Source organism: Ovis canadensis, chromosome 11 (genome assembly GCF_042477335.2).
Source record: "Ovis canadensis isolate MfBH-ARS-UI-01 breed Bighorn chromosome 11, ARS-UI_OviCan_v2, whole genome shotgun sequence".
In the NCBI taxonomy this organism is placed as follows: Eukaryota; Metazoa; Chordata; class Mammalia; order Artiodactyla; family Bovidae; genus Ovis; species Ovis canadensis.
In genome coordinates this window covers 40067279-40128226 of record NC_091255.1, presented here as the reverse complement: position 1 = coordinate 40128226, position 60948 = coordinate 40067279, and the positions used below count along the sequence as shown (strand labels likewise).

The 60948-nt window shown below is 41.7% G+C and overlaps 1 long non-coding RNA gene across 1 annotated transcript; it reads right to left on the bottom strand.

Annotated features, from left to right (window-relative positions):
• Positions 1-7759: 7759 nt before the first annotated feature.
• Positions 7760-34822, bottom strand: LOC138414683 (uncharacterized). The gene is made up of 2 exons (XR_011246947.1): positions 34378-34822; positions 7760-8953 (listed from the first exon to the last, which is right to left on the bottom strand). It is a non-coding gene; the product is annotated as an uncharacterized lncRNA (long non-coding RNA).
• Positions 34823-60948: the final 26126 nt, after the last annotated feature.

The window sequence follows — 60948 nt, the reverse complement described above, 5'->3', positions numbered from 1 at the left end:
TCTGTATAATGTTTTAGATTCCATGGGAAAGTGGTGTCATTTAATACTCCTCTTTCTCTGTCTGACTCACTCCACTCGGCATGACAGTCTCTAGGTTCATCCGCATGGTATTATTTGGGTTGTTTCTTGTTTTGTGGCTGAGTAACAGTCCATTATATATGTGTGTGCCACATCTCCATCCACTGCTGACTTTAGGTTGCTTCCATGTCTTGGCTATTATGAACAGAGTGAATATTGAGGTACTTACATTTTTTCAGATTATGGTTTTCTTGAGATACATGCCCAGGAGTGGGATTGCTGGATCATATGGTAGCTCTGTTCTTAGTGTTTTAAGGAACCTCTATACTGTTCTCCATAGTGACTGTACTGATTTTCATTCCCACCAACAGTGTAGGAAGGTTCCCCTCTCTCCACACCCTCTCCAGCATTTATTATTTGTAGACTTTTTTTATTTTGTTTTTGGCTGCACCACATGGCTTGTGGGATCTCAGTTCCTTGATCAGGGATTGAACTCAGGTCATGACAGTGAAAGCCCAGAATCCTAACCACTGGGCCACCAGGGTGCTCCCTACTATTTGTAGATTTATTTATTTTTTTTGCTGATGGGCATTCAGACTGGAGTGAGATGATATCTTACTGTAGTTTTGCTTTTCATTTCTCTAACAATTAGTAATGCTGAGCATCTTTTCATGTGCCTCTTGACCATCTGTATGTCTTCTTTGGAAAAATGTCTGTTTAGATCTTCCACTCATCTTTTGACTGGGTTGTTTCCTAAGTTCTATTTAAAATCATCCCTAATATGCCACGCCAAGCACAGCCTTATCAAGGTCAAGTCCCAGAATGCACTGGTGGTACCCACTACCCCATTGCCTTCTGAGATTAGATCTCTGGATGTAGAAAGATGTCCATGGGATCCTGAGATTTTAAAAGAGCAGTGTTCTTCCTTTTCCACAGCTTTACACAGTTGAGATGGAGAAGAACAGCTGCCTAGTTTCTTGGTCCCTGGTTAAAGCAGACAATCAATGTGGCAGACAGAGAGAGAAACATAGGTAGCTTTTCTCGAAACATGTCTAGCAGACACAAAAAGTTGAGCAAATTTTTAAAAATTAGCTCTTTTTCCTCATTCCCCAGATACAAATTCGTTTGTTTCTTGGTCTTGGGCTGCTGGTGGTGCTGAATGTTTTATTCTTTGTCTTCATGGGTGTTTAAATCAGAAGTTATGGGTATGGTATCCATTTGCCATTTTGTACTGAAAATTCAGAATGCTCTTTTAACAATAGCACACTGATTTTATTTGGAAGTCTGGGTTTGTAATAGATCCTTTAGAGCTGGAAGTATCTAGGCAAAAACATAGTGTAATGTATCTTTTGAAGGTGTCGAGTGACTCATGAAACTAAAGTAAGGAAAAGGCAAAAACTGACAGTTCTTAGCAAGACAATATATATTTTCTTACTTTAATTGAAGGTATGAAAAAAATGTTCTTGTGCGTACTGAATGAGCTTGGGGTGTTTGTGTGTGTATTTGTAGCATGAGGATGGTAGAGATTATGAAAAATATGAAACACTTCTATAGGCTCAGAATATTCTAGCTTCAAGAGAACAACAGGAGACAGCCTTCGCCATCTGCTTCATCATGCAGCATAAGTCTGTCACAATAATCCCCACACTGAACTCTTTCATGCATTGCTGACCAGGCCTCCTGACTTCCCGTCCACTCCTCATACAGGGTGAGCTGAAGGATGCCGTCTAAGGAAGCCCTGACAAGCCTATAGTCATGGCTTTCTTCACAGGACTCCACATGGAAGATGGTTTTGAGCCAGATTCTGCTCTTAATTTGAATTCACAAAGTTTGGCACAATTAGGGAATTTTTTTTTCTACTTTAAATCTTTGTCAGTCAGATAGATTTGCCAGGTAAACTGTAGGATGCCCAGTTAAATTTGAATTTCAGAAAAACAACAAATAATTTTAGTGTAAAAGATGTCTCATAAGAGACTACTATTAGCAATTATATGCCAATAAAATGGACAATGTGGAAGAAATGGACAAATTCTTAGAAAAGTACAACTTTCCAAAACTGAACCAGGAAGAAATAGAAAATCTTAACAGACCCATCACAAGCACAGAAATTGAAACTGTAATCAGAAATCTTCCAGCAAACAAAAGCCCAGGTCCAGACGGCTTCACGGCTGAATTCTATCAAAAATTTAGATAAGAGCTAACACCTATCCTACTCAAACTCTTCCAGAAAATTGCAGAGGAAGGTAAACTTCCAAACTCATTCTATGAGGCCACCATCACCCTAATACCAAAACCTGACAAAGATGCCACCAAAAAAGAAAACTACAGGCCAATATCACTGATGAACATATATGCAAAAATCCTTAACAAAATTCTAGCAATCAGAATCCAACAACACATTAAAAAGATCATAAACCATGACCAAGTGGGCTTTATCCCAGGGATGCAAGGATTCTTCAATATCCGCAAATCAATCAATGTAATTCATCACATTAACAAATTAAAAAATAAAAGCCATATGATTATCTCAATAAATGCAGAGAAAGCCTTTGACAAAATTCAACATCCATTTATGATAAAAAAACTCTCCAGAAAGCAGGAATAGAAGGAACATACCTCAACATAGTAAAAGCTATATATGACAAACCCACAGCAAACATTATCCTCAATGGTGAAAAATTGAAAGCATTTCCCCTAAAGTCAGGAACAAGACAAGGGTGCCCACTCTCACCGCTACTATTCAACATAGTTCTGGAAGTTTTGGCCACAGCAATCAGAGCAGAAAAAGAAATAAAAGGAATCCAAATTGGAAAAGAAGAAGTAAAACTCACTGTTTGCAGATGACATGATCCTCTACATAGAAAACCCTAAAGACTCCACCAGAAAATTACTAGAGCTAATCAATGAATATAGTAAAGTTGCAGGATATAAAATCAACACACAGAAATCCCTTGCATTCATATACACTAATAATGAGAAAGTGGAAAAAGAAATTAAGGAAACAATTCCATTCACCATTGCAATGAATAGAATAAAATACTTAGGAATATATCTACCTAAAGAAACTAAAGACCTATATATAGAAAACTATAAAACACTGGTGAAAGAAATCAAAGAGGATACTAATAGATGGAGAAATACACCATGTTCATGGTACAGAAGAATCAATATAGTGAAAATGAGTATACGACCCAAAGCAATCTACAGATTCAATGCAATCCCTATCAAGCTACCAGCAGTATTTTTCACAGAGCTAGAACAAACAATTCAACAATTTGTATGGAAATACAAAAAACCTCGAATAGCCAAAGCAATCTTGAGAAAGAAGAATGGAACTGGAGGAATCAACCTGCCTGACTTCAGGCTCTACTACAAAGCCACAGTCATCAAGACAGTATGGTACTGGCACAAAGACAGAAATATAGATCAATGGAACAAAATAGAAAGCCCAGAGATAAATCCACACACCTATGGACACCTTATCTTCGACAAAGGAGGCAAGAATATACAATGGAGAAAAGACAGTCTCTTTAACAAGTGGTGCTGGGAAAACTGGTCAACCACTTGTAAAAGAATGAAACTAGAACACTTTCTAACACCATACACAAAAATAAACTCAAAGTGGATTAAAGATCTAAACGTAAAACCAGAAACTATAAAACTCCTAGAGGAGAACATAGGCAAAACACTCTCTGACATAAATCACAGCAGGATCCTCTATGACCCACCTTCCAGAATATTGGAAATAAAAGCAAAAATAAACAAATGGGATCTAATTAAAATTAAAAGCTTCTGCACAACAAAGGAATCTATAAGCAAGGTGAAAAGACAGCCCTCAGAATGGGAGAAAATAATAGCAAATGAAGCAACTGACAAACAACTAATCTCAAAAATATACAAGCAACACATGCAGGTCAATTCCAGAAAAATAAACCACCCAATCAAAAAATGGGCCAAAGAGCTAAATAGACATTTCTCCAAAGAAGACATGCGGATGGCTAACAAACACATGAAAAGATGCTCAACATCACTCATTATCAGAGAAATGCAAATCAAGACCACAATGAGGTACCATTTCACACCAGTTAGAATGGCTGTGATCCAAAAGTCTACAAGCAATAAATGCTGGAGAGCGTGCAGAGAAAAGGGAACCCTCTTACACTGTTGGTGGGGATACAAACTAGTACAGCCACTATGGAGAACAGTGTGGAGATTCCTTAAAAAACTGGAAATAGAACTGTCTTATGACCCAGCAATCCCACTGATGGGCATACACACTGAGGAAATGAGAATTGAAAGAGATACGTGAACCCCAATGTTCATTGCAGCACTATTTATAATAGCCAGGATATGGAAGCAACCTAGATGTCCATCAGCAGATGAATGGATAAGAAAGCTGTGGTGCATATACACAATGGAGTATTACTCAGCCATTAAAAAGAATACATTGGAATCAGTTCTAATGAGGTGGATGAAACTGGAGCCAATTATACAGAGTGAAGTAAGCCAGAAAGAAAAACACCAATACAGTATACTAACACATATATATGGAATTTAGAAAGATGGTAACGATAGCCCTGTATGTGAGACAGCAAAAGAGACACAGATGTATAGAACAGACCTTTGGACTCTGTGGGAGAGGGCGAGGGTGGGATGATTTGGGAGAATGGCATTGAAACATGTGAAATATCACGTAAGAAACAAATTGCCAGTCTAGGTTTGATGCAGGGTACAGGATGCTTGGGGCTGGTGCACTGGGATGACCCAGATTTATGGTATGGGGAGGGAGGTGGGAGCAGGGTTCAGGATTGGGAACTCATGTACACCCATGGCAGATTCATGTTGATGTATGGCAAAACTAATACAGTATTGTAAAATAAATAAATAAATAAATTGTGTGCAGCTAAGACAATGAAAGGAGAAGGCAATGGCAACCCACTCCAGTATTCTTGCCTGGAAAATCCCATGGGCGGAGGAGCCTGGTGGGCTGCAGTCCATGGTGTCGCTAAGAGTTTGGCACTAATGAGCAACTTCACTTTCACTTTTCACTTTCGTGCATTGAAGAAGGAAATGGCAACCCACTCTAGTGTTCTTGCCTGGAGAATCCCAGGGACGGGGGAGCCTGGTGGGCTGTCGTCTATGGGGTCGCACAGAATCGGACACAACTGACGTGACTTAGCAGCAGCAGCAGCAGCAGCAAGACAATGAAAAATAAATAAATAAAAGATGTCTCAGATACTGCATGGGACAGGCTCATAGCAAAACTGGTTATCCATTGTTCTCTGAAATTTAAATTTAACTAGATATCCTGTTTGTTTGTTTTTTTTTGTTTGTTTTTGCTGTTATTGCTAAATCTGACATCTCTACTTATAGGGCTCTGCATTTCTTAGTTGTTTTTCTTTTTAATTTGGAAGATAATTGCTTTACAGTATTGTGTTGGTTTCTGCTATACATCAATATGAGTCAGTCATAAGTATACATTGGTTCCCTCCCTCGTGAACCTCCCTGCCGCCTCCCACTCCATCCCTCCCCTCTAGGTTATCACAGAGCACCGGATTAGAGCTCCCTTTGTCATACAACGCATTCCCACTAGCTATCTATTTCACACATGGTAGTGTATATATGTCCGGAGAAGGCAGTGGCTCCCCACTCCAGTACTCTTGCCTGGCAAATCCCATGGACAGAGGAGCCTGGGCGGCTGCAGTCCATGGGGTTGCTAACAGTCGGACATGACTGAGCGACTTCACTTTCACTTCTCATTTTCATGCATTGGAGAAGGAAATGGCAACCCACTCCAGTGTTCTTGCCTGGAGGCTCCCAGGGACGGCGAGCCTGGTGGGCTGCCGTCTATGGGGTCTCACAGAGTTGGACACGACTGAAGCGACTTAGCAGCAGCCGTGGATATATGTCAGTGCTACTCTATCAATTCATCCCAGCCTCTCCTTCCCTTGCTCTGTCCACAAGTCTGAAATATCAGTAAGGAAGAAACAGGGAAACTGTGTTTACCTTCTCCATACCTGGCAAGAGATCCTGCATATTTTCCAGGGGAAAAAATTATCTGCTGGGGGCCAGCGTGAGGAACTCCACCCATGGCAAAGGTCATGAGGAAGAAGGCTTGGCATACGCAAAGGCGTGATCAAGCCTCAGGAAACCCCCTGTTCCCGAGCATCTACCCACTAAACCAGAGTCTGTTTTATGCTCTCATCTACAGCTCTGACTTTACGGGGGGCTCTCTCCCATCACCATTTCTCTCGGAGAAGGAGTTAATGTGCAGCTCCAAGTAACTAAAAATTCCTGGGCATGACAAGAGTGTTTCAGCTTACGGACTCCTCTGAAGGTTATCTAGCCCGCCTGTATAGGTTCGTCTGGCCACATGTGATTGTTTACAGCCTCCCAACCTGAGAGGCACAAGATGTTTTAGACTTACTAAAGGCAAATTCCTTTGGGAAGTTGGAAATTGTCAGTATAGTGGGTTTGTTAGGAATTATATTGGTGAAGGTTTTCATTTGTTGTGCCAATAATTGCTGCTAATTCCCTGCCCTGGGTGTGACAAGGATGTCTCAGGTCAAACCTCTCTGCTGACAGACTAGCTTGTGTGACACGATTATCCATACTCCTGCCACTAGGAACATGACTGTTTACTACCTCTCAACCGTAAACAGCACAGAGAGTTTGGAGTATTTTGAAAGTCTTAATTAGCGTAGGGCTTTTCTCATTGTTGAGTTAATGATTGCCGCCAGGCCTCCATATCCTTAGGCACTTGGGAATATATTAATCAATGTATTTGGAATATAGAAAAGGAAATATAGTAGTTTTTAAGGTTAGCAATACTAGACTTTTTGAGTTAATGAATTTTCTCTTTTGTAATAGATCACTGTACTTTGTTATAAATCACTGTGTCCTTGCTATGTAAAAATGTAACTTTATCACTATCTTAAGACTAAATAGATCTTAAGGGGAACATTGGTGAAAGGATTTTCATTTGTTGGGCTGATGTTTGCTGCTAAATCTCCATGTTCCCTGCCCTTATAATGAATATAACTAGCATATAGGAGAAATAAGTATTAACCTTTAAGCATATAGGAGAAATAAGTATTAACCTTTAAGATTAATCATGTTAACCTTGGGTTAAATAAATTCCTTTCTTGATTGTAACTCACTACACTCTCACCCTATAGGAATGCAACTTTATTTGGAGGGTGGTGCCTGGCTCAAGAAAAAACACCCTTGGAAAAAATAAGTTTTTTGGTTATCAGAAAGAAAGGGTCGTAAAATGTCAGCAGGTCTCATGGCCAGAAGATGATGTAAAACCCCTAAGACCTTTTTTTAAAATATACATTTATGTGAAGCACCTGATTTTGATAAAGGTCAGGACTGCTGACCCCCACGTGACTCTGTATTCATCCCTATGTGTAACAAAAGGTATATAAGCAAACCCAAAAATAAAGAAATCGGATCAGTTTCCAGAAAGACTGATTCCCTCATGTCATTCTTTCTTGCTCCCTCTTTCTGCTAATTTTCTAATCCCTCTCTATCTGTAACTAAATAAGTTATTTCCAAGGACGCTGACTCCGTCTACACCTTCGAATCACCCTGGATCCACCGGGGTTGGACCCCGGCAATTATCAGTTTCTGGGAGAAAAAAATGGCAAACATGAATTTTATGGACATTTAGCCATAATATAGATTCTGCATAGGCCATGTATATTGGTGCCAATTAAATGTTAATAATGGAATTCTATTGACAATTTCTATTTTTATTAGAAAATAAGATTACAGAGATTTAGGCTACATTAAAAGTCAAAAGTTATTACCTTAAAAGTATTTCTAGTCACATCTCAATTTAGTAAAGTGGAAGCATATTTAAAATTAGTCTCATATTAATCTCTTAAGTTGAGGAAAGTCAAACTAACTTCAATGGGAAAATCAACAGGTCATTGCACTGAGACAAAACCATTAAAGTAATGCACTGTAGGTCACCATCATATCCCTGAAAAGACAGGGAAAGCATGCTCTGGCCTCTTGCACTGACAAGATTGACCAGATCTTAATGGTTATGTGGTCTTGTTTCTATGTAAAAATTAGCTGGGATCACAAGGATTTGTGAAGCTCTCTGTAAGAGCAGCTGTCTAGTCTGAGTTCAACAACTAATATTGGGAAATAGGTCATTGTAGCATTTACACACGTATGCTTCTATTTAATCCCAAAGTCATCAGGGTTCAAGAAGTTTCCTTATGGATTTAATTTCCTTCACAAGGAAAAGATAAATGGGTCCAAGTCTTCCCAATTTAAAAATGAAAAACTGAGTGGCCATTTTACAAAGAGCTGACCAGAGAAGAGTTCTGAAGCTGCAATCTGCCTGTTTGCCTGGGCAGCCACCGCACAGCTGTGTGCCAGCCAGGACCACAGTGACAGGTCAGGCTGAGCGCCCACAGGACAAGCGGACAGAGCCACACTCCACTCAGGCATGAGACCTCTCCCTGGGGGTGTGTGGTGTCCAGCTGCTGCCTGGGAGGCAGTGGTTACAAGAGGAATGCAGGACATGGACCAAGTTGTCCTTAAACTGGGGGAGATCTCTGAAATCTGTGGCCAGAGATATCAAATCCCTTCTTGAGGAAAATGTGTTTGAGAGCTTAGGCTCCTGCCGCAGTTACTCAGTTTTTAAGTTGTGTCCGACTCTCTGCAATCCCGCAGTCTGCAGCATGCCAGGCTTCTCTGTCCTTCACTGTCTTCTGGAGTTTGCTCAGATTCATGTCCATTGAGTCAGCAATGCTATCTGATTATCTCATCTTCTGCTGCCCCCTTTCCCATTTGCCCTCAATCTTTCCCAGCATCAGGGTCTTTTCCAATGAGTTGGCTCTTTGCATCAGGTGGCCAAAGTATTGGAGCTTCAGCTGCAACATCAGTCCTTCCAATGAATATTCAGGGTTGAATCCTTAAAGTAAAAAAAAAGAATTAAGCTCCCAGTTATTTTTTTTTATTTTTTCCTTTGTTCATGCCTTCTTTGTGTATGCATGTGTGTGTATGGTTAAAAAAAATGCATAATGTGAGGTCTATCCTCTTAATAAATGCTTAAATGTACAACACAATATGTTAGCTATTGTAGAATGTTGAATAAAGAATTCTAGAAGTTTTTCATGTTGCATAATTGAAATTTTGTACCACTGAAGAGTAACTCCCCATTTCACCCCTCCCCTAGCCTCTGGCAACCAGCATTCTACTTTCTGCAATGAGTTTGACTGATATAGATGCCTCTTATGAGAGAAATCAGGCAGAATTTGTCCTTACGTGACTGGTTTATTTCACTTGGCTGCATGTCCTCTCAGTTGTAAAGACAGAATTTCTTTCTTTTTATGGCTGCATAATATTCCATTATATATATATGTAAATATACCACATTTTCTTTATTCTTTCATTTGATGACATACATTTTATGCTGTTTCCAGCTCTTGGCCATTGTGAATAATATTGCAACTCACATGGGAATGTAGATATTTCTCAAATATCCTGACAGAAGTCCCAGTAGCTCAAGAGGTAAAGAATCCAGCTTCAATGCAAGAGATACAGGTTTGATCTCTGGATTGGGAAGATCCCCTGGAGAAGGAAATTGCAACCCACTTCAGTATTCTTACTGGGAAATCCCATGGATAGAAGAGTACGGTGGACTACAGTCCATGGGGTCACTAAAGAGTCAGGCGTAACTGAGCAAGAACACACACAAAGGTCTTGATTTTAATTCTTTAGGATAAATACACAGAAGTGGAACTTCTGGGTCATACGGTAGCTTGGTTTTTTTTATTTTTTATATCAGATGCACCAGCTAAAGTACATAAGGGCTTCAGTTTCTCCACATCCTTGCCAAGACTTGCTATTTTCTGATTTTCTTGATAATGACCTTTCTTATATATGTGAGTTAATATCTCACATCAATGTGGTTTTGATTTGCATTTTCCTGATGATTACTGATGTTGAATGTCTTTGCATATACCTGTTGACCATCTGTACATCTTCTTTGGAGATATGTCTGTACAAGTCCTTTGCCTATTTGTTTTTTAATCAGAGCAATTTTGGTTTGTTATTGCTGTTACTGAGTTATAGGAATTTATTTTGAATTTTCATTTCTTGTCATATACATGATTTCATATATTTTCTTCCATTTTGTAGGTTGGTTTTTTTTTTTCACTCTGCTAAGGGTTTCATTCCTGCACAGTATTCTCTTGGTTTAATGTACTCCCTCCTCCCCTCACCTTTTTTTTTTTTCTTTTTCTCTTTCATTGCTTGTGCTTTTGGTGTCATATTCAGGAAATCACTGCTAAGACCAATGCCATAAAGATTTTTGTCTATGTTTACTTCTAGGAGTTTCACAGTTTTAGGTCTTAAATTTAAGCATTTAATCCCTTTTGAGTTGATTTTTGTGTATGGTGTAAGGTAAGGGTCCAACTTCATTTTTTTCCATGTGGATATCCAGTTTTCCCAACACCACTTATTAAGCAACTATCCTTTTCCCTATTGTGTATTCTTGGCATATTTGTAGACCAGTTGATTGTATAAGCATGGGTTTACTTCTGGGTTCTCTATCCTGTGTTAAGGATCTATATGCTTGTCTTTATGCTAACACCATACTGTTCTGATTCCTGTAGCTTTGTAATATGTTTTGAAGTCAGGACCTCTGGGGCCTCTAGTTTTATTGTTCTTCTTCAAGATGCTGTTGGATATTCTGTCTTTTGTGATTTTTGAGGAATTTTAGGATTTTTTTTCTATTTCTGTAAAAAAAATCTCATTGGAATTTTGATAGGTTGATGAAAGTGAAAGAGGAGAGTGAAAAAGTTGGCTTAAAGCTCAACATTCAGAAAACGAAGATCATGGCATCTGGTTCCATCACTTCATGGCAAATAGATGGGGAAACAGTGGAAACAGTGTCAGACTTCATTTTTGGGGGGCTCCAAAATCACTGCAGATGGTGACTGCAGCCATGAAATTAAAAGACGCTTACTCCTTGAAAGGAAAGTTATGACCAACCTAGATAGCATATTTAAAGGCAGAGACATTACTTTGCCAAGAAAGGTCCATCTAGTCAAGGCTATGGTTTTTCCAGCAGTCATGTATGGATGTGAGAGTTGGACTGTGAACAAAGCTGAGCACGGAAGAATTGCTGCTTTTGAACTGTGGTGTTGGAGAAGACTCTTGAGAGTCCCTTGGACTGCAAGGAGATCCAACCAGTCCATTCTGAAGGAGGTCAACCCTGGGATTTCTTTGGAGGGAATGATGCTGAAGCTGAAACTCCAGTACTTTGGCCACCTCATGCAAAGAGTTGACTCATTGGAAAAGACCCTGATGCTGGGAGGGTTTGGGGGCAGGAGGAGAAGGGGATGACAGAGGATAAGATGGCTGGATGGCATCACCGACTCAATGGACATGAGTCTGGGTGAACTCCAGAAGTTGGTGATGGACAGGGAGGCCTGGTGTGCTGCAATTCATGGGGTCAGAAAGAGTCGGACACGACTGAGCGACTGAACATTAGATCTGTATGTTGCTTTGTGTACTATGGATATTTAAACCATATTAACTCTTCCAATCTATAAACACAGGTTACTTTTCCATTTACTTGTGTCTTTTAAAATTTCTTTCAGCAATATTTTGTAGTTTTACAGAATAAAGTCCTTAGTTGCTTTGGTAATGTTTATTCCCAAGCATTTGATTCTTTTCTATGAGCTTGTCTTTTAACTTTTTTTTTTTTTTTTTGGACTACTTGTTGCTAATACACAGAAATACAGCTGATCTTTTTATATTGATTTTATATCCTGAAGTTTCACTGAATTTATTAGTTCTAAAAGTGTTTGCATGAAGTGTTTCAGGGTTCTCTACTTATAAGATTCTGTCATCTGCAAATGAAGATAATTCCACATTTCTTCTTCAATTTGGAGGCCATTTCTTTCTTTTTCTTGTCTAAGTACTCAAGCAAGAACTACAAGTTCTATGTTGAACAGAAACGGTGAGAGTGAGCATTTTTGTCTTGTTCCTGATCTTAGAGGAAAAACCTTCAGTTTTTCACCATTGAGTGTGATGATATCTGTGGACAATTCAAATATGACTTTTATTATAGTGAATTAACTTCCTTTCTGTCCTAGTTTGTTGAATGTTTTACCATGAAATGATCTTGAATTATGTCAAGTGTTTTTTCTGCAACTATAGAGATGATCATGTGACTTTTATCCTTTGTCCTGTTAATATGGGCTATCACATTGATTGATTACATGTTAATTGATTACAGTCCCTGTAAAACTAAGGCCAAGTACACAAGAGACAGACTATTACTGGAATGAAGGGAAGCTGTTCAGTAGTTCTTTCCTGGGATCTGTCTCCTCTGCTTTATTTATTTCCTAGTGTCCTAACTAACTCATGACTCCTGATTCTAAAGTTTAAAGATGTATGAACCTTGGCCAAAGGTTTATGGTGAAGTTAGGAGTCAAAGCTGTCTGTCTCCAAAAAAGTCAGTCACATTTTATGTGAATTTGAATTAGACAAATTTAAAACAGTTCAGTACAGAATATTATTTAACATTCATGTTTTATACCCCTAAAATATACAGATCTCAATTTTTAAGCAACTATTAAGGACTGAAAAATTTTAAAACTGACTGACAGACCCAATTATAACTTTCTCTGTCATTGCCACAGGAAAAAGAAAATTTGTCTGGCTAAGAAAAAACCATCATTTTTGTCAATATTTTGTGAAGCATGTTCCAACAAATATGTATCAGTATTCTTCAACAATTTTCATAACCATTCTATTTCACTTAATATATAGTATTAATAATTTAATTTATCATTTACTATGTATTGTTATTATTAATAGAATCTAAAAAAAAAAACTTTAACTATCCTATCCAAACATTTACTATGTTGTGGTGTTAGAGCTGCAGCTAAACATTGCACTTGGACATCACTAACTTCTAGAAACATGTTAGCTGTGATAAAACACTACGAAGCTGGTCAGACTACCAACATATGCTCTGCTGTTAGTTTTGAGAGACTATGAAGAGAGGCATTAGAGATTGCTGGGGAAATTTTTTAAAAAAATCTGTAATAACGGTTAAAAGACTATATAGTCCCCAAATTTAATTTGCTCCTCCAGTCCACTTCTACATGTGTTCCCAAGGGAAAATGAGTCTTGAATTCTGCAAGGTTTTCAGGAATGCACCTCTTACACAGAGTGCAACCACCCCACATTTTTCATTAAAAGCATCTGACAGTATTTTGCCATCTTGTCCAGTTTCATGAAAGAGTCCTGTGGTTTATCAGCAAGAATGGAATTTCCATGAGGACAAAGATTAATGTAGCCCCAGAACCTAATACCACATTTGCCTGGAAAATACTAGTGTCTCATAAAAATTTGGTGGATGAATAAATGAATACGTACACAGCCTCAGATAATTTACCACCACTACCCATCCCAAAGAGTTCGCGCTACATGTTTCCCTCTAGATCATGTAGAATGGTTTTCATTCCTGGGAAGCATAGTTTTTCATCTGAAAACTTGACAATTTATCCCTAGTCTTGCCTGCCAAGCAACAATTAAATTATTTAGCAATCCTTTAATGACTCAAATAAATAAATCTTTGGCACAAAACTATTTCAAAGTGTCAGAGTCTCCCCTCTATGGGATTGTTTTTTATTAATACAATGCTTTGTTCTGATGCTTTCCACCAACATTAAATGTAAGAAATAGCTTTTTGAAACTTGGCCCTGTGTTCATCATAATAGATGATGAGAAATGGGTTAGTTACATTACATAGGGTCCCCTTTACAAGAACTCCCGGAATAAATTACTTCCTACTAGTATCAACAACAAATAGATTCTCCTGAGCAATTGATTTGCTTTCATCTCTTTGCAACTATAAATTATGTAACTGACAATGTTTCTTTTTGTGTGTGTGCTGGACCAAAGTAAGGAAGGTTTAGATCAATTCCTGGTGATAGTTTTAATTCCTCTCTTTGCCTCTTTCTTGCTTTCTCTTTTAATTTAACTTGTGTTTTATTCATCTCTCCTAAGCGCCTTTGGAACAAGGTAGGGTCTCAGATAACATCAAGATAAATAAATGATGTCAAAATCTACCAGTTTTCATTAACCCTTTAGAGAGATGAATTAAAACACAAAGCACACCCTGGCTGATGAGACAGGCAAGTGTTGCTTTTTTACTAACCATGCTTGGCTTTTTCTAGGCTGGATGACATTTTAAGAAGCCAGTAAGTAACTTTGGTTATATGTGGCACTAACTTATCTAGTGGGCTTTCCCACTGGCTCACTGGTAAAGAATCCCCACCAATGCAGGAGACCTGGGTTCAGTCCTTAGGTGGGGAAGATCGCTTGGAGAAGGGAATGGCAACTCATTCCAGTATTCTTGCCTGGAGAATTCCATGGACAGAGGAGCCTGGCAGGCCATAGTGCATGGGGTCGCAGAAGAGTCAGACAGGAATTAGTGACAAAACAACAGCAGCTTATCTAGTATGAAATCTGAACTCACTGCTCTGTAGTTTCCTCTGGGTTTAGGTAGTTTGGAGGTAAGGGATGAGTTGGGGCTGAGGCATAGATCATATTACCATCGCTTTTCCTCTGAGGCTGCGTGTCGAAACCACCGCAATTTTTCAATAACCCCTATACAGTTGTCAACTGTGTCTTTACCTGCTGTATTTATATCTGCCTTGACAGTTTACCCTGTGTATTTTCTAGGAATTGATCCAATAACTCTGATCTCTTTGGTAATTTCCTAGCAAAGTCTAAGGCACAGAATATGCAGACTCTAGACTCCAGCCTGCATTCATATCTCAAATCTGTTGCTTACCAGCTGTGTGATTTTGGGCAAATACTCAACCTCTCTGTGCCTCAATTTCTTCATTTGTAAAATGAAATGAATAGGAGGAAATCGTGAGGATTAAATGAAGCCATGTATACAAAATGCTTGTCATGGTGCCTGGCGTATGACGAGCAGTCACTGAAATTGTCTTGCTGTACTATTGTTTATATTCTTCCTATGAATTCCAGCTTTGCACAAGACCCATTTCCCAGCTCCCTGAGCCTCTAGCTGACCTTGCCCTTTCTGTGGATATAAAGAGTCCATTATTTTTAGCCTTGGAGTCCCTTACCAATAGTCTCTTAAATTCTTTTTTTTTTAAGCATGTCTAATTTCTAGTGTATGCCTTCCTGTTTTCCTCACTTAGCCTGCCTTTCCATTTTTGAAAAATGGCAGGAGAAAAACCTATTTTATTTTGCCAGTTGACCATGAAGAGTTGTGTGTGTGTGCTTTTGTTGTTTTCTTTAAAGTGCCAGGTCTTTTGCTTCCTTGGCATGCCTTTATCCTGGACTTCTAGCAAGCTATTTGAAAATAGTCACCAGGCTGTCTTAGCTTTTAAACTCTTCCTTTCAGTTTTTCCCCTAACAAATGTTCCCACTTGGCCATTAAGCGCTTTTCATGAATAACAACATGAGGCATTTCTTTGGTTCTCCCATCTCCCTCTGGAAAGTAAAAATCGCCCTGACAACTGCGTACTGACGTTCCACCCTCAGTTCCTTCCTGCAAGGCTCCCAGTCATGTCTTGGGGCCAAGTTCCACCTATTGCTCCCCATCTGGCTTATTCTGCAAAGCTGCCTTCTCAAAACCTTTCTCTATTCCTATCGTTTGGTGTTCTGTTTTGTTTTTCCTACCAGTCTACTTGGATCCTCTTCTTGTCCGTTTCTTCATCCCCTCAAGTATTTGTACATAACGCTGCAATAAACGCGGGCATGCGTACATCTTTTTGGTGACCTGTTTTCATTTCCTTCGCATATTGACCCAGGAGTGGGATTGCTCCAGACTGTATGCTAGTTCTATTTTTAATTTTTTGAGGAAGCTCCATGCTGTTCTTTACTACAGCACTACAGCATTAATTCACAATAGCAGCAACAGGGACTTCCCTGACTGTCAGGTGGTTAGGACTTTCCTTCCAATGTGCAGGGTGCACGTTTGATCCTTGGTTGGCCCTGGTGGCTCAGATGATAAAGCATCTGCCCGCAATGCAGGAGGCCTGGGTTCAATCCCTGGGTCAGGAAGATCTCCTGGAGAAGGAAATGGCATCCCACTCCAGTATTCTTGCCTGGAAAATCCCACTGATGGAGGAACCCTGGTAGGCTACAGTTCATGGGGTCACAAAGAGTTGGACACGACTGAGTGACTTCACTTTCACTTGGGGAGCTAAGATCCCACATGCCTCAAGGCCAAAAAACCAAAGCATAAAGCAGAAGCAATATTGTAAAAAAAATTCAATAAAGACTCTAAAAATGGTCCACATCAAAAAAAACAAAAACAAAAAAACTTAGAGCTTCCCAGTAGTCCATGAGGCTGCAGAGTCAGACATGACTTAGTGATTGAACAACAATATTTGATATATATATATATATATATATAATCAATCTGTTGTACAACTTAAAGTCACACAATGTTTTCTGTCAAATGTAACTAAAAGAAAAACTAATGAAGGATTTGAGGAGGTGGCTCAGATGGTAAAGCATCTGCCCACAATGCGGGAGACCTGGGTTCGATCCCTGGGTTGGGAAGATCTCCTGGAGAAGGAAATAGCAATCCACTCCAGCACTCTTGCCTGGAGAATCCCACGGACGGAGGAACCTGGTAGGCTACAGTCCATGGAGTCTCAAAGAGTCGGACACGACTGAGCGACTTCACTTTCACTTTCACTTTATTGTTTGTAAAATTTTCTAAGTCAAAGGGACTTCTTTGTATACAAAATATCATTTCTGCTCTCAAGGAATTTACATTCTGGTAAGGATTAACGTTTGTGGCAGGTGAGTACAGTAAGTCCCTTACATACAAATGAGTTCCATTTTGGGAGCATGTTCGAAAGTCCAATTTGTACATAAGCCCCACAAAGTTAGCCTAGGTACCCAACTAACATAATAGGCTATATAGCACTGTACTGTAATAGGTTTATAATATTTGTCACACAAATACTATGTACATAAAAACAAGCAATCACAAAAAAATAAAGAAAGCATTTTTAATCTTACAGCACAGTACTTTGAAAAGTACAGTAGTCCAGTACAGCAGCTGGCACACAGGGGCTGGCATCGAGGGAACAGGCAGGAAGAGTTACTGGAGAAGGGAGAGGAGGTGGGAGATGGCAGAGCTGAAAGACTGTCTGCAACGGGAGACAGAAGGCAAGCTGCAATTCCAATCGTCAATGTCTGACATCGATGGAACACACGTTAGCATCTTTAAAAGTTCACAACTTGAAGGTTTGTTTGTAAGGGACTTACTCTACAGGTATTACAGATGCCTTTATTAGAGGTGCCCCACTTGTTTATATTGATTTAGGCAAGGCTTCCCCAAAGCAGGTGATCTATTAGCCGAGAGAAAAGAAAAAAAAATGCAATTGCTGCACACGTTATCCCACAGTAGTGCCTACTGGGAGTAAAGAGACAAAGGAAGCTGAGTCATGTTTTTATAGACTGAGTGATAATGAAAGGAGAAATGAAATAATGAAATGAGAAACCACATTAGCCAACTCTCACCAGAAGCTTGGCCATGCAGGATGGGAAAGAAATAAGGTGGGAGAAAGAAAGCACAGGAGGGAACAGATGAAGGCAAAATCATTTGATGCATCAAGGCACTGGTGGTCTGGATACTATGACCCGAGGAATCTCTGTGACAGCTGAGGTGGGGCAGCAGTAAGGAGAAGAGGTGGTTGCCATTGGTAGTGACAGTCGCTCAGTCGTGTCTGACTCTTTGCGACCCCATCGACTACACAGTCCTTGGAATTCTTCAGGCCTGAATATTGGAGTGGGTAGGCTTTCCCTTCTCCAGGGGATCTTCCCAACCCAGGCATCAAACCCAGGTCTCCCACATTGCAGATGGATTCTTTACCAGCTGAGCTATCAGGGAAGCCACGGGTAGACGTGACCACAAAGAGCTGAAGCTGCGTCGTGAGAACTGAGGAGACACAAGCCAGTGGGTAGATTGTCCACAGAAGCTGAAGCCACTCAAGTAGCCTTGGAAGCGGGGAGAAGTCAGGAAGCCCTGTCTGTACCAAAGGTTTCAGAAATTGGGAGAAGCCTGGGAGAGTCAGCACATGTGACAAGCAGTAGAGGGCAGCATCGTGGTAGTCTGGGCTCCCTACTGTGTGACCTGGGACAGTTTACCTCTCTGCTCTCTAGGAGGGCGACCTCCTAGGGCTGCAGGACTAAAATCTGAGAGTAATGTCACATGCTACATGCTAAGAGGTCAAGACACTTAGACAACAGATTGTGTGTGTGCTTTTTGGACTGTAGCCCACCAGGCTCCTCTGTCCGTGGTACTTGTCAGGCAACAATACTGGAGCGGGTTGTTATTTCCTCCTCCAGGGGGTTTGCCCAACCCAGGGATCCAACCCAAGCCTCTTGAATCTTCTGCATTGGTAGGCAGATTCTTTACCGCTGAGCTACCAGGGAAACCTCCCCCCACCACACACCAAATATATAGACTTTAGCAGAGATAGACTGGAGTTGGGATCCAGCTTCTCAGCTTGCTAGCTCTGTGACTTCAGATCCCTGAGGAAAACTTTGTGCCTCCTATTCCTTGTCTGAAAAGAGCCTTAGTGAAATAATCTCCCCCATAGGGTTGTCTTAGGAACCAAGTGAGAAACTCTGTATAAAATTTTTACCTTGATGACTGATAATCAGTAAAATGTTGCTGCTGCTGCTAAGTTGCTTCAGTCATGTCCAACTCTGTGCGACCCCATAGACAGAAACCAGCCAGGCTCCTCTGTCCCTGTTCAGTTCAGTTCAGTTGAGTTCAGTCGCTCAGTCATGTCCGACTCTTTGCGACCCCGTGAATCGCAGCACACCAGGCCTCCCTGTCCATCACCAACTCCCGGAGTTCACTCAGACTCATGTCCATCGAGTCCATGATGCCATCCAGCCATCTCATCCTTGGTCGTCCCCTTCTCCTCCTGCCCCCAATCCCTCCCAGCATCAGGGTCTTTTCCAATGAGTCAACTCTACACATGAGGTGGCCAAAGTACTGGAGCTTCAGCTTTAGCATCGTTCCTTCCAAAGAAATCCCAGGGTTGATCTCCTTCAGAATGGACTGGTTGGATCCAAGGGACTCTCAAGAGTCTTCTCCAACACCACAATTCAAAAGCATCAATTCTTCGGCGCTCAGCCTTCTTCACAGTCTGACTCTCACATCCATACATGACCACAGGAAAAACCATAGCCTTGACTAGACGGACCTTAGTCGGCAAAGTAATGTCTCTGCTTTTGAATATACTATCTAGGTTGGTCATAACTTTCCTTTCAAGGAGTAAGCGTCTTTTAATTTCATGGCTGCAATCACCATCTGCAGTGATTTTGGAGCCCCAAAAAACTAAAGTCTGACATTGTTTCCACTGTTTCCCCATCTATTTCCCATGAAGTGATGGGACCAGATGCCATGACCTTCGTTTTCTGAATGTTGAGCTTTAAGCCAACTTTTTTACTCTCCTCTTTCACTTTCATCTAGAGGCTTTTTAGTTCCTCTTCACTTTCTGCCATAAGGGTGGTGTCATCTGCATATCTGAGGTTATTGATATTTCTCCCGGCAATCTTGATTCCAGCTTGTGTTTCTTCCAGCCCAGAGTTTCTCATGATGTACTCTGCATAGTAGTTAAATAAGCAGGGTGACAATATACAGCCTTGATGTACTCCTTTTCCTATTTGGAACCAGTCTGTTGTTCCATGTCCAGTTCTAACTGTTGCTTCCTGGCCTGCATACAGATTCCTAAAGAGGCAGGTTAGGTGGTCTGGTATTCCCATCTCTCTCAGAATTTTCCACAGTTTATTGTGATCCACACAGTCAAAGGATTTGGCATAGTCAATAAAGCAGAAATAGATGTTTTTCTGGAACTCTCTTGCTTTTTTCATGATCCAGTGGATGTTCTCAATTTGATCTCTGGTTCCTCTGTCTTAAACCAGCTTAAACATCAGGGTGTTCACGGTTCATGTATTGCCTGGCTTGGAGAATTTGAGCATTACTTTACTAGCATGTGAGATGAGTGCAATTGTGCGGTAGTTTGAGCATTCTTTGGCATTGCCTTTCTTTGGGATTGGAATGAAAACTGACCTTTTCCAGTCCTGTGGCCACTGCTGAGTTTTCCAAATTTGTAGGCATATTGAGTGCAGCACTTTCACAGCATCATCTTTCAGGATTTGAAATAGCTCAATTGGAATTCCATCACCTCCACTAGCTTTGTTCATAGTGATGCTTTCTAAGGCCCACTTGACTTCACATTCCAGGATGTCTGGCTCTAGGTGAGTGATCACATCATCATGATTATCTGGGCCGTGAAGATCTTTTTTGTACAGTTCTGTGTATTCTCGCCACCTCTTCTTAATATCTTCTGCTTCTGTTAGGTCCGTACCATTTCTGTCCTTTATTGAGCCCACCTTTGCATGAAATGTTCCCTTGGTATCTCTAATTTTCTTAAAGAGATCTCTAGTCTTTCCCATTCTGTTGTTTTTCTCTATTTCTTTGCATTGATAGCTGAGGAAGGCTTTCTTATCTCTTCTCGCTATTCTTTGGAACTCTGCATTCAGATGATCATGTCTTTCTTTTTCTCCTTTGCTTTTTGCCTCTTTTCTTTTCACAGCTATTTGTAAGGCCTCCCCAGACAGCCATTTTGCTTTTTTGCATTTCTTTTCCATGGGGATGGTCTTGATCCCTGTCTCCTGTACAATGTCATGAACTGTCCCTGTTAGTAATTCATAATCATGGTGCTATTACTAAAAACTCCATGAGAGCTCCACGCTCATCATGAGTTTACAGATAAAGGAAAGTAGGCTCAGGAAGTTGAGGGGCTGGTTCCAGGTCACACAATGAAGAACTGATCTCCAAAAGCCAAACTCAGAGCTCTTTTCACTGTGTTTTGATTGACTCACCTCTCAGTATTCAGTGCCAGGTAATGCTGGCCATGATTGATCTGTATCTCTATCTACTCATCCATCAATCCATGTATATATCATCTATCTATCAATTATCCATCCATTCATTCACACATGTATCTATCCATCTATCCATCTATATCTTTATTTCTTTCTATGCACCTATCATTTATTTATATCATGTACCCATTATCTATGTATCTGTCACCTAGTCATCCATCGGTCCATGTATCTATCATCCATCAATTATGCTTCAATTTATTCATCTATCTATTCAAGCTATCTATCTATCTATCTATCTATCAGACTTCCCTGGTGGCTGAAATGGTAAAGTGTCTGCCTATAATGTGGGAGACATCGGTTCAGTTCCTGGGTTGGGAAGGTCTCCTGGAGGAGGAAATGGCAACCCACTCCAGTATTCTTGCCTGGAAAATCCCATGGATGGAGGAGTCTGGTAGGCTACAGTACATGGAGTTGCAAAGAGTCGAACACGACTGAGTGACTTCGTTCATCTATCCAAGCATCCATCCTGGTATGTATTTATTATCTATCATCTATCCACCTATTATCCATCCATCCCTCCATCTATCTGTTGTATTTGTTAATCATACAGTGATTAATTTTTTAATGCCACTAATCACCTGTTTGTGTGTCAGGCAAGCCTGAGCCAAGTCTAACTGGTCTTTACGTCACTGTTTCTTTAAAACAAGGTTTCTGTTTGGGTTTGGTTTTCTTAAAAACTCAATGTTATGAAACAACAGTGGAGCCTTCTCCCTTCAGACATTAATTTAGAAGAACTTGGCATTCAATCCACTTCTTAGTGTTGTAGGCATTTTAGTTGTCAAATGCAAAAGCACTACTTGCCTCCTCCAAAAGGAATGGGGAGGAGCAGTGTTGCGCATATATTCATTTCTGGTTCCTGCACGACGTGATGTCTCATTGGCTTCCTGAATAGAGGGCTGCTCAGAAATGGAAAGAGACCTCATTGCAAGAACACAAGTCCAGGGTTGAATGTAAACACTCTTTAGTCAAATGTCATGTGACAGCTTGGGTTTCTGTGTTTTCTGAGTGTGATCTGAGTAAGGGAGCCTGGCTCGCCACCCATGTTTTTGGCAAGTGATGAGGTTTATAACCAACTGTCCTACTTCATGGGCTCCTGTATATTTTGAAGGCTTGCAAGAAGCCAAAAGTGACCTCAGCTCTGCTGGTATCAGATGGAAAGAGAGAGAGAGATCCTTATTTAAGGAGGGTTTAGGCTGCCTGACTTTGAATGGAGGAGGTCAAGGAATCTCAAGTGTACCCTTTGTACCAGATAGGTGCTCAGGTATTATTTGTGGATATGACCCACTGACCTTAGAAATCAGCTGAATGTTGGAACTTTCTATTCATTCTGTAGATAGCTCTTTTATTCTCTTGGTGACTAAAGCTTCTGGCTCCCTCTTTTCAACACCTCCTACAATGTCCACTATTCACAAAAGTCTGAGTGTTCCTCTGCCAGGTACACTTCATTTAGAAAAACTTATTTGATGAACTCATAATGTCAATTCAGGAAATGAAAGACATTTATCTAACATATCTACTCTATAGACAGAATACCAAGGGTGCTTATCCTACCTTGAGGTACATGTATGTAGCTTTCTTTATTTGACAATCTTATTGTCAGTCCCAGTTTCTACTAAATTCTGCACATTTTCCTGAGTGAGATCATTATTCTATTTGTACCTACCATCTTCATGATGAAAAGTCTCACCTCTTTATCTCCAGACCTGGTTTGACTTTTGATCTCATTTCCTGTAACAGATATTTCAAGCCTTTACTCTCCTCCTGCCCTGTCACCTCTGCTCTTATTCTTAACCATCTAAAATGTCCTCCTGTTTCCCAGAGACACTGGAGCTAGCAGAAAGAATAACCTTTTTCTCCTGGCATAGGCTGCATTTAAGCCCAGCCTCCATCACTGCTGGTACGTCAGTGGTACCCAATGAGTGACTCCCTCTCTACCCAAAGACCCTGCATTGATTCTATCCTCCCTTCTCTCTGTCCAATCCTTCTGTTTTCTTTATGGTCAATATTTTATTTGCTCATCCCCAAAGGTCTGAGGGCTTCCCTAGTAGCTCAGTAGGTAAAGAATCTGCCTGCAATGCAGGAGACCCAGGTTCGATCCCTGGGTCGGGAAGATCCCCTGGAGAAAGAAATGGGAATCCACTCCAGCATTCTTGTCTGGGAAATTCCATGGACAGAGGAGCCTAGTGGACTACAGTCCATGGGGTTGCAAAGAATCGGACACGACTGACTGACTAAGCACATAAAGCTCTGAGACCTTCTTCTCTTTTCCTTCGAAGTATTCCCTCTAGTTTTTCTTAATGACTCATATGACTTTAATTAGCCCCTGAAATATGCAGAGATTCTAGATACTTTTTCCCTGTTCATCTCTTCAGAGCTTCAAATTCATGTGTCCAATGGCCTAATGAGAATCTCCATTTGGAAGACTTTTCCAAATCAGCATGTCTGAGTTGAACCCAACTGACTCCTGCCCTCATGTCTCCAGTCTCAATGAATCCTACTACCAACTTACAGGTACCCAAGTCTGAATCTTAAACCACATCTTTGACTCTTGATCCTTTCTCCTTTTTTTAGACTTCAGGAGCTTTTGGCCCAGCTTCTAAATACATCTCAGTTCTGTCTATCTCTGTATCCTCAGTGTAAAATACCATGATTCAAGACAGCATCATCTTTCACCAGTAGTACTCTCAAAGAAAAATGATTCAGCAGACATTTATTAAAAACTATAAGGCAGATTTTATTCAGTAGAGGAGACAGACGGAGCTCAACTCCAGTCAGTAATGGGCATAGGGAGGGAAGACAAGGGAGGGAAAGGAAGAGAGAACAGTTACCTAGGAGAGCCAGGAAAGTGGAAAATTTCAAAAACAACAACAACAACAACAACAACAACAACACACAGGCAGAGGGTTGGTCTGTGTGCTTAAGCCACCTCTGGTTGGCTAACCAGTACTTATCAAAGTTAGGCTCCTACCTGCTCACTTTGAGATGATTACATTTCAATGAATGGCTCCCAAGTCCTTGAGAAAGACATTCTTAGGTGGTAGAAGATACACCCTGAAGAATCAGGGAAACAATCTGCAATTGCAAGTTTTCTAAAGTAAATGCTCTAAGAAAGATGTCAGGGACCTATGGTCAGGTTTTGGGTAAAGCAAACAGTAAATTATTTTGGCAGCATGAAGTTTTCTCAGGTAGGCATTTAAGGAAGTTGAAGCCAGTATCCTAGGGACAGAGCCTTGAACTGATAAGAACGATGTTAATATTTGTGCAAGTTTCTTAGTGCAGGAGGTGGAGGGAGTCATTTGTGCTGAAAGTTGCAATGCTTATTGGTCAAAGCTGAGGACCAACTGAAATGAGGGCTCACTTCTTGCAGCTTGACTAGCGTTTGTTCAAGGAGTGAGTCTTTTGCCTGCACTCTGGAAATATTTGTGTTCAAATATGGCTCCCAACAATGCCTCCCATTCCCCACCCCTGGACCCACAAGTCACTCCTCCCTACAGGAGGTAGGGTCCACTTTCCTCTTCTGGAATCTTGTCTTGTAATTCATTTTGATCAATAGAATCTACCAGAAATTTCTGCCCCGCACCGCGGCCCCCCTGCCCCCCATGAACCCTTTCATTCTCCTGGAAGCCAGAGGCAGGATGTAAGTGGTCTGACCAGAGAGACGATTCCAGCCACCCCAGCTCGGACACAAGACGTGGAAGCAAAGCCACTTTGGATGCCCAGTCTCAGCCACGTTCCCAGGTTAATGAACCTTGTCAAGACCCAGCAAATGCTCCATGAAGTAGAGATGGGACCCTTCTGCATCTCTGCAGAATCATGAGGAAATAACTGGTGCTTGTGTTAAGTCCTTAAATTTGGTTTATTTCACCTCTGAGTACAGACACACTCGTGTACCTCCTCGTCTCCCCTCTCCTGAACTTTCCGCACTTTGCTTGAGAATTCGGGTGCTCACTGGACTATTTTCACTTTTCCATTATGATGCCATATCGGCTAACATTTTTGAACAAAAACGGTGAATATCAATTGTGTAACTCCAGGTATAGTGAGTTCAAACTTTGGATGGTTTTGCTTGTTCTCGGATCAATATTCTCTACATTTTCATTTTTAGGTTTACAAATAGCACATTTGTCCTCATTATGGGCTATTTCAGTGATGTCAACATGATTAGATCGATGGATAATATAAGACGATTCTTATGGTTTCTGAGTCATCTTCCCCAACAGCACAGTCGTAATGAAGTCTGTAATGTTAGCAGAAACACTTTTCTTCTAATTTCCCTGGTGAACCATGAGATATTTAAGGTTATTCAAAAAGACAATTTGTAATTCTGTCCTGTATATTAGGACAATGCAAGAGGAAGGATTGGAGGTTATATGGCAGCTTGGAGATGCCCAGCTAGTCTTCCGTAGAAAAACAAACTCAAAGATTGTGAGAGCACAACCCACACCACAGAAGGGACAAGACCTCAACAAGAAAATCAGAGCTGATAGTGGCCATGTTTTCCTCCATATTGTCTTTATCAGGCCACTTTAATACCTGTGAAGAGAGGCGCAAACAGATGATGCTCTGAAAGAGGGCTCAGTGAGGAACTTTCCCACAAGGTTCAGAGAGAAGTCGGGATGGTGTCTAGAGATAATGACAGTGACTGGGCAGCAGTGGGACACAGGAGGAGAGCTATCCCAGAGGACAGTGACCAGAAAGCCACCTAACACCAGCCAGCAGCTATTCACAGCCTGGGTGAGGACCAGGGCAGAGGAACTCCTGAGGACACGAGTTTGTATTAATGTGGCCTCAGACTTCCTCTTCTTGTGAGCCTTCCTAAGGCAGAGGTGGTGTCCAGCCCCTGCTGTTACACCTGACCAGATAAACACCCTTCCCAGAGGTGGGAAGGACCACCTCTTCCCACTGGCCTGGTTCTGTTCAAATTCCAGTAGGGCTATGAGGCAAGGCTTGAACCAGTTGGTGTAAATCATAGTGAACTTGGCCTATATGCAAAAATGACAGTTCACTAACACTATTCTTTTACTGCTCTGGAGATCGAGATGAGAAAGACTCAGGGGCTCCCGAGGTGGCTCAGTGGTAAAGAACCCACCTGCCAGTGCAGGAGATGCAGGAACCTCAGGTTCAGTCCCCAGCTGGGGAAGAGCCCCTGGAGAAGGAAATGGCAACCCACTCCAGTGTTCTTGCCTGGGATAATCCCATGGACAGAGGAGCCTGGTGGGCTACAGTCCTTGGGGTGACAAAGTCAGACATGACTGAGCACATATGCATCTCAGAAAGACTCAACTGGACACAAAAGAAGCTTCTAGAAGCCTGCATGCCTCTGGTTGGAGTCTTTCCATCCTGGAGCACGGCAGTTGAGGCAAGGGAAGGACAGGGGCTTGGGAGAGCCTGGGCCATTACCGAAGGATTCAGACCACAGCCTTCCCGTGCTTTCCAGGGAAGCAGGAGAGAAACCAGCCGTTGTTGTGGCTGAACCTCATTTCCACAGCCCTGGGATTTGGTTTGTGAGAACCACAATACTCTCCTCTCAGCCTGAACTGGCTGGGAACGCAGGGACAGAATGAAGTCTGGACACTGGAGGTATAGGTTTGTCTATCTGTGCTGCTCTTTGTCCTCATTGAGCATCCAGTGAGGAGGTGGTCAGGTCCAAGTATTGCTAAATAGGAATTCAAACAGGGCTTCCCACGTGGCTCCAGGGTAAGGAATCTGCCTGCCAATGTAGTAGACATGGTTCGATCCCTGGGCCAGGAAGATTCCCTGGAGAGGAAAATGGCAACCCACTCCAGTCTTCTTGCCAGGAGGATATCGTGGACAGAGGAACCTGGTGGGCTACAGTCCATAGAGTCACAAACAGACATGACTGAAGTGACTTACCGTGCACCATCCCATGCATAATTCATTTATAATATATAATTACATTTGTGATATATAATTTTTAATATACAATTAATTATATATATATATTTTTTCATGTAAAACATGTTCATTCATTTGTCACCCACAGGGTAGAATTTAATATTCTGAGCTTAGGACACAAAATTCGCCAGGAGTTGACAAAACGTGTCTGTAAAAGGGCCAGAGAATTAATATTTTAGGCTTTGTGGACCAAGAAGCAAAATCGAGTGGCAGTTCTCGCAGAAAGTCTAATAGCCATGCTTGCAATTTACACTTTAAGCTGTGGAAATCATTCCCAGCTGGCAGGCTGGACCAGACTGGGCGGAGGTCGGATGGGGCCCCTGAGCGGTCGGGTACGACCCTGACTCTTAGCATCCCCGCTTCTCCATCACCTGATCTCTGGTCATTCTCTCCAGCTGTCCTCACTCCAGGCTGTTTCAAGCCCTCCCCCCGACATCAGCTCAGAGCTGCGTTCGGTCTGTGACACTGGCCTCCCCAGCGTGCTGTTTGTTGGGGATGCCTGCTTTCCATCCCCTTTTGGTGACTCTTCTGTACTGTATGCATCTTTCAAACCTTTCTCTATCGCAACGGTTGCGACTTGGCTTGCTTGTCTCCTGTATGAGATTTGGAAATTCTTGAGGGCATAGATGTTTTTGAATTATCTTTGAATTTGTTGGGCACAGCAGTGGACCTGTGACATTGTAAGTGGTCAGCCAGTGTTGCATTGGCCTGGCTTTCTTTGTCTCTACGAAAAACGGAAACACAAGTTTGATAGGGAAAGAAACAAGATTAAGTAAAAACTAGGACAACTGGATTTTGGAGGAGGCTTTATTTTTTTTTTAATTTCCTTTTTTTTCCTAAATTTTTCCCCTAAAATAAACACATTCCTGTGGAAGCTTCATGGCATAAACAGATCCATTCACAAGAATGCTGCCTTGAGGACTGTATCCAATTTAAGGTTAAGGTCAGTTCTGGGTGCCAGTTTCAGCAAGTTCTGGTACTCAAAGAGGTCCTGATTTGATTTGAATTTAGTTTTGTACCTCTTACTATTTTTTTAATGCAAAACATGCCTGAGAAAACACCTCAACTTTAAAAAAAGATGAATTAAACAGCACAAGGAATTTTTAAAATTTATCGACTTCTAAAATGTATGTTTTCAGAAAAATTAGGATATTATAGCTATAAAACTTAAATTAGGATATTATAGCTATAAAATTTGGACAAGATTTATTTTAAAAAATAAAGAATTAGATTGTTTTTAAGCTAAGAAAATTTTATTTTTTAAAAAAATTTGATAATTTTCTGTGTTGGTAAGAATTAGATAAAGTGTGAGTAAATAAGAACTTGCAGCATATAATTTAGCAAAGCAGAGCAAACATCTAAAAAATTTTATCTGGAAACCAGAAATTCTATCTCTGAGAATTTTTCCTTAGTAAAACATTAAATATATTCACTAAGTTTTGTCTTCAAGATTGCCCAGGGCAATACTGTGATAACTAAAATCTACTAAGAAAAACATATCTGGTCCAGACTATCCTTTAGATCTTGAGTTGGGAGAGACTGTGAGGGCTCAGTTGATCAGTCTTGTTCGACTCTTTGTGACCCCATGGACTATAGCCTGCCAGGCTCCTCTGTCCATGGCATTCCCCAGGCAAGAATACTGGAGTGAGTTGCCATTTCCTTCTCCAGGGGATCTTCCTAATGCAGGGACTGAACCCCTGTCTCCTGCATTGCAGGCAGATTCTTTATCCACTGAGCCATCAATGGGGAGAAGACTATACTACTGTGTTTAAGGACCTGAGGTCTGGCATCGAACAGCTGAGTCTGACTTGTGCTTCTGCCACTTACTGCCTGTGTGTGTGGGCAGATTACTTAGCTGCGAACCATAGTTTTCTCATCTCTAAAATGGGGATAATAACACCCTTTGGAGCTGTTTTGAGGATTACATAAGATGATGCATGGCAAGCACTTAGCACAGCGCCTGCTACATGGTGAGAGCTCAGCAAGTTCAGTGTCATTATCATTTTCAATAGCCTTAAGTGCTTTGACTCACTTTCAGTCGTCAGCATCTCTTTCATGCCCTCCCTTGGCATCCCTGCCCTGGCCTCCCTTTCTGCTTATCCCTCTGTCCTGACACTTCTCACAACAGCCATTGCCTGTGACTGAGGCTCCGTCTTGCTCCTTAAGTAGCGTTTCCAGCCCCAGCCTGGACGCTCCTGGACTTCACGGCCACGACTGTCTCCCCCATGGCTGATGCCTGTGGTCTCTTACGAAGGGCTTGTGTGATTTTCAGTGTTAGTTTGAATGCCAACTGCCATGAGGAAGGCAGGAGGCACTCTGTATGAACAAGGGGACCCCAGCTAGTGACTCTGGACAAATCACAAGGCTGAGGAGGATGGACTCTTAAAATAATAAGTTGAATGCCGCCGACTGTGACCTTTTGTGGCAGGGATTCAAACAGGCTGGTACTAGTGTGACATCCATGAGAAAATCAGAGATGGTTACCGTAATGGTAAGTGCAATACAGGAGAATGTGGGACCATGCACAGCTGTAGGAATGTGATCAGATGCCAGGGAGAAAGAACTGGGTAAAGAAAAAAGAGCAGGGGCTTCCCTGGTGGCTCAGTGGTGAAGAGTCTGCCTGCCAATGCTAGAGACATAGGTTTGATCCCTGGTCCAGGAAGATCCCACATCCCCTGGAGCAACTGACTCTATGCACCACAAACACTGAGCCAGTACTCTAAGGCCTGGGAGCCACAGGACTAAAGTGTGTGCACCCTAGAGCCCAAGCTTTGTAACAAGAGAAGCCACGGCAGTGAGAAGCCCAAGAACGGCAACTAGAGTAGCCTCCACTCGCCACAACTAGAGAAAAGCCCTTGCACCACTGAAGACCTAGCTAAAAATAAAAGTAAATAAATAAGCATTCAAAAAAAGAACACTTAGATGATAGAGTTCTTACTTTTCTAGAACCCTCCAGTCTAGCGGGGCTTCCCAGGTGACAGAGTGGTAAAGAATCTGCCTGCCAATGCAGGAGACACAAGAGACTTGGGTTCCCAGTCTAAGGAGGTGGGGATGAATAAATGGGTGAACAGATGAAGCCCCATTTTACAGAAAACTGAGACTGAGCATTTAAGTAACCTTGCTCCTTATGGAGTAACAAAGACTCCACAGGTAGTATGTGGTCGGATTTGTAGATCACATCATGTGCTACGGCATATTAAAAGAAAAGTTGTATCTATGTGCTTTTCTTAGTTTTTCTTTTTTTTTTTTAATGAGAAGCATTATGTTAGAAAAATATAAGTGTGTAGACCTTATCAGCAGCCTACAGATACGTGAATTCATGAAATGAAGCCGCTGCCTTTCACCCACAACCTGGAGGGTGGCTTGTTGTTTCTGCCTCACAGTCTGATTTGGGGCCACTGTCCAGCCCAGGGCAGCATTTCAACCCCATCAACCACTGGGCATCTGTAAACGTAGATTATTACTTCTCGGCCTTTTGGCTAAGATCAAGTGTAAGCGTAGATTAACGAGCAACCTCAGAGAGGGGACACTGTAGATGGTCATAAAGTCATCAGCGTTGCCAGAGAGACGTGTGTGACCCATTGAGCTGCCAGTATTTGCTAATATGATGTTCAGAGCAGATGACAGCATAATGATACCTCCTGACACCTCAGTTGGAGGAATACCTTGGGACTGGATAATGTGAAGCTCATTTGACTGTGGAACAAAATACAAAACATAGACTTCAGCTGGAAATTGACCCTTTGTGCATCCTCACTATTTTCCCCACGATCAGACTGAGACAGTCCCATCTTCCTTTCTAGTGTCTTAAGTATATTCACAAGGAGGAAATACGTGTGCAGTATCTTTTGGCGCTTCCAAGTAAATGGAGCTGCAAAGTGAAATGTTGGAAACGAGGATGCTTATGTTCATCATACCTTTGTGTATAGCCCATTTCTTGGAAAGGAATTCATATATAAAGTGTTAGTTGCTCAGTCGTGTCCAGCAACCTCACAGACTGTAGCCCACCAGACTCCTCTGTCTGTGGAATTCTCCAGGCAAGAGTACTGGAGTTGGGAGCCATTCCCTCCTCCAGGGGATCTTCCTGACCCTGGGTTAAACCTGGGTCTCCTGCATTGCAGGCAGATTCTTTATGGTCTGAGCCACGAGGCAATGCTTAATAAATAATAATTTAAAAATCACCTGTATGCAAATTTCTAACCTTGTACACAAATTTCTAAACTAGTACTATTATCCAAAATACCTTGCTTCTTGTTTTCTTGGTAGAATTTGTCACCATCCCACCTCCTACAAAGGTAAATGGATGAACACATGTAGTTCTGAAGGTTGATTGATTCCACTGTAGAGAACAGATATGTATCCAAAGGGATTTTATTTCTAGTCTTCAAAAAGAGGCAGAGAGGCTGGCATGCAATCTGCTTCTTCTGTTCATTTTTTAAGGGGAAAATAAACACTGTGAAAGGTAGGTTTATATTTATATCTTGACAACAAAGTGCAAAATCGCACCTGAAGAGGAATAGCCATCACTGGGGGCAAACCATGTCTTTCTCAGACTGGGTGTAATTTGCAATGTAATTTTATATTTTGGCATTGAAAGGGAAAACTTCCGCGCTCCAACTACAGGAAAACTCCCCCCCTTCCCCACCACCCTTCTTACTATCCACACCACTTCTGGTTACCAAACCTGTGGGTTTTCCCACACTGACTAATTCTGCTGAGGTTCCTAGAATTCAACTCCATCTGATACTATCTGTGTAGAGATGGCATCAGACCCCACAGGGTAATGGAAGCAGAATAGACCCTTCCAAATATGCCTCTTTGGCATGGGGATTCTTTTGAGATGTTTATTTTTGAGAGGCTGGAAAAACAGGCGAACCTCTGAAAACACAGTAGGAGTTATCTCTGAGAAGAGGCATCTTCATTTGTAACCTGATCCTTGCGTACTGCCTTTTTACTGGCCACCTCCCGTAACTGACTCCCTACCTCCCAGTATCTTCTCCTGTCTTTAACTGGTGTTTAAGGTGATGGTTTCAACCATTTGAGGGAGTTACTCAGTTTTCCCTTGTATCTTCCCTATATACAGGAGGTATACATATTATTGGGCTTCCCTGGTGGCTCATATGGTAGAGAATCTGCCTGTAATTTGGGAGACGTAGGTTCGATCCCTGGGTCGGAAGATCCCCTGGAGGAGGGCATGGCAACCCACTCCAGTATTCTTGCTTGGAGAATCCCCATGGACAGAGAAGCCTCGTGGGCTACAGTTCCACGGGGTCTCAAAGAGTCAGACACGACTGAGTGCCTATGTTATATAACATATAACACGTATAATATAGAACACATATGCTATTAAAGTTCTATTTGCTTTTCTCCTATTGTTGTTTAGTCATTGAGTCATATCCGACTCTTTCTCCTGTTAGTCTGTCTTTTATTACAGGAGGTTCTCAGCCAAGAACCTGAAGGGCAGAGGGGAAATTATTTTTCATTTCCTACAGCTTAGTCCCACCAGACCGGCCCCACTCAGATGGGAAAACCACAAATCCCGCCCCTCTTGTATTTCTGTCTTGGCAACTATAAATCTAGACTTTCTCCCACCTGCTCCTCAGGTCTGATAATTTGCCAGGATGGCTCACAGGACTCAGGAAAGCCATTTCACTTACTAGATGACCAGTTTATTATCAGACAATACAGCTCAGGAACAACGTGATGGAAGAGATGCACAGGACAAGGTGTGTGAGAAGGGGTGGAGCACCCAGGTCCTCTCTGGGTGCACTGCTCCCCACCACCTCCACTTGTTCCCCAAATCCTTTACATTAGCTTTTTCATGGAGGTTTCATTATGTTGGCATTTGACTAATGGAATCATTGGCCATCAGTGATTAGTTCAACCTCTAGCCTTCCTAGGAGTTGGAGGTCATGGGGGAGGTTGAAAGCTCCAGCTCTCTAATGATGTGGTTGGTTTCCCTGGCAACCAGCTCCATCCTTAGCGGCCTTCCAAATGTCACCTCATTAATATAAACTCAGGTGCTATTGAAAGGGACTTGTTCTATGAATAACAAAAGTTCCTCCTCTCACCTTTATCACTCTTACTATCACCATGACTGAGTGACTTCTCTTTCACTTTTCACTTTCATGCGCTTGGAGAAGGAAATGGCAACCCACTCCAGTGTTCTTGGCTGGAGAATCCCAGGGACGGGGGAGCCTGGTGGGCTGCCGTCTATGGGATTGCACTGAGTCAAACATGACTGAAGCGACTTAGCAGCAGCAGCAGCAGGGAATTCCAAAAGTCTATGCCAAGAATGAGGACAAAAACCAGTACATATTCCTTCTTACGTATCATGAAAATCACAGGTACCCTAAAACTGCCAGGTTCAAACTTAATTTCATAGGCTCTTCTGTTGAATGTTCAAGTTAGATGGGACCTTACATCCAGTCCAACACTCTTACTTTGCTGAAGAGTAACTGGGGTACAGACAGGGTAAGCAGACAGTGATTTATGTTTTTTAAATATAAAAATGATATATCTCTAATGGGCATCTGTTATTATCCTGAATGGTGGGAAGTAGGTGGTCATGAGAGGTCTCACAAAGGAGTTAGAAAGTGCCTTGTAGACAGTGGGGATTTTATAGGTGAAGGAGGACAACCTGTGTAATGGCCCAGGTGCAGAACCCTACAAAGGGTATTTATGGGACAGCATTTAGCCTCTCCGTCCCAAAGTGTGTCTTTATCAAGGGCAGAAGTAGCATTGACATATATACACTGCTGCTGCTGCTAAGTCGCTTCATTCGTGTCCAACTCTGTGCATCCCCATAGACGGCAGCCCACCAGGCTCCCCCGTCCCTGGGATTCTCCAGGCAAGAATACTGGAGTAGGTTGCCATTTCCTTCTCCAATGCATGAAAGTGAAAGGTGAAAGTGAAGTTGCTCAGTCGTGTCCGACTCTTAGCAACCTCATGGACAGCAGCCTACCAGGATCCTCCATCCATGGGATTTTCTAGGCAAGAGTCCTGGAGTGGGTGCCATTGCCTTCTCCGACATATACACTACAGTGTGTAAAACTGCCAGTAGAAAGCGGCTGTCTAGCCCAGGGAGCTCAGCTCAAGGCTCTGTGATGACCGAGAGGGTAGGATAGGGGGAGTCAAGGTGCAGAGCATAGACATATACACATAGCTGATTCACTCTGTTGAGCAGCAGAAAACACAATGTTGTAAAGCAATTATACTCCAATAATGAACAAAATAAACACACACACACACACAAGAGGGCAGGGAGCAATATGGAATTCAAAATTAAAGATAAACTAGGGATAGTTCATAGACAATCTTGAGTGCTTCCCCTGAACTATCTTCAACCGGGGTTTATCCACCAAGCAACAGGACACCTTTGAAAGTTGTTGAATTTGAGAGACATTCAGAACAGCAGTGTGCCAGAAAGATTACCTGAGCATCCGTGTGGAGAATGGTCCGGGACAAGGACTTCTAGCTTCAATGCGGCCTGAAGAAGCACACCATCCCCACTTCTTCTGGTATCAGAAGTCCTCTTCCCCACAGGGAACACTTTTCACATGGCTAGGATGTGAAAAGTCCACCACAGCATACCATCACAGATCTGGGTAAAGTAAACCCCATCTCTGGCCATAAATTCTCCTCTAGGCGAGTCAGGACAATCAGAGTCTTCCTTGGTGCTTTTCTGTCAGAACTATCAAGAAAATCTTTGATCTGGAACTGCTAAGAAGACATTTGTGATTGAGGGGGCCACTGCAGCCACTTTGCACAACACACTGAGGAGGTGGTGAGCAAGCTTAATCCAAGCCCTTAGAAGAGGTACCTTCTAAGCTTTAGTGGCAAAAGGAGGTTGAACTTTCTGAGAGCTGAATTGCTCTGCATGAGAAAATGGGAAGAATTTGTTTTTGTGTTCCTTAATGCCTCTTTTGAAAGATAGAAGAGAAGAATATGAGCAAGAGAAAATGCAGGAACTGGGACCTCACTTTTGAACTTGGAAACTGAAAACTGAATTTAGAGTGACATGAACCTGAAGAGGTCAGTGCACCATGAAAAAAGGTCAGTGTGATACAAGAAGGAAAGGCCATTCACAGAAGAAGCTGACTCAAGAGGAAATAGGAACCCAAGCTTTCAGGGAATTCTCAGAAAAGTCCTTCCTAGGGACTTTCCACAAGTTGTGAGAAGCAGGGTTCAGGCCAGTCTTTTCTAGATTAAGGAGCATTATAATCCTGTGAGTTTATGGGAACATGTCAAGGTTTAGTAGAAAGAACACTGGCCTTGGGGTGAGAAGGCCTGGCTCCAGTATCAACTTTGTTCTATGTCAAGTTGTCTGAACTTTCTAACTCAATTTCCTTCTCTACAAAAGGATGGATTTGGACTGAGGGAGCTTAAATACCCGTTTCAGTTTTAAAACACTACTGTGATTGCAAACCAGCTGTGTGGTGCACTGAACAGAAAATAAGGCAAGATCCATGAAGGTACACATGTCATGCGGGTGGTCAGAGGGTGGCTTTGTGGCTTTCTTCCGATTAGCCTGGAAAGACCCAGGAGGAACCTTTCTGAAAGTTCATGTTGTGCAATAGATACAGGAACCCTATAGGGCTGGATAATGTGCTCATACCCAGTTGCTTAGTCGCTTCCAACCCTTTGTGACCCCAAGGCAGCCCACCAGGCTCCTCTGTCCATGGGGTTTCCTAGGTGAGAATACTGGAGTGGGTTGCCATTTCAGTCTCCAGGGGATCTTCCTGATCCAGGGATCGAACCCATATCTCCTGCATCTCTTGTATTGGCAGGTCGACTCTTTACCACTGAGCCACTTGAGAAGCCTGAGGGCTAGATGATAGCACCAGTCAATAAGGTCTGTTTAATTACACTTGCTCTATGCCAGACACAAATATGATTTACATACATTAACTTTGCAACACGGCTTTAGGGCAAGGACTGGCAGTGTTCCCTTCCTAGGATACTGAGGCATGGTGATTAAGCAGCTTTCCAAGTACACACTTGCCGGGGTCAATGTGGGGATCCTCATCCTGTGGTCAGAGCCCAGTGGCTGTTTCCTGAACTCGGGCACCATCCTGTCCCATGGTCAGGACAGGTGAGTGCCACACATATGCACACGTTCTGTCTCCCATTTGAGCCTCCGAACAGCCCTTTATGGGGGTAAGACCAAGTTTATGGTCCCTATTCTACACTGAAGAGATGGAAGAATCTTCTCAGACCTCATAGAGGAAGCTCCAGGACCCAAACCTAGACTTCCTGATCTCAAAGCAGTCTCTTGCAGGGGTGCATACCAGGGTACAGACAAATGTAGTAAAAGCTTCCAGATGTGCTTTGAGGAATCTGAGTTCCCCAAACTGGAGAAGCCGAGAAGGACCTGCCTGTTCGGAGGCTGTGGATCCAAAGTCCCATCGCGTACACAATGAAATCTCTTACCCACTCAGTCCTGCTCTAGAACAACCCTGTGACGCACAGCTGAATTGAAACCAGCAGCCTCGGTCGTAATCTCCTGCCAGCACTACTCTCCTTTTCAGACCCACAATTCATAGTGCACGCTGAGTTCCTGGATCAGGATCAGGACCAGGACGCTGAGAGTAGTGAGCAAAGATGAGCAACAGGAGTAGGTAAGGGAGGCTCAGACGTAGGAGGCGTTTGGCATTGCCAGAGGGGGGCACACAGGCTCACAAGTACAAAGCTATCCTGGTCAACCCCTAGAAGCACACTGTCTCCACTGTGTCTGCCTGGGGTAGAAGAGCCCGCCTCACCACCACTGTCCAACCAGCATTTTGTACCGACATTGACTCAGCTGTTGTAATGAGACCAAAATACCACCCAGCTTTCCATCCCATCCTCAGATTAAGAACTGCTTACTGCCTCTGTCTGACATCAGTAATGTCGTTCACAGCTACCCTAATTTTAGCTGTGGTTATCAGCTCCCGTTTGTGTAAACTCAGCTGGATGACGTCAGCAGGGCCAGATTTAGCTCCCTGGCATTCATCGAGGTTTTCAAAGGAACAATTGTACCTCAGGGACCACTTGAAAACTTCTTGGGCAATAGTTGATTCTAGCTTTGATTTCCATCTTCCTGATAATTATAAGGGGCTTCCCTGGTGGCTCAATCAGTAAAGAATCCACCTGCAATGCAGGAGACCTGGGTTCTATTCCTGGATTGGGAAGATCCCCTGGAGGAGGGCATGGCAACCCTCTCCAGTATTCTTGCCTGGAGAATCCCCATGGACAGAGGAGCCTGGCAGGCTGCAGTCTGTGGGGTCTCAAAGAGTTGGACATGACTGAGCAACTAAGCGCATATAGAGGTGGGGGAGGGTGGGGTCTGATTCTCAGGCTGAAACAGGGGAAATACAAGATGAACCTGGAGGGTAACATAGTACCAGAAAGCAATAAAGTACAAATAGATAGATGGATGGATGGATGGAAGGATGGAAGAATGGATGGATGTATAGATAGATAAGGCAGGTCAAAAAGACATGGTAGTTAAACCAGAAGAGAGCCCATTGACCAAGCTGGAACAAGATGAACAACAAAACAAACAATGAGAGCATTTAGTGTTGGGTTATAACCCGAAGAATAACAAAAATATCCTCAAGTCCATACTGATATAAAGAGCCAATTGAATAAATGAATAATAAGAGGTTTGTTTTTGTTCAGCCACTAAGTCGTGCCTGACTCTTTGCAACCCCATGGACTGCAGCACACCAGGCTCCCCTGCCCCTCACTATAATTAGAGAAGAAGGAACAAATATTCCTTACAGAAGAATTCCAGTTAATAAATGCAGAAGGAATGAGGGGATTGAAATATCACAATCAGAATGCCACAGGAATTGCTGCGGGCAAGATCCACTGAAGAATGCTAAAATTAGTGAGTGAAACCTTAAGCAATTTTTAAAATAGAATATTTGCATCACCTCCAAGTTCTTCTCACTTTATTGTTATTTACTGTAGTGACTTTAGTTTATACCTGCAAATGATGACTCCACCTTCAAAGATGAATCTTCACTTCCCTCCCCCTTGAATCTGAGCTGGACTTAGTGACTCTTTCTAGTAATAGCATATACAAAGGGAAATTAATGATTTCTAGTTCAGAACCTGGCAGACATCCTTTTTAGCAGGTATAATATCACCAACTAAATCACATTGATAGGGCTTCCCTTGTGGCTCAGCTGGTAAAGCATCTGCCTGCAATGCAGAAGACCTGGGTTTGATCCTTGGGTTGGGAAGATCCCCTGGAGAAGGGAAAGGCTACCTACTCCAATATTCTGGCCTGGAGAATTCCATGGACTGTATACTATAGTACGTATGGGGTCACAAAGAGTCAGACATGACTGACTGATGTTCACGTCACAAGTCACATTGATACCATGTACTTTCTGAATCACATGTGATGAGTAGACACCATCTCCATAATATTATCCCCACAAAATCTGTAAGCTCAATGTCATCATCAGAAAACATGAGACAAACCTAAACTGAGGAAAATTCCACAAAGTACCTGAGGAGTGTTCTTTGAAAGTGCTGATATGAAAAAACAAAGAAAGATGAGGAAATGGTCACAGATTGGGGAGACCAAGGAAACAGGACAACTAAGTGTCCTGGATGAGATCCAGAAACAAGACAGAACATTCGTGGGAGAACTGGTGGGACCCTGATTAAGTATTACTTTAGTTAATAGTGCTGTGCCAACCATGGTTATTTAAGATGGTAAGATTAGCGGAAGCTGGGTAAAGAATGAATAGGAACTCTCTGTGACCTCTTTGAATCTTCTCTTAATCTAAAATTATTTCAAAACATTTTTAAAACCATAATCATATTTAAGAATTTCAGCTATGTGATGAATGTAAGAAACATATACCCAAAGCAAATTCACAGAAAAAAGTTATATACATGCACACTCACATATATATGTATATATATGTTTAATGCTAATGGTAATATAATATGCATGGTTATATAAATGTACATATTAGGTAAGTTCGAGCAAAAAAGAAAACAAAGTGACAACATTACCATTAGCATTAAATACAGGGCAAAATGTGTTAAAGAGGAAATAACTCATTTCAGCTTGATAATAATTCCCAACCTCAATAAAGATACAATTGCATGAAACTTTATCTGTCAAATGAACTATCTTCACAATATATAGAGTAAAAATTCTCAAAAGTGGAAACAGCATTAACAGAAATATGAACACTGATGATTCTAACACACCAGATTTGGTCAAGTAGACATAACATGCATAATTGGATAATAAAAGAAATAAGGTTGATTTACTAGATATGTCAAATTTTTTAACCAACAGAGAATACATATTCTTTACAAATCCCTGGGGGGAATTTAAAAATTGATCAAAATCTACAATGCAAAAACCTTCGAAGATTTCTAAAAGGAAAAGACTGTAAGGGCTATCTTATGTGGTTACAATGCAATAAAACTTGAAATTGACAAAATGTAGCAATAACAACAAAATCTTAAATACTTAGAAATGGGGGAAATGAAGCTAATATTGTCCTATAGATATTGTGCAAAGAGGATAGGAAGAATTCACTGAGAGAACTTTTGAGCGAAAATAAAACAGAGAACGTTACTTATAAAACCTCAAAATTTTGTCAAAACCATAGTCAGAGGTAAATCATAGATTAAATGCTTTCATTTCAAGAAAGAATAAGGAAAACTAAATTAAATGATCAAGTTAATAAGATGGAAATTGGGCAATGAAGCTACAAAATGTAAGAGAAAAATTATTGAATATAAAATCTGAAAAAAATAATATTTAAAAAGAAAATGAAATCAATAATTAAGGCTGGTAAAAAAAGTAAGTAAAATTGGTAAAGTTCTGCTTATTCCAACCAAAATTCCCCAAAAAGAGAGTTATAATTATTAGTAAGAAAGGATGTAATAATAGAAAAAATGTAGACAAAAATTTAAATATTAACATCTAAATTAAATGGGTAATATACTGGAAAGAAGGTTAAAATAATTGATTTAGGAAGTGAAGCACTCATACTAAAAAAATATAAAAAATTAAAGCTTAGTGAAGCAGATGTGTGAAAAAAAATCGCACATATTAGGAAAATTTACTCAAGAGAAATTGAAACATTGAAAGCAAACTATGGTTACCAAAGGGGAAAGGAGTTGGGGAGGGATAAATTAGGAGGTTGGGATTAACATATACACACTATACAAAATAGACAATAAGCAAGGACTTATTGTATAGCACAGGGAACTATGCTCAATATTTTTTAATAACCTAGAAGGGAAAAGAATCTGAAAAGGAATATGTGTAGAACCAAATCACCATGCTAAACACCTGAAACTAACACAGCATTGTAAATCAACTGTTGCTGTTTAGTCACCAAGTCACGGCCGACTCTTTGCTACCCCATGGACTGTAGCCTGCCAGGCTCCTCTATCCATGGGATTCTCCAGGCAACACTACTGGAGTGGGTTGCCATTCCCTTCTCCAGGGGATCTTCCTGAACCAGGGATCAAACCCGCATCTTCTTCTTTGGCAGGTGGATTCTTTACCACTGAGCCACCAAGCAACTATACTGCAATTAAAAAAAAAAAAAAAGCTGAAAACTTAGTCAGACCACAAATACAATTATATAATATATGGTATATATAGCACAATGTTACAGAAAAACTGGAATGAAGTTTTTGGTCAATACTACGTGACCTGCCTCTTGAGAAATCTGTATGCAGGCCAGGAAGCAACAGTTAGAACTGGACATGGAACAACAGACTGGTTCCAAATAGGAAAAAGGAGTGCATCAAGGCTATATATTGTCACTCTGCTTATTTAACTTATATGCAGAGTACATCATGAGAAACGCTGGGCTGGAAGAAGCACAAGCTGGAATCAAGATTGCCGGGAGAAATATCAATCACCTCAGATATGCAGATGACACCACCCTTATGGCAGAAAGAGAAGAGGAACTAAAAAGCCTCTTGATGAAAGTGAAAGAGGAGAGTGAAAAAGTTGGCTTAAAGCTCAACATTCAGAAAACGAAGATCATGGCATCCGGTCCCATCACTTCATGGGAAATAGATGGGGAAACAGTGGAAACAGCGTCAGACTTTATTTTCCTGGGCTCCAAAATCACTGCAGATGGTGACTGCAGCCATGAAATTAAAAGACGCTTACTCCTTGGAAGAAAAGTTATGACCAACCTAGATAGTATATTCAAAAACAGAGACATTACTTTGCCAACTAAGGTCCATCTAGTCAAGGCTATGGGTTTTCCTGTGGTCATATATGGATGTAACAGTTGGACTGTGAAGAAGGCTGAGCACCAAAGAATTGATGCTTTTGAACTGTGGTGTTGGAGAAGACTCTTGAGAGTCCCTTGGACTGCAAGGAGATCCAACCAGTCCATTCTGAAGGAGATCAACCCTGGGATTTCTTTGGAAGGAATGATGCTAAAGCTGAAACTCCAGTACTTTGGCCACCTCATGAGAAGAGCTGACTCATTGGAAAAGACTGTGATGCTGGGAGGGATTAGGGGCAGGAGGAGAAGGGGACGACAGAGGATAAGATGGCTGGATGGCATCACTGACTCAATGGTCATGAGTCTGAGTGAACTCCGAGAGTTGGTGATGGACAGGGAGGCCTGGCGTGCTGCGATTCATGGGGTCACAAAGAGTCGGACACGACTGAGGGACTGAACTGAACTGAACTGAACTGAAATATATGTGTGTGTGTGTGTGTGTGTGTGTGAGTGTGTATACATACATACATATATATATATTCATTTGGAAGGGAGGAGAGAAAAGAATTCAGTATCATCTCTTCTTATTTTACCAGTACATTTTTTTTAATTTTTATTTTTACTTTATTTTACTTTACAATACTGTATTGGTTTTGGCATACATTGACATGAATCCGCCACGGGTGTACATGAACTCCCACACATGAACCCCTCTCCCACTCCCCACCCCACATTATCCCTCCGGATCATCCCTGTGCACCAGCCCCAAGCATCCTGCATCCTGCATCTTAATCACTAATAGATGTGGAAACTATTGAGATGATCCCAACAGCTTTCCCTTGGGGGCATTAAATTGATACACTTCCCGACTGTGGATTAACCTTGTGTCCCATGAACCTGCTTTGTTGCAGTGTTTTTGTCTCTGAGAATCATCCACGTTATTGTGTGTATCAGTAGTTCATTCGTTTTGAGGGCTGAGTGATATTCAGTTCTGTAAGCAGAATTCCATTCCATTCAAGTCTGCTCTATCGTCTTCTATAGAACTCAGTTCAATTCTATTTAATAAGATATACCACAGTTTATTTACCCATTCTGCAGTCAGTGGACATGTGTAGGTTTTTGCCCCTCCCAATTTGGGGTTTATACAAATAAAGCTTCTATGAACATTGGTGGCTCAGTGGTAAAGAACACCTGCCAATACAGGGAAGTGGGTTCAATACCTGGGTCAGGTAGATGGCCTGGAGAAGAAAATGGCAACCCACTTCAGTATTCTTGCTTGGGAAATTCCATTGACAGAGGAGCCTGGTGGGCTGCAGTACATGGGTTCACAAAAGAATTGGATACAACTTAGTGACTAAACAACAAAAACAAAACATTTTTGTACAAGAAATTCTCGGAGTTGTGACCTGCTATTCTAGGTTAGGTCCCAGAGGCAGAGCCTGATACCTGGATTCTGGTGGAGATAATTTATTTCAGGTGCTCTCAAGGTGAAACATATAAGGGACAGAGGGAGCAGAGTAAGAATGAGGCCTTAGGTCAAGTCTTGGATTATCCTTGAGACAAGAGGGCTGCCTTCTGTACCCTGTATCAGTCATCAGTTGTGCTGACCCCTTGGAGTGTGGGGGTATAACTTCTTGAATGAGATGGCACCAATCAGCTGAGGACAAGTCTCTTGAGAGGGAGCAGCTGTGAGCCATCAACCCCCAATACCAACAGCAGATGTGGAAAGAGTTCCTTGACCTGGTAAAGTCTTTTTGTGGACATATGTTTTGACATCTCTTGGGTAAATACCTCAGAGTCAAACTGCCGGGTCAGAGGTTAGATACATGACTTCAAACATGTTTTCTGAACTAGTTTTAATCATTTTAACCCCACCAGTAAGCATCAGAGTAAAAGTTGCTTCACCTCTTCACCAATGTATGTGGTTGACAGTCATTTTAATATGAACCATTCTCGTGGATTGCAGAAGGAAATGGCAAGCCACTCCAGTATTCCTGCCTGGGAAATCCCATGGACAGAGGAGCCTGGTGGGCTACCGTCCATGAGGTGGACATGTCTTAGTGACTAAACAGCACCACCATTCTAGTGGATGTGAAGTGGTATCACACTGCAGGTTTAATTTGTATTTTCCTGATGCTCTTATCTGTCTTCTTTTGTGAAGTTTTCTTCACGACGTTTGCCCATTTTTACATTTGAGTGTCTTTTAAATTATTAACAATTAATAATTCTACATATGTCTTTGTGATAAGGAAATGAAGGTGAAAGTTGTTAAGTCATGTCCTACTCTTTTGTGACCCCATGGACCATAGACCGCCAGGTTCCTGTGTCGGTGAGATTCTCCAGGCAAGAATACGTCTCCAGGGGATCTTCCCAACCCAGGGATCAAACCTGGGTCTTTGTGATATGAAAGTATCAAATAACCAAGTATTTGCTGATTTTCTGTATTCTTTCTACTTTACTGAATTCTGTCTTCATTATTTTAGTCTTACTACTTACTCAGGGTGCAATTTGTTCTCCTTTTCACAGTTTCTCTTTTTAAGATTTGTTTATTTCGTTTATTTCTGGCTGCACAGGGTCTTTGCTGCTGTGTGCAGACATCCTCCAGCTGCAGCAAGCAGGGGCTACTCTTCGCTGCAGTGCAAGGGCTTCTCGGTGTGGCGGCTCCTCTTTGCAGAGCATGGGCTCCAGGCACACGGGTTTCAGCAGTTGTGGCTCGAGAGTATGGGCTCAATAGTTGTGGTGCATGGACTTAGTTGATCCGCGGCATGTGGAATCTTCCCCGACCAGGGATCAAGCACATCTCGGCATTGGCAAGTGGATTTCCAACAACGAGACCATCAGGGAAGCTCCCGTAACTTCTTAAGACAGAACTAGATTCATGGTTTTAGATCTTGCTTCTCTTCTAATATAAAGATTTGAACCTATTAAGTTCTCTTTAAACACTGCCTTAGCTGTGTCCCACAAACACATGTCATGTTTGTAATGTAATTTACTTTGAAATGTTTTCTGATTTATCTTGTGATTTCTTCTGTGATCCATGAATTACTTAGAAGTAAGTGTGCTTAATTTCAAAGTAGTTTGAAACTTTTCTTGGTACCTAAATGTTACTGATTCTAATTTAATTCCACTTGGATCATAAAATTTTATTTGCAAGATTCTAATCTTTTCAAATTTATTGAGATTTACTTCATGGCCTAGCATACAGCTTATCTTCTTCATAAGCATCCCACTTGCAATTGAAAATAACAGAATCAAGAGTTGTTGCATATGTGTGTGTTCTGTGTTCAGCCATATCCGACTCTTTGCGACACCATGGGCTGTAGCCCACTGGGCTTCCCTGTCCGGGGGACTTCCCAGGCAAGAATACTGGGGCGGGCTGCTGTTTTCTACCCTAAGAAATCTTCCCATCCCAGGGATGAACCCACGTATCTGGTGCCTCCTGGATTGGCAGGTGGATTCTCTACTGCTCTGCCACCTGGGACGCCCCATTGTTACATACAGTGCTTCTAAATTGTCAGTTAGAACAAGTTGTTCCAATTTTCTTCATCCTTGCTGATTTTTTGTCTGATTATCCTAGCCACTGCTGATGGAAAGGATATTAAAATTTCTGACTGTAATTTGTATATCTTTTAATCTTACTAGGTTTTTAAAACATGTATTTTTAGCATCTTTATTGAAATACAATCCACATTAAAACTGTTCATAGATTTACATGCTTTGGGGGTTAGAAAGTCAAACTGATGATTTATGTTACTTATGATGATTAAGTGTCCCTGTACATTCCCAGTAATACTCCCTATCTGAAATCCACTTTGGCATTAGTATTGTCACTCCAGCTCTCCTAGGCTTAACGTATGCATATTACATCTTTTTTCTATTCTTTGATTTAACCTGTCTGGTTCCTTAATATTTAAAATGCATCACTTGCTGATAGTACAGAACTAAGTCTTGCTTTTTATCTAAACTGATAATTTATACCTATTAACTGGATTTCATAGTCCATTTACATTTAATGTAGGTATTGGTATGAGTGGGTTTAATCTGAATTTTATTAAAATTTTTTTCCTGCTTCTTCCATTTTTTAAAAATTCTTCTATGTTCCTTTTATCCTGTCACTTGGAGTCAATCGAATTTTTTTTTAAACTTTGTAGAATGTTTATTATTTGTTTCTTTGTTTTGTTGTTTATTTATTTATTTTGGCTTTGTGGCTTATGAGATCTTAGTTCCCCAACCAGGGATCGAACCTACGCCCTTTGTACTAGAAGGCAAATTCTTAGCCACAGGACCACCAGGGAAGTCACTGAATATTTTTAATATTTCATTTCCTTTATTGTCTAGCTATATTTTTGTGTTGCTACTGCAGCGTTATTTTGTAGCTTCCCCAAGGATTACAAAGTTCTTCCTTAATTTATCACAGCCTATTTAAAATTAATATTATACCACCATAAACCGTGTAAGAAGCTTACAACAGTATAATTCCATTTTCCCCTTCCTTCTGTGCTACTGACATATATTTCACCTCTATATAATTAAAGTCACTCATCTTTTATTTTCCCACATACTTACTATTTCTGGTGCTCTTTTTGCCTTCTTGTACTTGCAATTTAGCATCTGGTATCACTTCCCGTCAACCCAAAGAGCATAGTTTAGTATATCTTGCAGTTCAGGTCCTTCCTAACAAATTCCTTTCCTTTTCATCTGTCTTTATTTCATCCTCACTTTAAAAGGATATTTTAAAAATACAGAATTCTGAGAGTCTTTCCTTCCAGAATGTTAAAAATGTTTGGCTGCCTTCTGAACTTGGTACAATGTAAAATGATGAGCAGTCCATTGATTTCATTTTCCCTAGACCGTTTACACAGACTTAGAGTAGGAAATCTCCCCTCCCTTGTCCGCTCATTGTCTCTTCCTGGTGAGTCCTCATGGCATCTCCCGCGGTCTGTCCTTGCTTCTGCCACTGACTGCGGTGCCTCTCCAAGTGTTAGGTATGTGACATCTTTCTATAAGCTCTGGCCATGACATAGAATTTTCTTTAATACATTGATTGGGCCATTTTCATTGGGAACTGAGCCCGATGAGAGTCTCGACTGTAACGATGTTTTTTGGCTTGGAGTTATTTTTAATTACTTTAACTATGAATGGTGATTTGACTACTATGTTTTGTGATAGTAATAGTGTTCTCCCTGCTTCCTTTGCACTGTTTTTGTCTGATAGGCCTTTGTATCCTTTGAATGTGAGCTTTTACAGCTTCTCTCGTTTTCAGTGAACTCACAAACAGAACACAGTTAACTTCTATTTTATAAAAAGCTGCTGGGTTTTTTGTTTTTTTTATGTTTAATTAGTTTCCAATTAAAACTTGTCTACATGTCATCTTTATTCTTTCTTTTATATGCTTGTACACTGGCTTTCTTTCCCTACTTTTTGTTATATGCATTAGGTGAATGTCTTTATTTTCCCTAGGGAACTGTAAGATCTAAGTCCTGTTCTTAATTCAATTACAGTTTAATTTTGATTTTTAAAAATAAACTACATTCTTTAGCTCTTTAATGATCAACCTCAGGTGAGAAATAATATCTACTGATTCCCTTCAATTCAGAGAGTAAAATTCCTTTTCTTTCCCCACATTCTATTTTGTTTATGAGATTTTAGAAGGTGCATATTATTGTTTTTTTTTTTTAAATTTTAAAGCCTTTTAATCTTTCAAAATTACTTATGGCATTTTCATAGTGCTTTGCAACTTTATTTTAAATTTATTGACTTAATTATATATTTAAACAATTTCAAATTTTACTTTTAGCCTCTTTTTTTACTTCATCATTATGGAGTCTGAGTTTTTATACATTGCTGCAGTTTCTGATTTCATGTGAGTTCAGCTTTGGGTAACATTTTTCTGAATAGATAGGACTTGCATACTTTGAGTATTTGAGTATCTGGAAACTCTTTACGTTATCTTCACACATGAATAACACTCTGTCCAGGAATTTGGAGGTTACTAAATTTTCCTCTCAAAACTCTTTACAGATTTCTCCAATGTCTTCAAGCATTTAATGTTATAGAAGAGAGATCTCAACCCTGCCTGCAAAAGAGTTTACTAGATAAGCTGCCCACCTTCCTTATGAACTTTACAATGCAATCTTTTAAAACTCTGTATTTTGTATTGGAGTATAGCCAATTAGAGCTTATCTCATGGCTCAGCTGGTAAAGAATCATCAGCCTGCAATGCAGGAGACCCTGATTCAATTCCTGGGTCAGGAATATCTTCTGGAGCAGGAATAGGTATCCCACTCTAGTATTCTTGGCCCTGGTGGCTCAGACAGTAAAGAGTCTGCCTGCAATATGGGAGACATAGGTTCAATCCCTGGGTTGGGAAGGTCCCCTGGAAGAGGGCATGGCAACCCACTTCAGTATTCTTGCCTGGAGAATCCCCATGGACAGAGGAGCTGGCAGACTGCAGTCCATGAGGTTGAAAAGAGCTGGACATGACTAAGCAACTAAGCACAGCACAGAACAACATAGGCAATTAACAATGCTGTGATAGTTTCAAGTTCAGTTCAGTTCAGGTGCTCAGTTGTGTCCGACTCTTTGCGACCCCATGAACTGCAGCACGCCAGGCCTCCCTGTCCATTACCAACTCCCGGAGCTTACCCAAACCCATGTTCATTGAGTGGGTGATGCCATCCAACTCTCTCATCCTCTGTTGTCCCCTTCTCCTGCCCTCAATCTTTCCCAGCATCAGGGTCTTTTCCAATGATTCAGCTCTTTGTATCAGGTGGCCAAGTATCGGAGTTTCAGCTTCAACATCAGTCCTTCCAATGAACATCCAGGACTGATCTCCTTCAGAATGGACTGGTTGGATCTCCTTGCAGTCCAAGGGACTCTCAAGAGTCTTCTCCAACACCACAGTTCAAATGCATCAATTCTTCAGCACTCAGCTTTCTTCACAGTCAAACTCTCACATCCATACATGACCACTGGAAAAACCATAGCCTTAACTAGACGGACCTTTGTTGGCAAAGTAATGTCTCTGCTCTTTAATATGTTGTCTAGGTTGGTCATAACTTTCCTTCCAAGGAGTAAGTGTCTTTTAATTTCATGGCTGCAGTCACCATCTGCAGTGATTTTGGAGCCTCCCAAAATAAAGTCTGACACTGCTTCCCCATCTATTTCCCATGAAGTGATGGGACTGGATGCCATGATCTTCGTTTTCTGAATGTTGAGCTTTAAGCCAACTTTTTCACTCTCCTCTTTCACTTTCATCAAGAGGCTTTTTAGTTCCTCTTCACTTTCTGCCATAAGGGTGGTATCATCTGCATATCTGAGGTTATTGATATTTCTCCCAGCAATCTTGATTCCAGCTTATGCTTCATCCAGCCCAGCGTTTCTCATGATGTACTCTGCATATAAGTTAAATAAGCAGAGTGACAATAAACAGCCTTGATGAATTCCTTTTCCTATTTGGAACCAGTCTGTTGTTCCATGTCCAGTTCTAACTGTTGCTTCCTGACCTACATACAGATTTCTCAAGAGGCAGGTCAGATGGTCTGGTATTCCCATATCTTTCAGAATTTTCCACAGTTTATTGTGATCCACACAGTCAAAAGCTTTGGCATAGTCAATAAAGCAGAAATAGATGTTTTTCTGGAACTCTCACTTTTTTGAACAGCCAAGGGACTCAGCCATTCATATACATGTATCTATTCTCCCCCAAACTCCCCTCCCATCCAGGCTGCCACATAACTTTGAGCAGATTTCCCTGTGCCATACAGTAGGTCCTTGTTGGTTATCCATTTTAAATACAACAGTGTGGACATGCCCACCTCAAACTCTCTAAACTATGCCATCCCCCCATTCTTCCCCCAGGCAACCATCTCTGTCTCTAAGTCTGTGAGTCTGTTTCTGTTTTGTAAATAAATTCATTACTACACAACTTTAACTGTAAAAGTTTAATTTAGATTTCAACTGATAACATCATTAAACTAGAGAAAAACAAGTTTAGATTTTTCCAAAGGATAGAGTAGGATTCCAAGAGATACTGTAGTGTACATTAGGAAAATAATTTTCTGCCATAGAGCTTATAGTAAACAGGAAACGGGAGAGGAGGAGGGCAGCAGAGAGCAGAGAACAGGGAACCATGTTGGAAACGGCACGCTAGAATTGCTGGACCCAGTTTTAATCAGTTTGGGTTTAGTTCCAATGTAAGCACTGGAAGGAAGATCCCAATAAAATTTCATATTTATTTCCTACAGGTATTAGTCTAAAAACATTTCTGAAAATGTGTGTATTTTACCATTTTGTGAAAGTTATCTTTCATGTTATAATTTATATCTAGAGCCTTCATGCTTCCCAGGTGGCTCAGTGGTAAAAAAAAAATCTGCCTGCAACGCAGAAGACATGGGTTCAATCCCTGGGTCAGGAAGATCCCCTGGAGAAAGAAATGGCAACCCACTCCAGTAGTCTTGTCTGGAAAATTCCATGGATATATCACCCTGGTGAGCTACAGTCCACAGGGTCACAAAGAGTCAGACAGGATGGAACACACACAGAGGGAAGTTTCCTATGTTTTATAATGATATTTGCATATTATTTAAATGTATTTGTTTATTGAAACAAACAAACAAACAAACAAATAATAATATTATATACCATTTGCTACACTGCTATACTAGTGAAGATCATATATTCTTACAGTAGGTAAGTAGAAGACATTATTGTATAACTGCAGAACCAAAAATAATACAACTGTTGTGTTTCAAAGTATATTATACACTATAGAAATGATAACATTTTGAGATAAATATACACGATGCTCTTCTGTTAACTCAGCTACTTCTTCCCCTGACATACATACACACAGAGAGGGAAATAATCTTTCATTTACTATGACTTTCTTACAATTTCCAGAGTTCCACTGAGTCTAAACCCTGCTAGGATATTTCCTCTGGACAGACCCTGGCTTTAGAAAGACACATAGTGAAACCAATTCTTGATAAGCCTGCATCTCTGTGACCTGAATATCTCCAAGCTGCTCTCTCAAAGAACTGCTCTTCCATGTTCTGGCAGGGAGCAAATGATGGGGGAGGGAGAAGAGGGCAGAAGTGTCGCCATCTATGCCCAGCTGGTCCAGATTATCCGACCTCTGAGCTGCATCCGCTGACTACCCCCATATCCCATTATAAATCATCTCCTTGTTGAACATCAGGCCAGACTGGGGTCTGATTCATTGGCTGAACGTTACTACCTGGCTCTAGGAGAAGCCTGCGTCTCAGTCCTGTAATAGTCATCACGCTTTAAGAAACCTTCACATTTTTGAACAGTTACATAGTGTCCTCAGCTGAAGAAAGAGGAAGTCTGGAGTCCATTTCCGGCAACTCGCAGGGAGCTGCTTTCCTCTCCCTGACATTAGCAGAGTTTGTCAGCTTGTTAATCTTCAAGGGGATTTGGGGTTGAAATTTGGGGGTGGTGGTGGACAATATAGTCAAAACTCTTCAAAATGGTTTGAAGAAATAAAGTAGATGCCCGTGGTTTTTTTATGGCTATGATTCCCGCTTGGCCTTGGATTTCAACTTCCAAGTGCATGTGAAAGAAAAACCACAAACTATTGGATAGTGTAAAGTACTATAGTAATAGTCTCCACCTTTTTTCATGATGACTTCCAAGTCTGTTTCCTTAATTCTGAGGTAAAAGAAGCAATCAATAACTGTCATAAAAATTATATGCAGACAGAGCATCCGAGCATTACAGAATCTGGGTCTTCTTGGTGGCTCAGGGGTAAAAACAAAGACAAAACCAAAAACGAAACCCGCCTGCCGATACAGGAGATGCAGAAGACTCTGGTTCTATCCCTGGGTCAGGAAGATCTCCTGGAGGAGGAAATGGAAACCCACTCCAGTATTCTTGCCTGGGAAATTCCATGGACAGAGGAGCCTGGTATGCTATAGTCCATGGGTTCGCAAAGAGTCGGTCATGACTGAACATACACACGGAGCATTTGAGCATTACAGAGTCTGGGTCTTTAGAAGGCCAATGTGAGCTGACTAGTTTGGCCTGAAAACATTTTCCTCCTTTTTCATTATTTCTCTGTCTGATGCCCAATACTCATTTAAGAAGATTTTGCAGGAAAAGCAGAAACAGGACATGGTTGAACTAACTCCCGTTCATGGAAAACCTTGATTTTGATAAAATTCCCTAACTTGCAAAGTTTTTTGTCAATCCTAAAGGAAATCAACCCTGATTATTCATTGGAAGGACTGATGCTGAAGCTGAAGCTTCAGTGCTTTGACCACCTGATGCGAAGAGCTGACTCATTGGAAAAGACCCTGATGCTGGGAAAGATGGAAATCAAAAGGAGAAAAAGGATGGCAGACGATGAGATGGCTGGATGGGATCATCGAATGGAGATGAGTTTGAGCAAACTCTGGGAGATGGTAAAGGACAGGGAGGCCAGGCACGTTGCAGTCCATGCAGTCGCAAAGAGTCGGACATGACTAAGTGACTGAACGACAACAGCTTGCAAAGACCATATTTGCGATGAGATGAAACAGAGGGGAGGAAAAATTTCCCCCGCAGAGACTTGACTTTAGGAGTCACATTACTAATTACTCTCTGACAAATATATATTTGCCTTCAACGAAACAGTAGAGATGGTATACATCTGGCAAACTTCACAGGAGGCTTCTGTGTGGCTGGAACAGTAGAATCATTGTTTCTAATATTAAATGGTAGAGAGAGAGTCAGGATTACCTCTCTCAGGTTTCTGTAGAGACTGTGTCCAAGTCCTTTCTCCTTGGGGCAAAGAGATAAACCTTCTAAGAAGTCTCCTCTGTAGATTTTTTTTTTTTCAGAGAAATGCTATGCTTCAATTGTCATGCCTTTTCCATGAGAGTGCTATTTAAGCTGTTCCCCCAAACCATAGGGCTTCCCTGGTCACCAGGAAATTGAATCTGCCAGCAACGCAAGAGACCTGGGTTTTGATACCTGGGTCAGGAAAATCCCCTGGAGAAGGGAATGGCAACCCATTCCAGTATTCTTGCCTGGAGAATCCCGTGGACAGACAAGCCTGGCAGCTACAGTCCATGGAGTCGCAAAGAGTCGGACACGACTGAGTGACTACACTTTCACTTTATTTTCTATAAACCATGGTGGGTGCTGAGGAGTTTAAGGGCCCCTGTGGAAGGATAGAGGGGCAAAGAATTCAGATCTCTACTCTGTATTCAAGCTATAGCTGCTATGCTTTTTGAAAACAGTTATTTATTATTATTATTGATTGTGCTGCATGTGGGCTTTCTCTGGTTGCAGCGAGCAGGGACTGCTCACTAGCTGTGGTGTGCAGGCTTCTCATCGTCGTGGCTCCTCTAGCTGTGGAACATGGGTTTAGCTGCTCCAGGGTACGTGGAATCTTCCCAGACCAAGGATAGAACCCATGTCCTCTTCATGGGTTGGCAGGCAGATTCTTAGCCACCTGACCCCCAGGAAAGCCCAGAGTCACCTTCCTTTCATTTCTTTGACTATCAGCTTCCCACATAAGATCTAGCGTGAAGAAAGAGTTCCACTGCTCTTAAGGAGAAAAGGTTGGGGGGATTTGTAAATCAGGTCTGCGACATGACACTTTGCCTTACAGGTCTTTGTTCCATCCTATAGGGGAGCAGTGGCAGTCAACACCAGTGTGTGGCATGGGATGAATCTCTAGCAGAAACCTCTGTGACTCTGCTTTGAGAAGTCTCTGCAAAGTTTGAAATATGCCAAAGAAAAATGGCAGTGCTCTGCACTATAAGAATTACCAACTTTTAATGAGTCCACTGAAGCAGATAATCAATGAGGTTTCTAAGAGGCATTTTTCTCCTCCAGGTCTTAGCATCATTACAAGCTCTTGAAGGATGGAAGTTGTTCTGAAAGACTTAAAAAGGATGAGACATACACCTACTCCTTTTAAAAAGCTGTTTTTCTATGTTTAAAAAAAATAAAGTTCAAGAATACTAGAAAGCTTTCTCTCAACATTTATTCTTTTAGTCTGCCTTTGCTTAACTTTTTTTTTTTTTACTTTACAATATTGTATTGGTTTTGCCATACATCAACATGAATCTGCCACGGGTGTACACGTGTTCCCCATCCTGAACCCCCCTCCCACCTCCCTCCCCATACCATCCCTCTGGGTCATCCCAGTGCACCAGCCCCAAACATCCTGTATCCTGCATCAAACCTAGACTGGCGATTCGTTTCTTATATGATATTATACATGTTTCACTGCCATTCTCCCAAATCATCCCACCCTCTCCCTCTCCCACAGAGTCCAAAAGACTGTTCGATACATCTGTGTCTCTTTTGCCGTCTCGCATACGCTTAACTTTTAAGGAGAGGCAGAAGGTAAAATAGACTGCATAGAACACTAGCAATCAGAACTGCATTTAAGTCTTAATTCTGCCCCTTATTATCTACATGTTTGAGGATAAGTTGTCTAACCTCTTTACATTTGAAGGCATTTGTTACAAAATATTAATAGAAATATTTGTGCAGCCTACTTCCTATGACTTAAATGGACAAAACACAGAACTGGTTACGGCAGAGTCTCAAACAGAGGTCTACATTCATGCTTTTTGTTTAATTTGAGGTTTCGACGTACAATCTGACAGTAGCATGGCCTCGTAGCTATGTGAGGTATTCAGAATGTAGTTGGTTATCATTTTAATACCTGCACGTGTTGGGTGGTCTGAGATGATGAAAGAATTCAGGCTTCCCACAAGTTCAAAGGTGTTTAGTGGTAGACAGAAAATGAACCCACATAACTTGAGAAGATCTAAGGAAACAGAAAATCAAATGAGGTAATTCGCCTAGGTTCAAGTTTTAGGTGTGGATGAGAAGGAAAAAGAATTAGGTCATGCATGAGACATGACTGGAGAAGTCCTGTGTGTGTGAAAACCCCCTTTGAGTTATAGAGTCATTGACGTAATCAGTTACCAATACAAACTAATGCATCCCATCAAAGTTGCTGACAAGATGCAATTAGTGTCTTGGGTAAAATTTTTGTTTTTGCAACCCCAGGCATGCTGAGAAAGCAACCCATGTTACACATGGCATAACATAACAATGTCCTTAATTGCTGGAAAGTTGTCCTGAAATCATCTAATACTCACCAGAAATTGCTTGTCAAAATTCACATCAGTTACTTGAAAGGGTAATTATCTTTCTTAGGAGTAAGTATCTCATAACCCCTAGGGGAATTAGAATTCAGCTTTTAAATGTGGAAGACAAGATATACCAGGGTTTTTAATATTTGGCGGCTGAGTGACTGAGCTTGTTCTTAAAACTTGTTTTATGTTTATGAAAAATTGGCATATTAGAGTGAAAATAACTGAAAATTAAAATGTGAATTGGATATTTTAAAGTGATCTCATGAGTTTAGTTTCAAATCTTTCCAAGTTTATATCCTCTATTGGGACATTTAAGAGAATTTGAAGTTTGTTATATTTATGTTTGCTTATTATATTTATTAGGAATGGTTTGTTAAGTTAGACAGTCAAAGCACTTAAGAAGGAAATCAAATATATCAAATTTAAATATGCACTCTAAAATATTTGAAGGAATTGAATTAGCTAAGTTCATAATCGAGACCAAGCATTATGAAAAGAATTCTAAGAGCAAATGTTAAAATTTGCTAAGAGAATACTACCATTTATAAGCAGAATTTAAAAGCATAAGGAAGAACTAGGGTTTTATCTTTGCATTGTATCTAATATTAATTTTAGAAACTAAATAAACTCTGTATAGTCTATTCTATGCAGATAAACTACACCCTCAAGTTAATTTAAAAAAATTTAAATGAACAACAATAACTCAAGAAAATGGTTCTGTCAATTGAATGGACTGGATTCAATGGAGTGTGGGTTGAAACCCACTGAATTCTTTTCTCACCACTTCCCATTAAACTTTTCTGTGGAAAAGTTCTTAATCTATTCCCCTCTCTCATCTCACATGGCTCTTTTCTGTCACTCTCATAAAAATAAAGAACCAAATCTCTTTAATAAACACATAATTCCCTTTCAGAGTGATTTAAAAACCCCAAATTCCATTCATGCTTAAAACTTTTCTCCTCCCTCAGCCTGGATTGCTTCAGGCCTGGAGCTCAGAACAGAGGGTGGGGTGGAGTGGGGAGTGGGTTTCTTCACTGGACCCAGCTCCACACCACCCTGCCCTTATTTCCGAGCAGCAGCTCTTGGTTCCTGCAGCGTTGGACCCAGGAGGAGGGGACAAGGAGAGGTCCTTCTCTAGAACCTGGATGGCACAGGTAGGGTGTGTCTTGATGCCCTCTACCTGGGGCAGGTTCCACAGTCTGGTTCCCTTGCATGGCATTATTTGTGGGTTTTCCCAAGAGCCCTCCCTGGGGTTTTCCAGCTGTGCTTTCCCAGGGAGACTTAGGCAGCCTGGGCTTTGTATAACCCAACTCTTTGTTGAGAATCCTTCTCTACTGCAAGAAGAAAAGCTATGACAAACCTAGACAGTGTATTAAAAAGCAGAGATATCACTTTTTCAGCAAAGGTCCATATAGTCAAAGCTATGGTTTTTCCAGTAGTCATGTATGGACGTGAGAGTTGGACCATAAAGAAGGCTGAGAGCCAAAGAGTCGATGCTTTTGAATTATGGTGCTGGAGAAGACTCTTGAGAGTCCCCTGGACAGCAAGGAGATCAAACCAGTCAATCCTCAAGGAGAGCAACCCTGAATATTCATTGGAAGGACTGATGCTAAAGCTGAAGCTCCAATACTTTGGCCACCTGATGCAAAAAGCTGACTCTTTAGAAAAGACCCTGATGCTGGGAAAGATTGAAGGCAGGAGGAGAAGGGAATGACAGAGGATGAGATGGTTGGATGGCATCACTGACTCAATGGACATGAGTTTGAGCAGGCTCCGGGAGATGGTGAAGGACAGGGGAGCCTGGCATGCTGTAGTTCATGGGGTCGCAAAGAGTCGGGCACGACTTAGCAATTGAACAACAACAACAACAATGCAAGATAAGAATATTGTCTTCTTTACTTCCTTATTCATCTTCCCCATCCCATGTATTGAGTTCCATAAACCACATATGTGCTTGTACGTGTGAGACTGACATCATTAACATCCTATTCTAGAACATTATTCCACAATTTATCCATAAGTTGATTCTAAATATCATAAGCCACAAATACTACATGTGTACATGTATTTACATATAGGTATAGTGTGAGTGAGTGATAGTCACTCATTTGTGTCTGACTCTTTGTGATCCCATGGACTGTAGCGTGCCAGGCTCCCTTAGCCATGGGAATTCTCCAGGCAAGAACACTGGAGTGGGTTGCCATTTCCTTCTCCAATATATGTATAATATTACATATATATTTAACACAGAGGATGTATAATAATGTTTAAGAAGCTTTCTTCACCACTTAATAACTTTTTGATCTTAAGTCGCTTAACTTCTTCTCACCTTAGTCCTTTACCTCTAAGAAGAGGAAAATGATAGCCATGTCTTGAGGTTGTTGTTTTTCACTGCTTACCCCAGTCACATGCAAGTGTTGTATTTCTTTTACTGCATCAATACAACAATCTCTGGACCACAGAAAGTAGAACCTTCTTGCATCAAGGTTATATGAATTTCTTTCTCTTATGCTTTAACAATAGCTTTTATGACAATGCCAATTTCAAATTTCATTTCATATTCTGACCACAGATTTCCTGTATAGTTTTCTCCTCAGCTTGCTAGAGTCTCTAAATGCCTTATTTTTTTGTTGTTGTTCATTTTCAAAAATGTAATGTGCCCCATTATATCTTCAAATCATTTCAGCCTTTCTGTTACGTGCACAACGACTGCTCAGAATCCACTTCTCCCTGGGGACACGTGCCAGCCCCTGACCTCCTGCTACGATCCAGACCAGACGCTTTCTAGGCTCCATGGGTACCACTGGAGTCTTTCCTTGTTTCCTGTATCCCATAATTTCCTCTCTTTGATCTCTCCCTATTTTTGCTGGTGTAAATCCTCAAATAATTTCCTCAGAATGGTAGTACATGCAAGGCAAATTTTCTTATTATTTTCATACCCAGAAACCTTATTATTTGCCACTGCGAAATCACAATAAAACTCTTAGCAGTATCTTTTAATTGACAGGATCATTTTAAAGTCCATAGGGAACACAAATAATAACCAAAATGGAAAAAAAAAGAAAGCTAGTGCTACTTAACTTCAACACGTCTAAAAGCTACAGTATTCAGCAAAGTGTGATATTTCACTGCTATATTTGAAATGATAGCCAACAAGCACCTACTGCTGGGTAGCACAGGGAATTCTGTTCAATGTTACATGGCAGCCTGGATGGGAGGGGACTCTGAGGGAGAATGGATACATGTCTACGTATGGCTGAGTCCCTGTGCTATCCAACTGAAACTATCACAGCACTTAATTGGCTATACCCCAATTTAAAATTAAAAGTTAAAAAAATGTGATATTGGCATAAAAACAAATATTTCAGTGCCTGTGATATCTCCCAAAATCTCAGCCACTCTAGCTTGACACTTCTTTTCATTGAAGAAGACCTGTTCAATTGGTAATTGGGCATGACCATCCATAGCAAGGCATCTCTAGCAAAACATGTGTTCTAGATTTCAGCAGCCCCATCAGTAGTATGGGTCCAGCCTCTGCAGAGGAAGCTTCTAGCAAGCAGGATGCAGTTAATATCTGGCGGTGATGCTGGACACCACGGGCCCTGCTGTGTCTCTTCGTCACACTGCTGCTACCTTGGTTCAGACATCTTCCTGTCTGGGTTTGGGTGCCAACCCCCCCAGATGTCCCACCTGCAGTCCTGTACCCTCCCATCCATTCTGCACGCTGCAGCCATAGTGCTTTGTCTGAAAGATGTATCTAATAAATTCTCTCAACAAATACTGTACATTAAAGCATATAGATGGAATCTAGAGAAAGAGTACTGGTGATCATGTTTATAGAGAAGAAATGGAGATGCAGACATAGAGAACAGGTTGGTGGATGTCGCGGGGGAAGGAGAGGGTGAGACCGATTGGGAAAGCAGCGTTGACCTATATACACTGCCATGCGCGAGATAGCTAGCTCGTGGGAAGTAGCTGCATAGACAAGGAGCTCAGCCTGGTGCTCTGTGATGACGGAGAGGGGTGGAGAGTAGGGAGGAGGGAGGCTGAAGAGGGGTGATATATATATATATACATATATATACATATATATATGACTGACTTCCCTGGTGGCTCAGACGGTAAAGCGTCTGTCTACAATGCGGGAGACCCGGGTTCGATCCCTGGGTTGGGAAGATCCCCTGGAGGAGGAAATGGCAATCCACTCCAGGACTATTGCCTGGAAAATCCCATGGACAGAGGAGCCTGGTAGGCTACAGTCCATGGGGTCCCAAAGAGTCGGACACAACTGAGCGACTGAGCGACGATGACTGACTCATGCTGATGTAGAGCAGAGACCACCACAATATTGTAAAGCAACTATCCTCCAATAAAATAAATAAATCAATGAATTTGCTCCTCCGCGTAGCCCCTGTCTACATACACACAGACCCCAGATCCCTAGCATGGCTTCGTATGACCTAATGTGCTTGCTCCCTGTTTTTCTTCTCCCCATTGGCCAGGGTTTCTAATACCCTCTCTCGCATTTGGATTCATGCACAGGCTTTCCTGCTCTTGGCCTCTTCTTTCTTCTCAGGCTCTCTCCTCTCCATTTCAAGTCTCCATTTGGGCTGCACTTGCTCTAGCCAGCTGTCTTGACCCCCTCCCACCCCACCCCCACCAGCAGCTGGGTCAAATGCTTCTCCGGGTGACCCTACAGCCCCCGCACTGATCCATCTTTCAGCAGCACTTCCCCGCTGCTTCCCCCAGCAGACTGTAAGCGCTTTGAGGGTGGGTACCATGGCCATCTTGCTCACTGGTTTCTAGTACAGAGCAATCACTAGATATTTATTGAAATACTCAGAACGGACTTGCAGACACAAGTTGGGAAGGAGCAGGTAGGATGAACTGGGAGAGCAGCGTTGACAAATACATTAAAGCAAGTCGTGTGAGTCGCTCAGTCGTATCGACTCTGTGACCCCATGGACCGTAGCCCACCAGGCTCCTCCATCCGTGGAATTCTCCAGGCAAGAACACTGGACTGGGTTGCCACTTCCTTCTCCAGGGCATCTTCCCAACCCAGGGATCGAACCCGGGTCTCGCACATTGCAGGCAGTTTCTTTACCATCTGAGCCACCAGGGAAGCCCCACCATTGTGTAAAATAGTTTGTGGAAAGCTGCTGTATAGCTCAGGGCACTTAGCTCAGTGCTCTGTGATGACCTAGAGGGACGGAAGGGAGGCTCAAGAGGGCGGGGATGTAGGTACAGTTACAGCTGATTCACATTGTCATATGGCAGAAACCAACACAACACTGTAAAGCAGTCAGTTTTTTACAATTACTCCATCTAGATCATGGAACTGTGCGTGCATGTTGTACGAGGGTTAAACTGAAAAAAATAAAATCAATAAATAAAATTTAAAAGTGAAAGAAAAAGTGTGAAAGGAGATAGTTGTCTGAAATCACCACCTGACCTGTTTCCTGAGCTGTTGTTAAGGAGTGCGTCAGTCGCTCAGTCGTGTCCAGCTGTTTGCAACCCCATGGAGCCCTGCCAGGCTCCTCTGTCCATGGTATTCTTCAGGCAAGAATACTGGAGTGGGTTGCCATTTCCTCCTCCAGGGGATCTTCCTGACCCAGGGAGTGAACCTGGGTCTCCTGCAGTGCAGGCGGATTCTTTACCGTTGAGGAGTCTGTGGCACTATTTTCAGGCAGTTCCAAAGCCACTGGGCTGGTTTACCTTACTCTTTCATGAGGGCTAAAAGAGGAAACCAGGCTGTTGGCTGCATTTTCTCAATATGCTATTGGAGATGATCTCTTTTTAATGATGGCCAGCCCCATGCCATTTGGAACACTGGATGGCGGAGTCTGAGATCTACAGCCTCGTGGCCTTAGCATACGTTCCTCGCTGCCCAAACCTCTGGGAAGAAAATGTGCTCGTTGCTTCAGAGGAAGGCGCCTCTTTGCCACGGGAGAGCCAAAGGGTGGCCGGTTGCCATGCGCTTGTGCACAGCTCTGTGTGACGATGCTGGCTGTTCGTGTTCAGAGAAGATGGTAAAACCATGAGGCTTCTTGCTGCGTTTGTAACTGATATTCACAGCGGTGAAAGGATTTGAGAGTCCAATAGCGAATTGGCCCTTTTTGGGGAATTTTATGAGAACTCTCACTCCTTCTCAAGCCACATTTGCATTCCTGCTGAATGGGCTTTTTCGATTTTCCTCGTGAACATGCATTAAAATCAACAGCCAAAGCAAATACATTTTGGAGATGGCTGTGTACCAGGATAAACACGGTTTGATTTTCTTCGAAGATAATGAGATGGGGTGGGTTTTTTTCCCCAGTTTACTTGGGTCATGATTCTGATTCCTTTTATCAAACATACCAGACATTATGAGCATAAATGAGTTCAGGAATCTTGAGTGTAGGGCCCTTGGGACATCAAGCACTTATAGAAGCATGTTTCCCCTCCTTGCATCCTTTCTGGAGCCTTTTGTGTGCACGGCTCCTGAGTCTGTGATGCCTTCTTTTGAAAAGCTTCGAACATCATGCAGAACTGCAATGGTGAATATTGTTTGTTGTTCAGTCACTAAGACTTTGCAACCCCATGGGCTGCTGCACAATTCCGCAACCCCATGGACTGCAGCACACCAGGCTCCTTTGTCCTTCCTTATCTCCCAGAGTTTGCTC